A 61,712-nucleotide genomic window follows, 5' to 3' on the forward strand; every position below is an offset into this window, starting at 1 on the left:
TTTGTAAAGGAGCGGGCAGGTAGCTTTTGGGATTTGGGCGATTGGGTTTCAGGGGCAATATAACAGCATGCAGTACAGCGGCGTTGGGTTTCCTTGCAGAGGGGAAACGGTGAACGCCAAATTCACTGGCTTGAATGTATGAGGCCAGCCTCTGACCATGTGGCGAGATATTGTTCCCTGTTGGGTATTGCCTTACACCTCTGAGTGATGGGGTATTTTCTTGGAAGACAGCAGGTGACGTTGGCAGCAGAAGCACGTGTGTAGCGGAGACGCTGCTGTCACAGCACTCTGACTTCATTTTTCTATCTGCCTGTACTTTAAGTTTATAATTCTACAAATACATGTTTTAACGCAAACAAATTCAGTTTAGAAACATAATTCAATTCTTCATACTGAAACTTTTTTCCCAATAGCAAACTTTGCATATACTTTTACCTTGTGCAATTTTGAGTCTGTTTGTACTAATACTCTTAAAGGTGGGGTAGGTCATTTTGGAGAAACCAGCTTGAGTGCGCTAGAATTTGAAAATACACAACCGGAAAAAATCTGCCACTTCCTTACAGAGCCCATCCTCCAACACACACGGACGTGCACATGACCAATGAGGGCACGAGATAAGTTTGTGCACAGATGGAAGGCTGACAGGCAGGTAGGCCATCCAGTTATTTTAGCCGGGCCGGCTCAGATGATTGGTCGTGCTTTTTACAGCGCCTCTGCTTCCACAGATGACATTTTTGTATGTATTTATTGTCAAAGCATTTAATATATTCATTGCTATCGGGATGTTAAGAGCATTCCATGGAATATAACAAAAAGTGTTTCTGAAATAAATTACATACCCCACCTTTAATTCTGAGCTAGCCAGCTAGTTATGCACTTATATTTGGAGCACAATGAAACACTTTTGCACACAATAACCCCCCTGGTCTAACACATTTTCTAATTTCTACACAAACATTTAGAATTAAATCGTACAATTTAAATCACAACACCAGTAACAATGCAAGACATCACATGAAATGGGAATTGTGCCTCTGATGCAGCTGTGCATGCTGGGAGATTTGTTTTTCACTCCTCACTCGGGGTTCAACAATATATACTCACACAAACCAAGGGAAGCTTAATTGAACTCAGTTCACAAATAATACTTTTGTCAAAGACACATATTTTAAGACTGTAGGAACATGTAACAAAATGTTGTGCAATTTTCTCAGTCTTGCTTATTTGTTCACATTCATAGTTTATGTGAATACAACCACCGGAGCAAAACAGCCAATGGCACATTCTGCATCACTGCTTCTTCAGGTTCGCTCACGATGACAAAGCATTCATCTGAATGAGTTGGTCTGGGTGTTTGGTGCTTGTTTTTGTTTGTGGTTGCTCTGTGAATGTGTGCACATGACTCTGTGCTTGTGTAGTATCGACCTTGCGTAACTCGTATTATTTTGTGAAGAGCGCTGTAAAGGGTGAGCTACTATATATAACGCTGGTCTAATTTTCTTTACCGTGACCTGATCCAAGAGTCATACGTCGACGTTTCAGGGTTGCTTTCATGCACAGTAAACTCATGACAAATTCCTTTTAGTTTTTTACATTTTTCTGGAGCAAACGTTTTGCAGCGAGGAGGCAGAGCACAACCCGGCTGCTGCGTGTCTATCAGCAGCTTGATGGATGAACTGGTGTCTATCCAGGAGTCAAGTGATTGCACCACAACGGACCCATTTAAAATATTTAAACGGTGTCGAACATGAACGGCTATGGCATCGAGTTTCAGAAGCAACCACCATAAAAGGCCACTGTGGATGAAAACATTATGTCACTGTAATACTCGGCCCCTGCTGACAGAGCTGATTCTGTCATAGGAACACAAGCAATGTACGTAAATAGTTCAACAACCAGCAAACATAACAGTTGACCCCATCCTGACAAATAAACATATAATACAGTGAGAAGTGAGATGCCATTTTAGTAATGACCTTCATGATGTTAAAACAGCTACATGCAGGCAATCAGCAGTTTAAAAAAGCACATGTAAAAACAATTCTGTTTCTGAATTTTTATTGAATATATTATATTTTTCTTTAATCAACATTGCACATATTCCATTTTCAATCACATCTCATATTGCTGTCTACAAAATGTTATGAATGTAGAAAATCCAGAAGGTTTACCAAAAAATAAAACAAAAAGGAGATTTAGGGTCAGAGGTGACGAGCTCCAAGGATACAAAGAGAGAAAGAGAGGGAGAGAGTGAAAGATAGGAGAGGAGCTCCCTCAGGAAAATAATATAAAACATACTTTGGGTTAGGATGCATTTTTCTCAAAACAAAGCATCATGCAGAATAATAGCAAGGCTGGCCAAAAACTCACATGGATATTTCTCAACACCTGAACTGAAGAAATATTTTTCACGGTCATTAATAGTTACCATCCGTTTTCCTTTTGCTTATTCCCCTCCTTTTGTTATGAGTGACGAGGCGCTCACAAATGTTGGATATTAACGATACACAAATGGGAAACAAACAAATGCAGCCACCGCAATCATCCCCCAAAAACTATGATATAGTCTGCCATTATCTAAAGACTACCGACTCTGCATGTAGACAGTGATCATAATGACTAATGTAGATGAACTGGATTATAACCATCATATCAATGTGACCTTGGCTGATCAAACTGCAACAGCTTGCATAGACACCTGATTATTACTGGTTTGAATCCCACCCATGTCCTGCCAAATTCACATCTAAATATATTCTTCTTTTCTTTGTTTTTTTTACTATATTTCATTGTTTCATGTAACACCGGAGCAAACTTTGAAAAACAACATCAAAATGAAAGATTGTTGATTCAGAGACATCTACTTTAAAAATAAACAAAAAGGCCATTTACACATTGATCGACAGTTAAACATGCTAATGATCCCTGGCCTTTACATTTGGAGGCTTGTTGTTCAATGCCCCACATGAAAAAGGATCTGCTGCAATGACCTATTGTCACCACAGTAATGTGTGTGCACAGGCTAAAGTACTGTGCTTTCCAAAAAGGGCATGTTTAATACTGTCAGCAGGCGGTTAAATATACTTTTCATTCAATGATTGCCGCAACCTTGAGAGCTCTAAGCGCTGCAATCAAAGAAGACACATGAAAAATACACCAAACAAATGAAGGACACATCTTCACTAAAGTGCAACATAATAGTGCGTGCTGCAAATACAGAAAACACAATAACACATGTTCTGTTTTTTGTGTGTTTTCAGATTTAAGTGGCAATTATGTTTTATTTCTTTTGTCCTTGTTTCCTTAAAAGCTTTATTGAAAAATTGGTGAGGATGTTTGTATTCATTTTCTTGTGTTTTTATGTTTGTTCTTATGTGGCAGGGCTTTGAGCACCCTGGGAGTAATGAGACATTACATTGCCATATCACAGAGCACAGACCATTTATCACAGAGGGGATTATATCAATTACAACGGTTCTGTTGCTTTCATTCATTGTATTAACTATTGTTTCATCTTCACAATTATTCAGTTACATTTTTTCATTTTGTCAGTAAATGTCAAAAAATAGTTAAAAACGATATATAATGTCCTTGTTATAATTTAAAAAGGGCCCATAACACAGCCCAATGAGATATCTTTTTAGTTTTATTCGATTAACAGCCTGAAACTCAAAGGAATTCAATTTATTATAATTTATTCTAAATTAAAATCATCCAATCCTCCCATTCCCTTTGAGACCCTTGAACCAGAGGACGCCTTACTGAGACGATTATCAAAATAGTTGGCAATGAATTTCATATCGATCAAAGTTTTCCATCTTCAGGCAAAAATATATCTTTTTGATCGCACTTGCTGTAAAGCTATGCATGTCCAATAGCTTGATATATGAGGCCTTTTGCAATTAGGATCCACATTTCACTTTGAGACACCCGAGAGGACGGCAGCAGTCAGGAGAAGCCGGCGGTTGCTTTGCTCAAGGGTCTGAGAGCACTTAACGTACCGGCTGCTGGGGGTCTGCAGCTATCAGGAGAGGTTTTCTCACTAGAAGATGTTAATATGTGTGCATTTTTGTTTTCATTGAAAAAGGTGAAAGTGCTAATTCCCTTGTAGCGATTAGCACTTCAGGAAGATAAGGCCCCTTTTGATCTGGCGCATCATAATGTTTCTGTCTCCTTACTGCTCTGGTACACCGGTGTTCAAAAAACAACAAAGTTACATTTGGCTAATGGTTAAGCTAATGAAGGCTATTATTATCTAATCAATATCCTAATCTCCGAAATAATTTGCTAACATCAAAAACGAGCACTGTCCCCTCTTAGTTGTCTAATTTAACAATTTAGTCTTATCAACTTATGACCAGGACACTTGTGAGCTCATCTTTGGTAAACAGTCATTTTTCATGATTCTCTCTGGAGAAACTAAGTTTGAATCAACTCGTCATCAATGAGTTGTCTAAGAATTGTTTTGTTGAGAACAGAAATGAAACATTAAGTAGTGACCTCTGATTATTTCCTAGATAGAGTTCAATTGGGGCGACCTGTTTATTAACCCAGTAAATTGAGCTGACATCACCAGTATGGTCTAAAGCCTTTCAGCACACAGGAATGAATTTTTTTTCCCCCTATCTAAGACAGATGTAACCAGGCACACACTGTAATCTCTGCTTTTGCACCAAAGAGCACTAATACTGTTCCACAGGAGGCAGATGGGGAAAAACAACCCCAAAATCCAGTCACATATCCAGCGAGAGTACCAAACAAACACAAACTGGGTCACTGTTCAACAGTTTGTATTTAGTGCTCCTCATAAGCTACCTTGTTTATAAGGAGATTAAGACTTAAAACGGGTTCCTGGTGTTATCTAACACTGTGGATGTTACAGTAAACACTCTGGTTTGCATCCACATTACTTTTCTTTATGAAAGTGTCTTTGGTACGTAATATTGAACTGAGCCGTACAGAAACGTCTACAGTGCTGCCTGTGTGCAGTGTCAAGATATTGGGCTTACTCAGGTTGTCTTTTTTAAAGATGTCCTTCAGCTATTGGACTCAAAAACATTTAAAAGTGAGATTTTCTATAACTTATTCAATACAAAAACTATAAACTCGAAATGTCTTAATAGTATTTTTTGTATCACGATATCTGACCTAATCACAATGGGCAAAAGCAGTTTTCTTTTATTTGGTAGATGAAACATTTCTTTGGGCAGCTTGGGGTTATTTTGGATTTTTTTGTGTACAGTTCTGTGCTTTAATCTCAAAATGGTGTTTAGTTCAGTAGGCTTGGTTCCACACGCCAGGAATGATGACAGATTATCATTAAAACATTTCTGTTTATAACACCTTCAACATTGTTAAAGGTTATTTCAGACTCTGCTCTGTGATATGAGCTGCTTAAATCTATTTTCCTATTAGATCATATTTTAACTTTCAATTGCCTCTTGCCTCAATTGAACAAATAAAACATAACATCCCTAGGCAATGTCCCAGCACCTCATGTATACGTGGAAATGAAAAAAGTGGACACATATGAAGATTGAGCCGCCTTCAGGCTCGATTGGGCTGTTTTGTGTCAAATCTTTCAACACTGACATCGGAATAAAACAGAGTACATCACTAAATCCCACTTGGCTGTTGTTTGCATGGCTTCAGATCTGCGGTCAATTGGTTGTAGTGTTTGAGAAGAAATCCTTTGTTATTGATTTGGAGAGGCATTCATCTTAAAGTTAATCTTGCCCAGTCGCCTGTGTGGAAAGCACAGAGGATTCCAGTCTCAGGGTAATTTAGGCCCAAGAAATATGTGAGCCTCAACAGAAAAGCTGTTTTTCTTACAACGTCGAGATAGCCCTCCTGAAAGGGAAATCAATCCCCGCCAATAATTATTTTGAATGAGGTCAGTTTTAGTGATTTTTACACCTCAAAACTAGATTATAAATGTAGCCTTGTGAGTTTTCCAGCTCATAAATAAAATGTTTTTAACCTCGCTGACTGTGCTGCATCATAACAGCATCACACAAGTTATTACTGCAGGTCAAAGAGAAAATGAATTGGTTCTTTATTCTTATGTTCCATATGTGTCCACTATTCCTTTCCCACTCGTGATACTGTATGACCTGAATGACCTCTCGAAAAATATCCAGTATGATAATGACCTTTTTATTCAGTGCTCGAGTCTCATTCTGCTCTCATACAAGGATAAATTATTTTTCTTCCAGTAATATTCAATCTGCTTGAACATCTGAGCTCTCTGGGTCACTACTGAAATCCCGATGAAAGCAGATTTAAGTGAACTTGTACTTGACATAATTGCAGCCTCTAACCAAATAAATGAGTATAATTTATAGACTGAGGAAATGGGTTAGAGGCTGTCCAGTTAAACAGATTTCCTTCAGTCTCCTTTGGTGCTTGTTTGCTCTGCTTGATTGGACATGTTGGCCCCGGGGTTCAATCACGCTGATCCTGATCTCCTCTCTATAGTAACCTGTGGGCATATAGAAGTCTTTGGCTTAGCGCCCGTTGTGCTGCTTGGTGATAATACCCAGCTGTGGCTAAACATGACGCTAGATAGATTAATTTAGTATTGTTGCAGTGCAGCTTTTGGCTACTATTGGCTGTTAGTATGGTATTTGTGCACGTGGGCTAGCTACATCTCACATCCTTATGTGAGCCCACATCATGACTGTTTCCAGGTTGGAACTCCAGGTCAGACCCCACTCAGGGACAGCTTGTGCTTGAGGCTCATATTCTCACAAGATTAGTATAATAAAATCACATCTGAAAATATATATCTCTTCAGACCGGTTTCATCTTCAATCCATTTACCTCTGAAGAGTTTTGGGAAATATGCTTGTTCTCGCTCTTGTGGACAGTCTGTACAATATCCATGTAGCCGAGATGTCTTAGTTTAGGTTAGCATAAAGACTGGAAAAGAGAGGAAACAGCTAACCTTGCTCAAGTTGTGTTTTCTTTTTTCTTTAGGTGTTTGTGCCAGAAAACAACACATTTTCCAATTCCAATCCTGACAAAGAACTATGTTGTGAACATAAGATAATGATATGATTAGATATATACATACATGTGTTTATGCTCAGCAAACAGTTTTCTTGCCTAAAGCTTCAAATGTACCCCATTTAAGAGGAATCAATCATCTTGTGTAACTAAAGCACATACATGTATTTCTTTAACCCAAGTAGTCAAAGTAATGTCTGCTGGATTGTAACTACTGTATTCATCACTTCCTGATAGGATCAAGTTTCTTCTAAAGCCGTTGTTTACTTAAATGTCATTAAGGGAGCAGTCCTTTGAGTTCATTTCATCTCAAAGCTATGATTTGGACTAATCCGCCAATTTGTGTTGCTTTTCTTTTTTGGCTTTACTAACCTTGAATAATATTAGATTTTTAAAGATGTGCAACTACAGTACAACCTGCTATTATAATCCACTACCATGCAAGCTGATTTCACTCTTTCTACCTTTCTAGTTTCAGTGTAATGTTTGTTTTAAAAAAGCAATAACTTGTGCTGGAGTATTCTGGTCTTTTTGGTAAAACCTTTGATATGAAGAAAAGCCTTCACAATAAAAAAAACATCTTCATTGTGAACATTTCCCAAGTTAACTATTGACATCTATTTTTAAACTATTGTGGTTATTTTGTGGTCACATTTGTTGTTTTTTTACTACTAAGGAAACATCTTTAACATTCAGTAAACAGCTCTTCTGAGGGAAATAACCGAGACAAAAATAAAATACTGACTTCATTCAAATATATGATGTAACTACTACTTCCACAAGGACATATAAAACTTCTAATTGTTTCTTTCATGGGCAACAACGCAGGTCTAAGGGAGGTTACAAGATCCAACGCCACAAACGACATCAGCTACCTCATGTTTTGGAATTCCAAATGATTGAGTCGATGGATGTTTCAGTATGTAGGAAAAAAGAAAGAAAAGGACAATAACAAACTAAGAAGAATGTTGGAGCAGCATTCACAACAATATGAGGATTGTGATTGTATCAGCGAGGACAAAAAACCCAACACAGAGGATTATGGTTGATGGTCATAACAGTCAAAGAAAGTAAAAAGTCTCACATAACTCTATCTGCAACACATCTTAGGACACACAAGTATAAATGTCTGCTATTCAGTGTGCATCTATATCACGACATTTTCCAGAAGTCCACAACATACAATAAATTCAGGGTTTCACCTTTGGTTATGTAATTATCAAGGCTAGGTTTAAAAAAATATATAACACACGTCCATGTTACTTTTGCATACAGTTAAAGTGAAAACATATCAACAAAGCAGCTGGTCAGCTCTAAATTTGCATCTGAGAAAAAAACCTACGGGTAAGGTATTTCATCTTTACGGTGAGAGCCCGGCGAGTTTCACCCGCTGAATTTCTCTAATAGAAAGTGAGTGTGGCAGATATTCATGAGGGTGTTTATGTGCCTGACATCTTTGCTTTAGTGTAAGTGGATCTTAATGTAAGAGGATATTCTTCTGATGTATTTCAGTGTGTTGCATTGAGCCAGTCAATATATATCTCTCCCAATATCTCTCTGTACACTTTCTGAATGAGGATTATCATGTGTTATTATGACACGATGTGAATTAAGAGTTTGTTGCCAGCATTTGAGTGAGCAACTCAGGCCAGCCTTGTTTGGTTGACAATATGAAACAAGATAAAAAATAGATGAAGTCTTACTGCTGACTGCACATAAGCAGAGCAAACTCACTATTCAGTAACACCTACAAAGCCGACCCAACTAAAACATTATGTCGACGTTACAACCAAACATTATCTCTATCATATTAAAATATTCACATCTGTTCCTTACAAGACACTTTTTTCACATGTAAAGAAAACATCTTTGAACTATAAGTCTCTTAGTTTCATCACTCCATACATCTGTATATGTGTAGTAATTAAGGCAATCATTTTGGGCCACGACTTACTCCTTTCCATCTCCAGTCTTAACCCTCGGGGGTTTGTTTACTGACGTCACGCAGCGGTGCTTCCCCCCACGTGTTCGAGGGCCGAGTCCCGTCCAGTAGTTGTTGCTTTTCAGTGTCCGCTCGTGCTCGAGATGACCAGTCACAATGTTTTGCTTGTTCTCTGCAATTACCAGAGATGTGGGGGATACTCCCTCTCCCTGTAACTGGCAGCGCTGCAACACAGAGAAACAGGAAACGGATGCAAATCTGTCATCATTCTTGAGAAAATGGCACCCTGAAGATCGAGCAATTTTGCCCCAAAACACCAGCTGATACTGCGCACATTTTCCCTTCCAGCCCAGAGGCCGGGCAAGATGTATAACATTCAAGATAATCATCAGGGCCATAAAGCAGCAACTCCCTCTGAATAACACGGAGAGGGGGGATGTCTGAGCTTTGTTGTACACAGTAGAGTACTTACACAAAGCTTTTGCTACATAAATACTTCATTTAACATTCCGTTTTCCACACTGTTTCACCCTTAAGTAGCTACAATGTTCTTAAAATCATTGTATTTCGCTTTTTCTGACAGTATCATATCCATCTACTAGCTTGTTTACTGTATTGACCATATGTTGTGTTATGCTGTGTGAAATATGAAAGCCATATGCTCCTTTTTGCTCATGTCTATACCATTATGTAAAGTGTAAATATCCCAGACGTACAAGCAAGACAGGGCTACTAAATAATAACGTTAGTGTAGAAATGTGAGTTATTTTGTGTGTGTAATTTCATACACATATTAGCTGTCTCTGAAAACGTTGGGACCTTAACTAGAATTGGAATGAGGCTATGTAGGTGTAAACAAATGTTGTCTGTACAGCATGAGTTTCTAATGACGAGTGCACAGATGGGCAGCTCGGGTTACTGTTGATGTCAAACCACTTGACAAGTAATACATAAGGGGAGAAACACCGCCGCCCCCTCTTAATCTGTTAATGACAACAGTAAAACAATGTTTAAGCCTGTATAGTCTTCAGTTTCTTCCAAAGCATTACATTTTGTATGTTTAATATTGCGAAAATGAAAAGTCCCCTAACCTTCACAAAGTACTAATTTTAACACAACCCACAATGTTTCCCTACATCGAAACATACCTTTAACCATGGCATTGTCACATTATAAGATTTATTTTCAACAGTAATTGAAGGAATGGTTTTATGAAGTTGTGGAACGAACTAGATGATTGATTTGGTGTACGATCATAAAACGTCTTTTGTGATGTCCTGAAGGCAGAAATAGGCGTTAACTTGTACAATTTCAATATGCACAGCCATATCCTTGGAAATAAGAATGACATTTTTGGGATTATAGAACAAACCTGCATCAAAGATTTGCATAAAATGTACTTAATGTGGAGCGTAAAACTTCAAATTGTAAGTAATTTCATGACATGAGTTATAATCGGGTAAATACAAACTGGCAGCATGTTGGCTGTAAAAGCAGAGTTCCGAGCATGCAGGCTAAACCATCTGTGCCCAAAAAGTGAAGAGAAGGATTTCATTTGTCAATAATTAAAGCCTGGGGAACCATGGCAATGTACTGTATGTCAGACCCAGGTAAACTGCAGGTACTTGTCCAAAATAAAACAACAATTCAAACAAGAGTAATACTGGTCAAGTTTCAAACAAACCAACACACCATAATCTGCTGCAAAGTGGTATTGTCCTATGTTCCCCTCCTCAGAGGCACTAGCTGTGTTTGTAATGCTGATTTCAACTGCTTCTGTTAGTGTGGCTACCCCCTATAGGCGAAAGATGTCACTGAATAACTTTTCTGTGTCATTGCTTTTTGAGCTTATTAAGATGCAAGCGTCCTCTTTAAACAGAGCAGCTGTATAATTCTCCACCTCAATCATTTGAGGATTTCTACAAAGTCTCTCTGGAGTTAGAAACATTCTGTATGCAATCATAGCTGCAGCAGGCACAAGGCAATGACAACAAACATTCAGAGTGCTTTTATCTAATTCCCTATTAAGAGCTAAACCTGTGGTTGTTTACATTATAAAACCCTGTAGAATAGCCTGTACCTGTAAGGATAAGAGGCCAAATATAGAATCCAATGAATATACAGAGTGTTAGAGAGATTTAAATGACTGAAGAGGATATCCTTATTGTTATTCCGTTTCTGTAACCTCATGCTTGAATGGTGATTAGGTTAAGTTGTACTGTAAGGATATGAAGACAGTCGACAGTAGAGTACAGCGGTACTTCTCATGTGTTGACATAAAAGCCGCTCCTGTGTAAGTAGATTGAAGAGGGCAACCTACAGTACAGCTGGAGGGAAAGAGGGCCATACAGTACCAGAGAGATATAATACTACAACAAAATCCCCACTGATATTAAATGTAACTCTATACATGTATGCAACATCAGGAGGATACGTCCCCTCCTGACCCAGAAAGCGACGCAACTTCTGGTCCATGGCTGTCGTCATCTCACGCCTAGACTACTGCAACTCCCTCCTGGCTGGTCTACCTGCATGTGCCATCCAACCTCTGCAACTCATCCAGAATGCAGCGGCTCGTCTGGACTTCAACCTTCCAAAATGTTCCCACACCACGCCACTCCTCCGCTCCCTTCACTGGCTTCCAGTAACTGCTAGAATCCACTTCAAGACACTGGCACTTGCGTACCATGCTGTGAATGGATCTGGCCCTTCCTACATCCAGGACATGGTTAAACTGTACACCCCAGCACGTGCACTCCGCTCTGCATCGGCCAAACGGCTCGCTGCACCCGCACTGCGAGGGGGACCCAAGTTCCCATCAGCAAAAACACGTCTGCTATCCTGGCTCCAAAATGGTGGAATGAGCTCCCCATTGACATCAGGACAGCAGAAAGCCTACACATCTTCCGGCGCAGACTAAAACCTCATCTCTTTCGACTCCACTTCGAGCGATAGAATTACTATCAAAGCACTTATATACTAATAAAGGACTGGCTTATCTAAAGCCAGTTGAGTAGCACTTGAAATGTTTTGGCTCTATGAAACCTGATGTACTTATATGATTCTGTTTTCTTCAAGTTTGTATCTTCTTGGTCGAATGCACTTATTGTAAGTCGCTTTGGATAAAAGCGTCAGCTAAATGTAATGTAATGCATGCTGCTGCCACATGAGGACAGGTAACCCATGCTGTGGTCTCTGCTGAGGCCTAAAGTCGATTTAACTGGTGTATGAAGACATTAAAACACACCCTTATGTGATTTCATGTGCAGATATTACGGCAATACAAGCTTCATTTCTTTCTAATGATGGGCTGTAAAATTAGAGTGAGTCATTTGTTGTGTGAGGAACTGTGAGGAGATTTCTGAAGATGAATAATAAATAAAGAGCCTAACAGCCCCACTAGTTTTAGAAATGGCTGTCAGAATAGCATGCTGATTTTAATAATTTATAACCACAGATTTAAACCTAATTCTTCTGCGTATTAATACTCTTTTCAGTAATGCATAAAATATTCTCAAATGGCCCTTATCCGTAAGATTTACATCCATATCGATAAATCTCAATTTCAATCCAGATTTAGTCCAAAGGTGCTGGAGAAAGAGCGCTCTTTATGAAGCGAGACAACACATATAAAGAGGTGGAGAGATGTTTATTGTTTCTGACCCTCATGCAGAAGTTAGGAGTTTGCTACTTTCTTAGACTTGCAATGTAATGTTCATAAAATATAACCGTGTTCTTTCTCTAACTTTCAAGTGTTCCAGCTGTCATATGACCAAACCTGGAAAAGGGCTTTCTAGTTGGCGTATTAATATGGCTCTATTTGTCATGCTAACTTTACACAAAATACCTTAGTTGTAGAGAAATACTTTGTTACACTTCAAACACTTAATGAAACACTGCCTACAGTAAATCGGACCCAACAAATAAACACAGTAAGAAGCTGCCCAAAACTACTGTAGATATGGCTAACCACGAACAGATCTAAAGTATACATTTTTTTGTTATGCTCCCAAATGTTGTTGTGGGTCACACAAGTTCAAGCATCTAACAAATCTCAAATGGTGTTGTGTTCTTTAAGCAAGCTGAATGGTTCATCCATCATCCTGTCAAGAGAATTCAGAACACAACTTGACATCAACCCAAATAGCAAACCACAATAATTCATACAAGTGTGAAGTGAACCGCCACAGGAACGTCTGTGCACATTTGCTCAACATCTATGTGTCCTTTAATACTGAGTTGTTTCTTAGGTTTGACTTTTAAAAGCCATTTAATACAACTTGTCTACACTGAGTAAGACCTCACTCTGAATGCCCCACTCCTGGACATTACTACTGATGGATATCACCAGTGAAGCTCAAAATGCAGCAACACAGAGACAAAGTCTGTCATTTATTGTATACACAAAACAGGGAATCGAAATTATACCTGTGCCATGACTGACAACCTGTAAGTCATGTACCTTGCCCGGCAGCTGTGTACACACCTGGATGCTCTCACTTCTGTGGCCCAGCAGGAGGCAGGACTGTTTTCAGTTCAGCAAGCAGAACGCCATTCATCTCGCAACCCGTCACTTTGGGGCACTGCCTCCTCACGGCAGAGCCAGGAGCACCCATCGTGTTACACATGCTCAGATCAACACAACCAGCTGCCAGCCACAAGCTTTCACTATTCCCAATTTACAAAGCCCTGGAGCTGTTTTTCGTTGGATTGGATTTGAAAACCATTATAAAATGATTATGGTGTTTGTGGAAAGCGTCTTTTGTGTGTCTGGAAGAGACACAACCAGCAGGTACGATATTATGAAGGGGAGGATTTAACAGCCCCAAAGCTCTAAATGATATGAACATAACTGCAGGGAGTTGATAGAGTTAATAAACTCAAATGACTCAACAGTTATTTCACCTGATTGCTAAAACTCACTTTACTGTTTACAGAACACTTAACAGCTTGTTTATTGAATCATACTGTATCGGTCCATTAAGGTAGCTGTTTGACCAGTCAGAGCTTAGTAGGGTGGGCTCAACAAGTGGGACGCTACCTAGATAATATATTAGAAATAGCAGACAGACTTGAATTGACAAATTCCTTAAACGTTAACTGCTTTGAGCAACAACTGATGCAACTTCTTCCTTCAAATTATATTGGTGGGACTCATCTGTTATGGCAAAAACCAAATAGCACTCCTTAAAAAATGGCTAATATGAAAAATGTCAGAATAAATGAATGGGGTAAGTTAGGGACAAGAGCACAAGCATGATATAGATACATTACAAGAGAGTATGTAAGGACAAACTCTGAGTCTGTGCGCTGACCTTTCATCACCTTTCTGTCATTAAGCGCTGATGATTAAGATACCACTGCTGACAAAGGTACTTGCATGATAAATGAATGCCAATATAGCTGCTATAAATAGCCAACGCTGAGCATATGTGGGGGAATAAGGACAGCAGCTCGGGTGTTCTTGGAGGACCTCTGATGAGGACAATACATTCATTCTGCAACTCTATTAGATCCTACTGCCAGGTCTAAAGACTGCAGACTACAGACTACATATCTACAGTATTAATGGTTCAATGTATTGTAAAAATCATGCTCATACGTCACTTAGTTTCACAATGATTGTCGTTTATTTAACAGAACCACACTTATTCACTCTCCCCTGACCTCCGCAGAGCCAAAAGGTTTACCACCCAGACAGAGCCTGAGCATGTTCGTACCTCCAACTGGAACAAACTCCCTGAGAGGGCAAATAGGTGAGGACATTGACTGTAAATACCATTACAGCAGGCCTAAGTTGGGGCAATGAGACATAACAGCTTCTCATTAGTCGTCACTGCACATCAACCCTGCAGCCTCCTGCAGCCTCTGAGGTGGCAAATCTTTTCTACAAGGCACTTAAAGGACAAATCTGTTTTCATACATCGCAGGTCTTAAATTAATCTAACCTCTCCCAGCAGTGTGTGTGTGGTGTTTAGTGTGTCCTTGTCTTGTTAAGATCTCTCCCTTCCTGATAGACGAAAACATACATTTGTCTAAACTACATAGCACTATACTTTTCGTTTAAATAATTATGTGTTTTGGTTATCTCATCCTATACATTTATGTATTTTTAGTGCTACAAATAAGCCAAATCCTCATATTAGTTATAATATTTCAATTACAGACTGATATTCTGAGATCTGGACATACAGAGACGACACCAACTTTACATTGACATGATAATGGAGCCTAAACTATGAAGAGTGTTCTATACTTGTAAATGTTCTTATTTAAGAAGGAGGGGGGGTACTTTCCTTGAAGATGTACTGGTGCAATGAGGCATCCCCTTTGGCAATGGCCCCTGAAAATAAGCCAATGATTTTTTATTTGTGCTCTGCTTTCAATGTCACATAATTTGTCTTCTTAGCACAGAGCAGCTCAGGTAGAAACTCACCCCTCACCCTCTCTAGCTAAAACTGCACGATTAGGACAGTTTGCACTTAAGCTCTCCTTCCCTTCTATCCTCTCTCCTCTCACTGAAGTGTTTTCGTTAATACTCTAAATCTTCCTGTGATCTGTGTGCCACAAACACTTTAAACGTCCATCATCAAAGCACCAGACAGAGCCTCACAGGCAAATCACCTGTTGCAGTTTTTATAAGAAGCCTCAATGCTGTCCAAGAAACGGATTATCTTAGATGGTATTATCACGGACACAATATCGACTGTCCTCTTGCTAATGATTTTATACGTCCTTTGTTGTCATGGCCAAGTGTTTATGTGGCTTGTTGGAGAGGTCAAATAATGATCATGACCCAGAACCAACCACCATATTTACAGGCCCCTTAAGAAGATTTAAAATCACAGGATGCAGATTTAGCAGGACTAACAAATCACTACAAAGTTTGAACCAAGACAAATGTGGCATGATGTATGTCTACCTCATAAGAACTGCACTTCAAATCCCACAAATAACTTTAATTTCACGGCAATTACTGATCTGATCGAAGGACTCGCATCAACAAATACATTTTTATGAATCATCAATGATTCAAATATAGACATTTAGGATTTTTCTACAAAATGTACCACTAAATGAAAGGGGTTATGTTCAAAACCTGGACAGAAAAATAAAATAATCCTTTAGGGACTGACTTTAGGAGAGTGCACATGTAGCACGGCGCCTGGCTTCCTGCTTGCTGACACTAATCCAAAGGCAGCGGGGATTTTCTGCCTCTTGCTGCTTCTTGCCTCACACCCCTGCAGGGCTCTCAGATCCACATTGCCGTTCCCAGTCACACAAACATACACAGATGAACACACCATAGACTATAAATATTCAGGCCAGCATTCAGCGGTATGTGCAGCATAATGTACACAGGGGACATGACACACACCGTGCTTATTTCAACCCTGCCACCGAGCTCCCTGTCAGCACTTTCCGTGGGATAAAAATCGCACATCTGCTCATCTGATGCTGTTCATTTAGCCACACTCGTCCATGAATGCACTCTGCGGAGCCCAAAACTCGAGCGGCCCCATCACTGTTTTCCTGTCGGCTTGCACAGTGCTCATTAGATGTGTTAGTTGCTGCATGACAAGCCAAGCTTCAGGTGTTGTGTGTTTGTTTATGTTTGTATCTGAGGGTGAGAGGTGCTGTTTGGAAAGCACATGGGCAACACTGTGAGTCACATTACACCATGACAGACTGCTGTCATGGTGAATTAAAGCAGGACAAGGCATTGGTCATGAAGCATCGTTAATGCCACGAGAAGCGAGTCATGTAGAAGACTAACTGCCACAATGAAAGATACACTGAACACAGCGAAACAACTTTTATCTTCCTTTTCCTGATGTGAAATTATCTTTTGTCACAATGTGCTGTTCAAGTTACATCACCAATGTACAATATATATGTGAGGCATAGAAGCAGCTGAAAACTGGGCTAGCACCAATTATTTTCATGCCAGCAGCCAAATAATCTATACATTTAGATGTTTTTATTTTCTGTTACACTGATAACAGTAGACAGCATCTCTCATCTAGTCTTATAGCTCAGAACTTACTGACAAAAAGTCAAAGTTAGGACTGTTCCTCTTTTTTGAAAAGTGTGTGAGTGAAGCCTGGAAATGGAGAGAATGCAAATGAAACTGAATACAATGTTGCTTTCAGATGTTGCATGTGTTTAACTGTATGTGTCGATCCCATTGCATGTGCACCTCAACTGAGAGTTTCCTCTTTGAAGTTTGAGTATTTAGTTTGAGTATTTAGCCATGCTGCTCGTCTCTAGGGGATTGCAATGTCGGCCCTTCCTTTTATTCCAGGCTGAAATATCTCAACGACAATTAGATGGACTGCCACTAGAATTGTATACAGACACTCATACTCCCCAAAGGATCAATTCAAATCACTTTGTTGATCTGAAAAGTTCCAAATAGCGCAATCATCGGGTCAACATTATCAATATGTCAAATATTTTGTTAAGGACTGTAGACTTAGCTAACTAGCGAATGTTAGCATGCTCATACGCTTAACTAAGATGCTGAACATGGATAACCATGGATATAGAAACATATAGAAACCCAGCCACCCAACTGCTCGGTCCTGGGCTCATTCATATGAACAGCAGAATGAAAGTCACTCACTAAGGCACTTTACACATTTTTAGAACATAATGACTTTAATAAGGGCTATTTAAGTGTTGCACTGGGAAGTCGATTTATCTTAAACAACCATCAGCTGATTTACAGACATCTCTCTCCAAATGTCAGTCAATGGGGAAAAGTATTTTTGGGCCCGATGGCATCAAGGGACATTTTCCATTCGGCAATTTGGCCACAACAATAATAGTGGTTTTGAATACCTCGCTGTGGACGCTTGTCGAGCCTCACAAAGCAGCTAGCATGGATTTGTACTTTTAGTCTTGTTAGAAGTAGGGATGTCCCGATCCGATCACGTGATCGGGGATCGGGAGAAAAAAATCGGGGATCGGATTTTGTTTTTTATAAAATATTTTTATACATTTTATTTAATGTTACAAAACAAAAATGACCATGTTCACGTCTTAAAGTCATCCTGAGGCCTTAGTTTTGGGTTAAAATTACACAACGGCAGATTGTCAAAATCAAATGATCGGAATCGGATCGGGAGCAAAAAAAGGTGATCGGGACATCCCTAGTTAGAAGTTTAATGCAGAAGCAGTGATCACAACCCTTTTGCAAAGAATTACCCCCACTACCCTGTCAGATACTCTTGAGAATGAATTATCTTTTTGAATGAGTTGAGCTACTCTGCAATCTTTCCAAGTAGCAGCAGACCTTCTTGTACACATATACTTTTGTAATGTTTTTTCTTGAGTGTTCTATGATACAGATCCATCATTTTAATCTAACTATCTCTTTTTTTATTTATTTCATGTACAGTTCGTGGTACATTAAGCATAATTTCATGTGAACAAAAGCACAAAGCCATTTTCTTCAAAAATAAAAAAAAGCTCTATCTGCTCATCCCCGTCAGTCACGTATTCCACCTCCGAAGCAGCCTCCTCCATCCCGCGCCCCCGCAGGCGTTTCTCACATGTGCTCTTCAGCAGTGACTTAATGAAACGCCTACAATCACTTACTAACAGCAGATGTAGATGCCTGCCGGTTGTGCTGCCAAGCATAAAAATCACCATGTTGTTTCCCTTGATAATGGATGCTTGGAATATATCCAAGAATCCTAGATCTCATTTTGTACAACTGACCCAATGTAATGGTGTTTTGAATATTTGATTATACACATCAGCTTCAAAAAATGGTGGGGTACGAGATGGGTGCTAATCTCCTCGAACAACCTCCCAACTACTGTGAAGTAGTCAGACTTTTAAAATATTTTTAGTCTCACTCTTTGTGGTGCAAAGTCATGCGATGCTCAGTGCCATGTGAGGTGTTTGATATGGCGTCTTTTCAATTAAAGAAGTTTGCAACATACAATGTGCTTACTAAAAACAAAAGTGTATTTATAACGTATAAATTGCCATGTAAAGTGGGAAAGCATTTTATACTTGAAATTTCACAGTATATGCAATTATTTTTTGGAGAAGAAAATCAGTCCCCATATAGGCAGAGAATATACTTACATTTAACATGAAAAAATACGGAAAATTCTCAAATTATTTTTTGTGCTACCGGTTATAGTATGTGTTTGTAATTTTTAATTTTTTAATTTTAGTAGATACAAGTACCAATACCCAACCCAAAAGCACAGATAACAAATATATTTTCCTCTTTGAAGTTTGAGTAGAATATTTTTAGCCATGCTGCTCGTCTCTAGGGGATTGCAATGTCGGCCCTTCCTTTTGTTCCAGGCTGAAATATCTCAACGACAATTAGATGGACTGCCACTAGAATTTTATACAGACACTCATACTCCCCAAAGGATCAATTCAAATCACTTTGTTGATCCGAAAAGTTCCAAATAGCGCAATCATCTGGTCAACATTATCAATATGTCAAATATTTTGTTAAGGACTGTAGACTTAGCTAACTAGCGAATGTTAGCATGCTCATACGCTTAACTAAGATGCTGAACATGGATAACCATGGATATAGAAACATATAGAAACCCAGCCACCCAACTGCCGGTTATAGTATGTGTTTGTAATTTTTTATTTTTTTATTTTAGTAGATACAAGTACCAATACCCAACCCAAAAGCACAGATAACAAATATCTGATAAAACTAACTTGTTTGTGTTGGAGGAATAAACTCTCCCCACTTTGAGAACAATAAAGAAGATGAGCTGTTGGCAATCTGCAAGGTTTTTTCTTCTTCCCATTATTTTAGGACAAGCAATTATTTTTGAATACTGCTGCTGAACAGCGTGATCACCAACAGACTGTCTGATCAGTTTGATTTATCAAGCATGGCTAACAGCCTAAAGTGTACTGCAGGGGACGTAAATCTGTCACTAATGTGCTCTTTGTTTTCAACTCAAATGCACAATTGAAACATCAGGATGAATTTGTTTTTGAAAATCCATATATATAATAAAACACTTTACTGACAACATACATAACAACGATAAAAGATATAGCAGTGATACTAAGTTAAGTAAAAAAAAAGTATGTTGTCAATAGGAAGAACACGGGGTTGACATTTTGTTTAAATGTAGTGATGCTTTTATGTTCTCTCACCGAGAATCAACGCCACATTAAACTAATTTTGGCGTGATGGGACAGAGAAAGGCTAGAAGCCAACTGTGGCTCGGGGGGTAAATAGTGAACAAATCAGAGGGTCAGTGGGTTCCATCCCTAGCCCCTGCAGTCAATAATCAAACTGTCTTTCGGCAAAATACTGAACCCCAAATTGCATTTAGAGCTCATGTACCAAACAACTCTTGAACCATGGATTTGTTTGGATCACGGCACTACTTAACCACATTAATGCCGTATCCCTGAACATTTGAATGGTTATATCCATAATTGTTGACACTGCCAACCTGTCCTTTGGCCTAATGAGGACAGATCATGTGCCTCCCCTTCTACAAATGACTGCCTGCGAGAACTGCCAAAGAATGGGGCTGACACTATCCCCAACCACCATCCCACCTGCACACCATGCCAAAATGTGTTTGTCGTAGGGCCGGGGGAGTGATTAAAGCAATGTATGCTGCGGGAGCAGAAATTATGTTTGCCCCTGTCTGACCACTTTTAGACTAATGGAGAAGAAATCATCTGCATGCACAGCTTTATAAATCTGAAACGAAGTATGCATGCATACTTCTGTCTTTGTTCATCGTTCTAGTTGTTCAATTCTCTTGCAGGAGTGGAAACAGAAAGTCACAAAGAGTCACACTATGATAACTCTAGATGAGCCCCAGTGCTGAGCTTTGCATAAACATGATTTGATGGTTTTGCCCTTGTTTTGTAGCCAACCTCCCAGTGGTCTTGGCATGAGCAGAGGTGTGGCTTTATGAGAGCAGACACCACATTACTGCCCACTCAACATCCACTCTTGCAGAGACATTTTGAGAAGCAGCTCAACTAAACAAACAAACAAACTGGAGAAGGACACTTTAGCAAAAGAGGGCAAGAGTGCCATAGCCACTATAGACTCTTAACTCTTGACATTACGCTACTCCACACATTTTAGACATCTGCATAATTACCTAACATAAGCATTAACAAATGTTGACTTGAGATCTCTTTTACATACGTGAACTACTGGTTAAAATGCATTTTATCCACATTTGTCTAATCTTAAATGGACTGCATTTATAGAGCGCTTTTCTAGTCTTTGCAATCATTTAAAATGCTTTTACAACACACGTCAGCATTCACACATGAATACACACATTCATCCTCAAGTGACAAAGGCTGCCATACAGAGGCTGGTGCCACCTGCTCCTCAGGGGAAATGTACACACACTCACACACCGCTGGCTGTGCCATCGGGAGCAATTAGGGGTTTAGTATCTCGCCTAGGGTTGGGAACCGAAACTCGGTTCCAGATGAGAACCGATAAGAAAATGCTGGGTACCGGGTACCCATACAAAATACACAATTTCGGTTCTGCTTAACGGTTCCTAAACGCGGTAGACCCTGTATTCCACCGGGTCCGTCTGCGCCACGGCGACCCGGTGGAATACAGGGGCGGACTGGGCTGGCCATCTGTGTGTTCTGGAGAATCACAGAACGGCCAGTCGTCAGCGGGCCGTTAACGGCCGGCTCGGTTCGCTGACGGCCGACACCGCCCTTAATTTTTTTTAAACGGCATCATGTAAGTTGCGCTGACAGACGACAGAGGTCCACAGTTGCCCCGCAGCGAGGCTCCCCCCGCCCTCCCGTAGACAGTTCACGAGCTCAGTCACTTCATAACACCAAAGATGGATTGCGGTAAACGCTCTAAAGTGAGGCTCCACTACACTAAAAAAGAAAAAGACAAGGCACAGTGTAATGCCTGTTAATAGCTTGCCACAGGCATTGCTCAGTTAAAATAAAGCACAGCTATTGTGCAATACATTTGTATTGCATGTATATTTTTTATTTGTAAAAATGTCAGTTAAAGCTTAAAAGAATAAAGATGTTTTTGTTATCTAAACGTTTGACCTCTTTCTTTTATAATTTTGGAATCGAAACGGGGAATCGATAAGAACCGGAATCGATAAGCAGAATCGGAATCGATACATTTCAGACGATACCCATCCCTAATCTCGCTCAAGGACAGTTCAAAATGTTGATTGTAGCCACAACGGCCCCAAAAATAGTTCTATTAAATGAACCAAAAATGAGTGTATGATCCAAAGTAAACTCTAAAGCTCCTAGGTGTAAAAAACCCCCACCCTTACTCAAATGTAGACATGCACATGATTTGGCATTAGAGCCCAATGTGTGCTGAGTCTTCATGGCTGAACCACAGTATGGTCTCTTGTCAAACTACTGAATTGATTTGTCCGTCACATCTCCCACGGCGACTGCTGTCCGCTCCACATCATGCCTTCCCCTGAAATCTTTATTTTCTGTCTTTCACGAGAAAATCTTAATGAGCAATGTCACCCTGAAGTCCTAACTTAATATTAGAATCAAAACATTCATGTTTCTATTTCTGCTTCTTAAATGATTGCAAAAAGAAGATAGCAACCTGGAAATGTGATCAAGGGACATGCGCTGTGAGGTCTTGAAAGGAAACATGGCAACCTCACTCTTTCTTTTGCAAATCCAATCCCTTACAAAGATTTTTCCCACAACCTCTGGCTGTTCCCCAAGATGGCCGACTTCTTAATGTCTCTTCTCCAACTGGCTACTTTTGTGCTTATTATTTTCCAATTGGTCATGCCTCAAGCAAATCTATCCTATCCCTAACACTGGGTTGGCTCAGAGCAAGGGGTTTAGCCTCCTAGTTTGAAAACATATGTGTAAACACTACCTGTATAACCGTCGGTTCAAAGCTCTAACTTGACATATTTCATTTATTACGAATCTGTAAATCTGCCCAACATGAACACAAGAGCAATGACTCACACGCTGGCCCTGTTCACCTGCTTGGTTTGACTCGGCTCTACTCAACACTGCACTTGGCAATTTGTGAGGATAAATAATGAAGCAATAATTCACAGCAGGCCACAGTGCAGTGATATTAAATCTGTGCTGGAGTAACATATTTAGTTGTTGATTATTGTGTTACAGTTGCATTTCGAATTTGCATTAGTCACATCAGTAACCTGGGGGTAGAGGATTTATATGCATCTCTAATTGTTATAGCTGTTATTTCTAACCTATTATGCTTATTAAATATAGCAATATCTACTCGTGCCCCTTCCAGAAACAGAATCAGTCAAACTCCTTACATAATATCCATATTTCGCCCATAACGCTGATTTTTAATCTTCACATTTTCACGTGTAAGGAATATGGCTAACTGTTTGAGTGCATAACAATGAACATATATCAAAAAGTTAAAAAAGCAATTTCTGAAGTGAAGAATACTACTATATTACTACATATATCATACTATATTTAGTGAAGAACACTAAATATATATATATAACTATGCAGTATTTTCACAGAAAGCTACAGTAAAAAACAACACATTTGGTTTTAAATAAAGTATTTAGGTGTAGCCTACTTTGGATTTGACAAGTTAAGGTGATTGTGTGTCTGTCATTATAAGGTTGAGTATAAGCCTAAAGAAATATACAAGCCTAAAAAATGTTGATAGAATTTTTGTTAAATGTAGTATTCCTTTTCTGCTTGAAACATGAGAAGCACTTTTCACCGTAATTAATACATGATTTGGAAAATAAAATAAAATGCAAGAAATATCAAGCTGTCTTGGCTTTAAACTTTATTTATCGTGTTGTATAAAGGGACAAGCTGACATTATAATTGTTTATTTTTGCTAAAAGGACACACAAGGATAATCCATTGTGTCACAACACAGTTGTTCATTGTGTGAGTATGATGGTAGTCGATTAGACTGCAGTTCTTCCATCACTCTCTTTCAATGTCAAATCGTTGTCTCTTTCTAGTTGTGCCTCTTTCACACAATCCTTTACAATAGTATTTTCCTGACTTTTGGTACACAGAGCACATACTGTATGTTTGCTCTTAAGGCATTGTGCTTCTTTCAAGAAACTGCAGGAGATACAGCTCCTCACAAACACCTCAGCCTCTTTGAACTGTTCCCTTGTAGATCTCCTTCCTCTCTCATTTCAAGAAGCCTTTTATGATTCCAATGTGCATCTAGTGCTCCCATTTATTTTCCTACTTCCACCTCTTTCTCTATTGAACACTATTGAATTGCTACCAATGCTTCAAGGGAGTTCCGATTCAAAACCTGCATCAACATAAAACCAGAATATTATTATGCAACTTTATTAAATCCAATCAGATTTGTTGTAATGAACATGAATAAACAATTTCTCACACTTTAGTTAAGGAAAACTCAAATGTAAGGGTAACCTTCAACTTGGGTACATTTGGTGCTCTTGGCCATTGACTGTACATTCTGTAATCGGCTTGATAGGAGTTTTCATTGTTAGTCGTCTATCTTATTCATAAGAAACAATGCATGCATGTACAGTATAGCATTAGTGGTTTTATTTCACTGTTCTCTATGCTGCTACTTCACATTCAAAGTGGCTTCACAGTAAACACAATGTTTTGGTGCCACAGACGCTAGCACTCACCGCAAATTATCAATCAAAAATGCATCTACAAAACAAGACAATTATTATTATCTCTTTATGAATAAATACGTTTTTAAATGGGATGGAGGAGGCTGCTTCGGAGGTGGAATACGTGACTGACGGGGATGATCAGATAATGAGCTTTTTTTATTTTGGAAGAAAATGGCTTTGTGCTTTTGTTCACATGAAATGATTAAAGTGTGCTTAATGCACCACGAACAGTATATGGAATACATAAAAAAGAGGTAGTTAGATACAAAATATGGATCTGTATCATAGAACACTCAAGAAAAAACATTTCAAAAGTATAAGAGTATGTGTACAAGAAGGTCTGCTGCTACTTGGAAAGATTGCAGAATAGCTCAACTCATTCAAAAAGATAATTAATTCTCAAGTGTATCTGACAGGGTAGTGGGGGTAATTATTTGCAGAAACCAATTTATATGCATTCCTCTGTTCATACTTCTGTTGATCAATATACATATTCATAAAGAGATAATAATAATTGTCTTGTTTTGTAGATGCATTTTTGATTGATAATTTGCGGTGAGTGCTAGCGTCTGTGGCACCAAAACATTGTGTTTACTGTGAAGCCACTTTGAATGTGAAGTAGCAGCATAGAGAACAGTGAAATAAAACCACTAATGCTATTCTGTACATGCATGCATTGTTTCTTATGAATAAGATAGACGACTAACAATGAAAACTCCTATCAAGCCGATTACAGAATGTACAGTCAATGGCCAAGAGCACCAAATGTACCCAAGTTGAAGGTTACCCTTACATTTGAGTTTTCCTTAACTAAAGTGTGAGAAATTGTTTATTCATGTTCATTACAACAAATCTGATTGGATTTAATAAAGTTGCATAATAATATTCTGGTTTTATGTTGATGCAGGTTTTGAATCGGAACTCCCTTGAAGCATTGGTAGCAATTAAATAGTGTTCAATAGAGAAAGAGGTGGAAGTAGGAAAATAAATGGGAGCACTAGATGCACATTGGAATCATAAAAGGCTTCTTGAAATGAGAGAGGAAGGAGATCTACAAGGGAACAGTTCAAAGAGGCTGAGGTGTTTGTGAGGAGCTGTATCTCCTGCAGTTTCTTGAAAGAAGCACAATGCCTTAAGAGCAAACATACAGTATGTGCTCTGTGTACCAAAAGTCAGGAAAATACTATTGTAAAGGATTGTGTGAAAGAGGCACAACTAGAAAGAGACAACGATTTGACATTGAAAGAGAGTGATGGAAGAACTGCAGTCTAATCGACTACCATCATACTCACACAATGAACAACTGTGTTGTGACACAATGGATTATCCTTGTGTGTCCTTTTAGCAAAAATAAACAATTATAATGTCAGCTTGTCCCTTTATACAACACGATAAATAAAGTTTAAAGCCAAGACAGCTTGATATTTCTTGCATTTTATTTTATTTTCCACATCGTGTATTAATTACGGTGAAAATTGCTTCTCATGTTTCAAGCAGTACTGTAATATCTGGTCAAGGCCTCTGGTTAAAAAGTTTAAACTTCTTAACAAAACAAAAAAAAGTGAAAGAGGTTATAGGAAAAGACAAGCTCTGCAAACAGCTGATAAGGAAGAATTCCAAGTTATTTTTCTCTTTGTGCTCAAAGATCAGACACTTGAGGCTAACTGCAGTGTGATAAAGGTACATGTGATTACATGATTGATTATGGGCCAGCTTCCTGGACCGTCATGAAGTCTCATTCTGGACTCAAGTGAATCCTGTGGAGAGTTTCTGTCCAAATCTCTTCTCTGTACTACAGAGTTTACACGAGAGAGGGACACACAGTATAGAGCCTTTGGTTGTCTTGCATGTTTAAATGGGATTCTATGGTGAGAGGCAGAAGTAATGGGAGCCACCATTTTTCTTTAAGGGCAAATAAATATGCAATTGGGAATTTGCTTTGAACCTGAATGTGACTTATAGAGGACGGGGAGGTCTGCTAAGAAAATTAGTAATTCTGTACACTCTGATTAATTACGGTCTGTAGCATCTTATTTAGCTCCCAGCTGCTTTTTTCCCCTCCCCTTTACCTTGTTTGCTCATAATGCACATTAGCTTTGAAATCGCCTTAAGTGTGTTTGGGCCTCAAGTGGCATGCCTACATCAAATTAAGCAACACTGTCTTTCAGCGTGTTACAATGTTAATGTGGCCTAGGGCTCTAAAAGAAGCTCTCAATTTAGATAGAGGATTCTCCCATTACCATTTTACATGTTCCTGCCTGGCTTTAAACATGCGACCGGTAACTTGATAACTTTTGTCGAATATGGCACTGACTCCGAGCTCTTGCTATCTGCCTTCTGTGTACATGTAATCAAACCTCACTGCGGAGAATTGAAGTAGACAGTATAGACATACATTGCAATTGATCTAAGGTTGTTTTAAACTTGACACTTTACTACCACATCAAATTGACATTATAATTTAAATCAACAGCAAACAAACTATTGCTTTGTATTGTTGCAATCTGGAGGGACATTTCTGACGTACAATAATAATGATACATACAAGCAGCACAGAGCAATGATGGCTCAGGTGTGGCACAATACCAACACCTAGAACTAAAGTCCAATTTACAATGAATTCCCGCTGCCCTTTATCTATGTAGGGCCCTGACACTAACCTGAAAGTCTAAAAAACATATGCACAACACCCCGTAAGCATACACGTTTAATGCCCCTGAATCTAGAAGGGGCAAAGACTACAGCATGTGATACATTAAAGACTTCCTTTAGCTATATAATCCGGAAGTAGCTGGTATATTTTCTCCCTGTGTGGCATCCACAGCTGAGTAGAAAGACTGCATTTGGAAAGACACGGTGTAATATTCACAGTATAATGCATAATTCAGCCCGTGCTGTGGATTAAACCCTGCTCCCCAGCTGTTACAGAGCGCCACTTAAAAACAGCATGTAGCACGACAGCCAGGACCCTGAACTGTTACTGATATCATGAGCTTCCTCGTTGCTGTTTAGCAGTTCAATTTCTCCCCAGAATTTCAGACAAGAAAGTCATTCATATATTAGTATTTTTTAAAACCCCTCTGTTTGCCAGGTTGGAAAAACCCTTGCTCTCCAGAACACACACTTTCCAAACTAAACTGAGAGTGAAGCATGGAAAAAATAATTACAGAAAGTGTAAATGTATGCACAAACAGATGTTCTTTTTAAACGAACAAACTCAAATACATGACACACACACACACACACACTCTGGAGGATAGTTTTTTCCGTAGACAAATAGCCCTTATCAGAGATTCCACTCCTTGTTGCCATGACAACAATAGGAATTACCCCAAACAGGAGTTTTGTTCTCCTGCCTTGTATTGCCCTCCGCCCCGTCCTCAGGGAGTGTGTTTTCAACATAATGCAGGGGAAGGCAACACAGGAACAGCGTCACACGGAGTCGATTGATCATGTCTGACACACGGGGAGCGCCTGCTGTGCACAGGGAGCGCGCTTTGACAACAATAGACACCAAAAGAAAAAAAAGGTACCCATCTCTGCCAACACTAAACAAACCTGCAGTCTCTCGTGACGACATCGTACCTGTCACCTACTCTGAAAACATCCTGAAGCTGCGTGGAGTAGATTTAAGTGTGATCAGGTAGAATTGAACACCTCTAAATCCACAAAAGCCTCTTACTCTGCTGAATTGACTTTAGGAAATCAATTCAGTTTTTGTGAGAAATGCCGCTGATAGTCAAATAAAGTGATAAAGAAAACAGACATACGATACAATACTTGATTTCTTGCCCCACAGCAGCTCAAGTTGCAAAATGAAGGACAAATATCTGATGTGGATGCAGCAGTTTCTTTAAAATATGTATCTCTCCTAATGCAGTTCTTTTGTAGGTATATAAGAGGGAGGCCGACATTATAGGGACTTTCGATGACTCGCTCATCTTCATGCCTTTCTGACTTTAAAAAAAAAATTCAGAATGTTACTTTATTGAAGCATAATGTCCAACCATCAGCGAAACATTGCTTATATTTGTAAAAGTCACAGATATAGGCAATGTTTCGCTGATGGTTGGACCCATTGCACCGGTCATGTTACACCACTGTCCTATCTTCCAATGCGTCACGTAACAGGGCTTTTAACACCAAACGTGAAAGTTTGACCTCATCCAACACCTCAGGTCAAGTCCATTGTGCAGTTAGAGTCTCAGGTGACATGCTTCAAATTACGCCTTCGCTTGTGTGTTACAATTCTAATAGGGCCTGTGGCTTTGAGAGAAGCTATCACCTCAAATAGATGATTCTGTATAGTTTTGCTTTCATTACCAGTTAAATGATTTGGTTCTGCCTGGCTTCATACACGCTGATGATGGTTAACAAACTGACCGAGGCAACAGAGACAGCACCGCATCTGAGGTTGATGCAGTAATTAATAGATGTATTCAAGAAACCAGTATATAAATGATGTAGAAAGCTGATTGAGATATTTTTCTTTAAGATAAAATATGTTTCATTATGCAAAATATCTTCAGGACAAAGTGGTAATGTGTCACAGTCAATGTGAGAGGGTTCCAGAGGGGTGACACTATTACACTTTTTTTTAAAAAGGGTTTTGATTGATGCGTAAATGCATCATCAATGTGTCTGACTTTCACTGACAGATCTTTGCTTTATGGCTGAATAAACTCATAGCTGACAGAAAAATAGTTTAAAATATTGTTTCACTTTGTACTTCTTTACATCATTGAAGAATAGCATTGCGTTGGATTCAAAGTAGTGGAGATTAAAGTTTTTCATGATCTATAAAGACTTTCTTTAAATATTTGTAATTGATTCTGGAAGGGAAAGCAAAGTGAACCAAAATCAAATCGTCTGCAGTGGAAAAGCTTAAATGGATCACGTTCAGTAAGTCTGCCTGTTAGCTGGATGTATTGTCCCATTGGTAGAGTGCCTCCAGTCAGAGTAAATGTGCCAATGTATGTGTACTTTACCAACTTCACATAGATATTAATAGTAGAAATACAATCAACCTCTAGATCTATCTGTATTTGGTTATAGTTGCCCATAAAAATGTGACTCCTCATACCATGAGATGGTGGATTTGACACTGTCAGAGAACGCAGTGTGTAAAGTCTGGTTTATTATTCATAGTCATGTTGTTACATAAAGTTTGGCATTCGAATAAAAATGACTATTCAGTCACGGATTGTTGTTATGTTGCGTTATTTTGCCTTTTTAAATATCACTATGCATAATGAGTTTTGTTTTCATATTTGATTGATTGCACTATTTCAGATGCAGCAGCCACCACTAGAATTAACAAGCAGATCCAAGGTGGGGTCTTTTTGAAACAAATCCCATTGCTGGCATAGCAGGAAATGCTGTACCTATTTTTAACCACAAACATGCAGTCTTTCCAGCCGGGACACATGGGAGGCCTCCAATTAGCTCACAGGAAACCCACAGAGGCAAACAGAGATAACTAATAATGTGTCTTTCCCTACATGCTGACACACTGCAAGAGAAGCAACTCAACATGTCAGGAGAAATCTTAGTTAGGGAAGAAGAATGTCCTTCTTATTGACATTTTAAATATATCTTTATGCATAGCAGAGTATCATATTGTGTGCTATGTGTGATTTAAGAATACACTTGTAGTTAGAGGACATTTAAGTCATTAAATGGCCTCTAAACAGTAAAGGAAACAACAGTATTTTGTTGCACTTTTCTGCAGCTAACATGATTTAAGCTAAATTAACAGCGTACATTTTTTAATCTACGTTGTGTCCTCCCCTTCAAATGAATGTAAATTATGTACTGGCAGATAAGATTGTTAATTACAAATAGGAGATTAAAGTAACGTCATGATATTATCTGCACTGATGACGGATTAACTTGTCTCAGTCACAGCTAAATTGTAAGAAGCATTTAAAGGCTAAAACATTCAGCTTAATCTGAAGTATAGATGCTGTCCTGAGACGTAGCAAATCGTAGGCAAAATGACAAAATTGTTAATTTATTTGTTCTTGTGACTTTCTGTCTGTTATTTAGCATTTAAGAAAAACCACCCACTTTGTAGGGTTTTAAAAATGCAGTCATAGTCTGATGATATTTCTGTGCACTAGAAAAAACATGTGTAGAAGATCTCTTGCCCACACAAAGAGACACTGTGGCAGCAGGAAAAATCAACATATCAAACATTATGTTAACAGTGAAAGTTCAATGGAATTTTCCATCAGTGCTGTGGTAGCCATTTCAATGTGCCAACTGCAGTCCAACGTCTAATGAAGAGGCAGAAAACCATGACTGTATAAAACCAGCAGTTGGCTGGAGGGAGAAAGGATTTACTGTCAGTGGCCTGAGAAGTCAAACAAAAATCCTAAAAGAGGACGTTGTGGTTTCTCTGCATAACCCAACAGACGTCAGTGAAAGGCTTCCAAAATAGCTGTGTGGACCTGGCCCAAGGAAAATGAAACTGCAAAGTCCCTTGAACATAAAGACGTTTTTTACCCCGGGACGTGTGAGCGGAGCCAGAACTGGTAACAGTTGTCCGCAGGGAGAATTTTTCCATATCCTGTTTTTAAAAACATGCCGTAGCATTTATAAAATCAACTACCCGATATATGAAAACATAGCTCTTCAGAAAAGCAGTCCTAGCAGTTTTGCATTGGCATACAGCCTTATCATTATGTAACTGATGTCAGATCCATGAGAGAATAACCAAATAAACAAAGTGAAACTTCAAGTAGTTTATTATAAAAGACACCGAAAATAGCCGTTTCCCCAATTCCACGTTATATTCCACATTATTGTGCATCCCTGCTGCTAATGTCAAAGACCACCATTTACTTAAAACTTGCAAATAATTTGTGGCAAGGCTGGACACCAGACCCGCACTCACACATTTAGCAAAAGGCCACAAATGCTAATGCTGTGCCCAATACATTAAATTCAGAGGTTATTTATTGACATATTTGAGCACAGAAAATTTAAAAATGAACCACAGCTTGCACCTCAAAACAAGCCATCAAGAACACAGTAATTGTTGAGGATTAGCAGAAAGGCGCGATACATAATGGTGAAGGAGCATAAATAAAGTTAAGCCGACCTACTGCAGTGCAGTGAATGAAATCAAAAGGGAAAAGTGAGTGTGTGTAAGAGTGTGTGTGATCAAAGAGAGAAGCAGGGAGGGGGTTGGGGGGGCTGCAATGTGCCACCGAGGGAAACAGTGGAGCAGTTTGGTTAATCACACAGGTTCCAGTTTACATTCAACAGATATTTGCAGAAGACAGAAGGAGTACTTATTTCAGCAAACAGTGCAGCAATAGTACATTTCTATCCGTGACCAAAGACATACAGTGTCTTGTGTCAATGTGGAGGACCAGCAGCTCAATGTAACCACCATCTCACCACAGTACTGTCCCAAAGTCTCATATCAAGTGTGCTCTAACGGGCCGTCTCCACAGCAGCGTTAAAAAATCTTGAAACGCTTCTGCCCATTCACTTTGAATGGGGTGACGTCACTTTCCCTCACTTTTCGCCGAAATGTATTGTGGGCAGGCGAGCGGAGATTCTCAGGATTTTCAAGATTCAAAGTTGAACAATGTTCAACTTTTGAAGCTGAGGTGGAAGCGGCAGCCAATCAAATCCCGTGTACGCAAATCTGGCAGTTCAAGCTCTAGCCAATCAAACGGCGTGTATGCTGGGAGAGACATACCGCAGGTCATTTCCTCATATTCCAAAAAATGGAGGAGAAATTAGCGGTAGCGAATCAATCACCCGGTGCTTTATGACCAGACCTACCGGGATATAAACCGGAGGAGCCAGGCATGGAGGGAGGTGGCAGAGACAGTGGTAGGTTTTCGCCTGTTTTCGGGAGTTTATATCCAGTTTACTTCGGGCTTTTTTGCTTCGTATGTCGCGGGCGGGAGATTCATGTGATTGGTTGATCGCAAAAAAATCCCCAAGCCTCAGATACGCCCACCTCCAAGATTTTTTTAATGCTGCTGTGGAGACGGTCCGTAAGGCAGCGGTTCTCAAACTGTGGTCCGTGGACGCAGATGGTCCGTGGAAAAAAGCGAAATAAAATCCACTTTTTATTATCAAGGATTTTCGGGGACCACTTCATATGTGACTTGCTCTATCGAAATCAGTCGCATTGACCCGAAGACACATTTTGAGTTGTATACACTGTTGGAAAGAGGAGATTCCTAGCTTTCTAATGATATCAGCAGTGGTGTAGTGGTCGTTGGACGCGGGGGATCGCCGTTCCCCCACTTATTTGGAGCCCCCACTTTTTTGAAGCATTATTATTTTTGAATAGTCTGATAAAATCATTGTCAGTGTTATCAGTTGCAAGTGTGTATTTGTTGTAATAATGACGGAAACAGCCTGTGTGTGTGAGGGGCAGCGCCATGTTTGTGTGTGTGTGGGAGAGGGAGAGAAGCAGCACTGTCTGCTTATTTGCAATGACGTAGCTCCAGGGGCGGATCTACCGGGGTGGCAGCTTTGTTTTGAAATAAAAATTGTGGCTCATCGGACATTTATGATCCCTAATGTCCGAGTGCAAGTGAATGCAGCACAAGACGCGAGCCTTGTAACCCCTCCCCCGGCGCGAAGCATCCGGACCCAAGTAGACGGAAGGAATGAGGTATTTGCGGTCTACAATGACAGAGAAGAGACTGTCAAGTTTGGCTGTACTCAGCATTGAATCAAAACGCACTAAAGCTTTGGATCTTAATACATTTGTGAGGCGTTTTGCTGAACAAGATGTTAATCGCCGCATTCAGCTGTAATAGACATGCCAACTTGATGCCCTGCTCACGGATGACTCGATGAGCATAACAATCTGTTAAGATGATGACCTTACGTGTGTAAATACATTTTTTTCTTTGTGGGGGTCTGCCCCCAAAAAACTGTTTTAAGTCCTGAGAAAGTCAAATAAGACGGTGTGTAAAACACTGCAGCCATAAAAAAGTAACCACTTTGATTTAACTAGGCCAGTAGGTAAGGTCTTTCCACTGGATAATAACTGCAGCGATATGTTTTAGCTGAATACACGTTTTTTAACCCTAACTGATGCAGTTAGTCACTTCTTTTATTTATTATTTTTAGCTTATTTTTACGGTTTGCGAGGTGGTCCGCGAACATCCTTGATAATAAATAGTGATCCGCATAAACAAAAAGTTTGAGAACCCCTGCTCTAAGGAGTATGTCCAATAAAGTGTATTTACAACAATTCCCCGTCTTCTGACGGATACATTTATATTCTAGTTCTTATTTGCTGTCAGCTGTTACTAATGGTACTTTATTATGTGCTTATCTGTCGATTATTTTCTTGATTAATTTACTAGACCCTTAGTAAATACAAAAATCAGTAAGAAGCGGAATATGACAATCCCAGTTACGTTGAAAATAAGTTGACTTATTATTAAACAGTCAAAACATATACATATTTAAGACCAATCTAAGAACAACACAGCAACACATCCCACATTTGCAAACCTAGAACTAAAATATATTTTGTGTTTTTCCAAAAAAAAAACATTATAAATAGCTTATATATTAACAAAAATATATTTGGTGATCAATTTGCATGACTCTAATGAGGAAATATTGTTATTTAAATGATTGGCCATGTCACAAAATGGTCAAAGTTTCAATAATATGTTCACTGATAATGTATTTAATTTGTTTTCCTACAATATTTGCTTTTTGCAGTTTAATATACTGTATGCTTGAGGCAGAGATGGGGGAGGAGTTGCATATTTTTGGACTTGAGACTTGCTTGACTAACATTGATAAAAGACTTGACTTGACTTTGACTTGGTATTCATGACTCGAGACTTGACTTGACTTGAGACAGATGACTCGAAAAGACTTTACTTAAAATTAAATATTTGCATTTGTTTTTGTATTGTACGGAGCCCCTAAAGGGCAATGAAAAAAAAGAAAAGATAGGCTACTGTATCTCGTTTGCACGAGAAAGTTACTGGAGCGCCAAGTAGGAAGTGGAGCACACAGGAGACAACGGGACGCATTATTTTAGATATATTTCGAACTAGGACTCTCATTCACTTCATGAAATCGCTACAGCACCAGGAGGCAGCGGGACGTGTAACTCCGCCTCTGAGAAGTGAAGCACCAGCGCTCAAAGAGCTGTGCCTTTTACGCAACGCCTTCACTGTGTTTACTTTCATTAGAACAGCTGAAGAGCGACCGCAGGTTGCTTCGTTTTAACCACACACACCTCTACACACATCGAACTGCCCGATTAATCCTCCTATTACTCGTTATATGAAGGAGATGTCCGGTCACTAAGGCGCATGACGTGTGTGTGTTTGAACTCCATATGTATATGTGGGTGTTCCCAAATGAAAGAAATGTGTTTAATCTTAATGTCGCACTGTCTGCACACAAACACACACACACACATATCATGCGCCCTGTTACATACACTATTCCGTTGTATTGGCTTTGATGCAATATTTCTTTGTGCACAGACACAGTTAGGAAAACATGACACAGAGTCATATGGGAGCACCTTAGACAGACCATGGAGAAATGCTGTGACCCTGCTGAAGGGGAGCCAGGGCAGGAGGCTCAGGCCCCGGCCCCACGGGAACGCATACGGCAAAACGCATAGGATTAACGCAAACGCAATCGCCAAAAACCTTCCGTCCACACGCAATATACACCGCATAGTGTCTTCCCACACAAGACAGCTCCGTTTAGATCCAACCGCTGGAAAAGCTGCAGTACATATGCCGAGCCTGTACGTGGCGCTGTAACTTCCTCCACAAAAGCAGCAACTTCCTCCACAAAAGCAGCGAAGAAGAATGGTTGTCATGGCTGCACTTCTGTTTATTCTCTTTGGTGGGGGCCGAGGGAACCGGGCAGAGTTTTTCGCCGGTCAACGTGTGTTAAAGTTTAAATCTTCCGGACAAAATTATAAAAGTGCCGGTCAAAGGTCTTCTTTGTTATTTATTGAGCTTTAAAACAAATTAATAACGACTCTATATAATGATATATAATAATAAAATACACGGAGCCTGTCTCTTTTTCCTCTCTTCTGACAGCATCAGTGTCTGTCTCATGCAGCAGCTGATCCAGTAAGTAAACCCGACAGTAAAAATAAACATATTTATAACTAGTTTAGGTAGTTTGAGAGGTAATTAAAATAGCTAAGGGTGATGATCTGACTTGAAGTGTGTGTTTTGCTCCCGCTGCATCACAGCTGGAGGAGCTGCGTGTCTCCGTCCTGTCAGATTAGACTTCACTCGCGTTTATGTCCATATCGAGATAAAGATAAATAATCTGAATTCAGTGTGCAGTGTACTTTTGCGGGGGTGAGCAGCAGAGGTGGGGAGAGGCGGGGCTATTGCGTCGTCATTATCAGAAACGGATGACCGTATAGGCTACCACACGGAGCCGTTGGACCCCCCAGGGTGCTCCGTTCCCAGATCTATCCACCTTTGGACCCGTTGTCGTTTGCAGGGTCCGTTTCTATCGTTCCGTTACGGCGTCGTCAAGCTTAAAGGGCTATACGCAAGAGAAATATGCGGATACAACCCGTTTTCGTTCCCGTGGGGCCTGGGTCTTAACATGTTGATGTAACATATTTGTGTTGTACTCCTGTTATCACTTTAGAGCCCTTTTAGAACGTATAGGGTTATCATTTCAGCGCCCCACTCTCCATTGCTGTTTATGTTGAACATAAAACTAAACTTTTCATAACCACAATATTTTAACTGATTTAAATGCGGAAACTGGGTTTATTCATCAGAATTTCGTATGACTTGACTTGTGACTTGCTTGACCTGAGCAATGACTTGACTTGACTTGCTTGACTCTCACCACAGTGACTTGGGACTTGCTTGAGACTTGTAGGTTAAGACTTGAGACTTGCTCATGACTTGCACATGTATGACTTACTCTACATCGTTTTACATTTATGGGAAATATGCCTTTTTTCTTTCTTGCAGAGTTATATTTGAAGATAGGTACAAATGTATCTGTACAATTATAAAGCTGTAGCCAGCAGCTGGCTAACTTAGCATAGCATAAACACTAAAGACAGAGGGAAACAGGTAATCTGGCTCTGTCCAAAGGTAACATAATATATGGACATATGAACCCTAACATTGCTAATTAATAAACATATTATGTCTTATTTGTTTTATTCCATACACAGCTTATTCCCAACCTGAGACCAGTTAAGTAGTGCTGGTAGTAGCTTCATATTTGCAGATATGAGGGTGGTTAAGGTTAGGGAAAGATTATAGTCTAGGATTGATGCAAGTCAAAAAAGTCAACATCAACATTTAACCAAAACCAAAAATCTTTCTAACCTTTAACAGAAGTTTTTGAGAGTGCAGGTGCAGCGCTGTAATCTCCCAACATGCACCCGAACATCCTCTATATACGATTATTCTTTTGTAAAATGTAGCATTTCCTTTTCAAAAACAGAATGTTGAACATGATCCAGGTTACAATTACATATCCCGTCATTCTCTGTGATACAAATTGGTAGTATCCAATGTAGTTTCTTATCGATAGAGTTGGAAAACAGGAGAAAAATGATGAATAGAGAGTAAGAACTGGTTGGTAGATATTCTAGTTGCAATGCTTTACCCGCTGGGCAGCTGCTGCTTTGAATTAATTTCTGTAAAATGCTCTTCCTTCCCCTCGGCTCTCTATTTCTGTTTGCAGTGACAATGCCCTGAAGAGGGAAGCGACAAGGACGATGTGCAACACCCACAGTGATGTTCCTTTTTTAAAGCTGCTTTAACCTTCGCTCACCAGTGAACAATTACCCTATTAAGGTGTTAAGCCAATATGAGGTCCAAGATATCTCATGCAACATGATGAAATCTGTGAGAAACCGCACTGAAAATGTCCACACATACACATCGCAAAGATTACAAAGTTATAGCACATGAGTTCTGACACTGAAGGTGACACTGTCACTCGCCTTGGCAGGCGTTCTGTAAATAGTAATTAGAAGAATAACAGGAGCAAGAGTTGTGACAATAAAGTCAATCATCTTTTTATAATACAGTCAATACATCTTTAGCCACCAACATTTCACTTACTAAATGTACTATTAGTAAGGAGGTTCCAGGTACAAAATATAGACGAAATCATTGACACATAAATGTATAATAGTGGAGCACACATGAAGATAATGCCACCTCATTCAATGTGAATCTAACTACAACAATTCCTACTATTCTTTTTCACAAACAACACAATTTCCCGACTCTTTTCTTGTAAAACAGGCACACTGTGAATGTATTGTTTGTGGCATTCTGCTCTCATCAGTCTCACCTCCAGCCCCCTTCTCTCACTGTAACTCTCATCCGAGTGCCCTTACATGCGTAAGAATTAACACTACAGCATTATGGTGCACAGTAGCTCTTGTGCACGATTACAAATCAAACCATTTGCTTGGATCGAGGTGAAGTGTGTGTGGGGGATCTTGGCCCTTGCAGACCATGAAACTGACTCATCCTCATGTAAGCGAGTCGAGCCCCGGCCCTCTGATTGGCTGCGTATAGCATTCGCGGGCACTCCACACACACAAACGCACATACCCGCACACACAGTGAGATAGACCCCGGGCTCTTTGGAGCGAGCATTAGTCACTCCACATAAAAGCATCTAGTCACTCCAAAGCATGGAGATCACGGAGATTACGGAGAAGGAGTGGGAGACGAGGTCTGCAGAGGTCTGGTTGTGGCAGCCATTTTCCAGCACGTACAATGGCTTCTTGGGCAGGACAGAAGCCGAGAAAGCTTTAGAGTTTGAGATCCTGGCTCAAGTTTACATAACCCTGATCGATACATGAGGAGACGCCCCCTGATCCTGGCTCATCTAGGATTTGTGTTTCCATGTTCACGCCGGCCTAGACTGACCATGGGGTGAAGCTTGAGGTCGTCTGACTGTAATAGATGGTGACTGCTCACGTGGCACTTATATAACGGGGTATTACCTATCAGCGTTAAACATTAACTGTTGTCAGGCTGTCCAGAACTGGTAGTGAAAATTCTCCAAGCAATGCGTGTTGAGTTCGTACGAAGCAAAGAATAATGCTCTGATTTGATGTGAATCTTGAAGTTGTCGGTGGTTTAATAGCGCCACAAGTGAGTAATATACTATGTGTCTGTAATGTCTGCTAGATAATAGTGATGCACTACTCACTGACAGCACTATCAAACTGTGTAAGATGCAATCATTGAAATGCTTTGTCAAGATGCTGTTATCTGACAAACCAAGAAGAAATGCAATAGAGCCAAACAGGTTTTGGAGAAAAGATGGAAGCAAGGAGGATTATTACTTTTGCACTTGGACTGTGCAACGTAATGTATAATGAATAATTAATCTAGTGCTCAAAGCAGACGTGTAAATGCAGTGTTAACTTTGTCAGCCATTTTGTTCTTATTCTTAGTCCCGTGTCATATGTCAAAGGGAAATTAAAGTCAGTAAGAGTTAATCTTATCTTAGTCAAAGAAAACTATATTTGATTTATTTTAGTCAACAAAAACATGATATTTCAGTCAATGTTTTTTGTCAATTTTGAAACTATCTTGCCCTTCAGTTGTCATTAACTTGAAATAAGTATTATAAGATAATATGGCAGAATATTGTGATAACAATATAACTTGCAATATATCAACATATTTACATGTGTAATAGTTATGCTGCTTTAAGTATACTGCTCAAACACAACACATCAAGTTGGTAAATTGAATGAAAGGAAATATTCCAAACAAATTAAACATTTAACTCAACACAAAAGGCACCTATAAAAAAGATTGATAATAACAAAAATGTACAAGATAGTAACAACTCAAAGTTAGCTGTTGACACAATATTACAATACAGTATTTTACAGTATTTCCTTATTGGAAAATATATTTCTCTGATTGTTTGATGCTTGTAAAAGTTGGTGTAAGATGTCTTGTGAGTCGATCATCTTGCATAAATAGTTCAGTCAAAAAGGGATGATGTGCACTGAATGGTTAATTGGCTGACATGCATTAAGCACCACATGTCACTATCCTGGCAACTCAACTGCTGTATCTTAAAAAACAACTTAAATCTAAGTGAATTTTGATTTTAAGAATAAATGACTCCTAAACATGTGTATGCCCTGACATACTATTATTGTGTTATAAGGTTGCTACAGCAAATGTGTTGGCAAATAGGTGCCTATTTATGCATCCAGGACAGCAGGGGCAACAATATGTTCCCACTGGAGTAATGTATCTGGCCACTTGATGAATTTGAGTCCAATGGTCACTGTCCTTTGCTCTGTATTAGTCTCCAATAACTCGGGACACATCTGATCTGGGTCTATAACTTTCTTTAGCTGGTTGTTTGCTTTGTCTCCTGTTTGTTGTCTGACAGGTATACACACTGAGGGTCAGAGACTGTCTGCTCTAAATAGGAATGATGAGAGCATGGAAACATATAATCAATGTGTAGCCTGTACATCCAAAACAATCAGCTGAAAGAGATACAGAGTTGTCCATAATGATCTGTACTTTGTATAATCATAAACATTCATTAATTGACACTATTCTTAAAGGGAAATAATAATATAAAACAGCACACTGCATCTTAAACAATTTCCTGTTTGTTTATGATAAATAAAAAGTAAACACATTTAGTTGTAAAGTTGGATGTGAAGTTATAAAAGTTAAGGCTGCGTGAGTGGCTGAAGCCTAATACAGCAGGCCAACATTAATCATGGAATTTGACACATCATTAGTCATCGCCTCTCTAAAGCCTACTCGTGTTATTTGTCCTACATTATTCAGCAGTTTATGTCCATTGAACAGATGTGTTGATGGAAAAAAGCTCCATGGTTTCTATACACTGACAGAAAGTTCAGTTTGGCTGTAATAACTGTGGACTGCAATTTAAATGAAAATGTGCCTTGCCATAACAAAAGAATACCAACTGCTCAAGTGCCACCTCACATCCAGACTGACCATTGAAGTATAATGTAGACATTAGACAATGACCTAATGTGAGCTCCCCCATCCCCATGTCATAAGGTTTGGTTTGTCCTACATGAGCCCTTGGTGCTCTGGAAAAGGAGAATTTGTCTGTTCTAATCTAATCACAAGTTATTTTTTGACAAACTGTTTTCATACACACTCTGCATATAACTGCAGGTCTGAAAACCACTGATCCAATTAGAGATTACGAAAACAAAGAGTGAAATCAAATGAATCCATAATGGAACAGCCATTTATTTTTTTAAATATTTAAACCTAAAATAAAGTCGTAAACTATTTATAGCCATGGATTTTGTTCAGTTATACTCTACAAATAGATTTCTGCTTTGATGAGACACACTAGTTCGACCACAATGACATTGACTAACATGACATTGCTTGTTCCTTATTCTCCAAGCCAATCCAGTTGCTGCGCTGTATGTGGCTGTATGTATACTTCCCCCAATGGTTCACAGGTCATATATTTCATAATTTAAAACTTTGAAAACAACACCTTAAGATCTTTTGGATAACTTTTTTCTACCCTTTTGACAAACTTGATTTCCTTTGCTGACCTCAACAACAAGCCAATCACAAAGATGTTCTCTATATGACCTACAATGACTAATATAATACTCAGTGTTCATTTTCAGTTTTTCTAACCTTTTTCTTAAGACTGGATTAAATTATAAAGTTCTTGATAATTTATGGGCGTTGGTACGTACATTAATATTGTACCTGGTAGGCATACATACATTTTGAACCACGAATCATGCCGTGGTTACTCTGGTTAATTGGTACAGGTCAAACCACATCCAGTTCACTCTCCATGGTTTTGTAGAAACATACCGATGTGTGTGAGTTATTCACACTGTGCGATCAGCATCTGTGGCCCCTCAAAAAGGTTTAGCAGGGCGCCGGCCCTCTGCTCACCAGCTCATCTTCACTACGAGCGGAAGAGAACACTTTTTTGTGGTTGAGCAGCTGCCCCATTTAATTAAATCTCAAGCTTGCTCATAAAAAGCTCCATCGCTGTGGGGTTTTAGGTAGCACTCTGAAAAATGACAGGGGGGGGTAAAAAGCCTAAACTTGATATGACAAATCTTTGAAATGCTTACCTTTCTCAATGCCATAACAAATGTGTAATCCTCTGTTGCCCCAGATTGTCAGCAAACTTAATCAACATTTTGACCACTTCTGTGTGTACTGCAGGTAAACTGACAGAGCAGTATACCTCATTATATTGTAAATAATGATCTATAAAGTCTTTCTAATTTGCATTTTGGAACCTCAAAAAACGAATTTCTTTTTTGAACATGTAACAACTAGTGTTTTTAACTGTAAGGCAATAGCATAAAAGCAGCTAATTTGTGTGGGTAGAGAAACCCAACACGTAGGCATATGTGTAATTAGCAATACAATCTACACGTCTAGAATGATGTAACATAATAAAGCCTGGGATTCTGTGGGATAGAGGGGATACAGAGGAGGGGGCAAAGAATCAGGTTGCTATTCTTCAATAGAGGCACATTATGTAACTGCTACATGGAAACCTGCACGAGCTGGTTTAAATTTACACTGGGGCTGTAATCCCAAGGGTGCTTTATTAACTGCTCCGTCAGCCTGGGCTGTGAACATGTTGTTAATCGTGGAAAATGGGAGGTGACAAACACAAACAAACACTTTGTCAAATACACTGTAGACCGTTAGGTCAACGGAAGGGCAAGTTGTCTAACTGTTTGTTACACTGCACATGTGCAAGTGGCAGACCAATCATTTCTTTAGACAATTCACACACAATCTCGGTCAGATAGAGATACACAAAAGCAGGCTTCTTTATCTAGTGTGGGATTTTGCTGACTGACATTTTAAATGGGACTGGTTTATCATGTTAAGTGGTAGCTAGCTTATTAAGAATCTCGATAAAAGAGTTTTGAAGATGCACTTGATGGTTTCAGACATGATGTTCTGCCAAATGATAGATAGCTACAAAAACAGGCAGAATGTCAGCATCCTCTTCAGTTGATAATGCACAACGAAATATGTTACAGAATTGCTCTTGTATTGCAGTGTAGAGCTAGGCCTTATGGTGAGAAAAAGTATGACATGGAAAATGTGACTTATGTATTTCTAATGCAAACCTGTTGGTCTACTTGGATTCAATTTGTTTTCGTATCTTCATATGGTATTTTTCACATTGAACGTTACAAGACTTAAATAATATAGGATGAACACTGACTGTTAGTACTTTCTGTTTGCAGTGTCCCAATAGACATCTGGTGGAACACATGGATACTAAAAGAAACAGAAAGATTTCAGGTAACTACTGCATGAAGTAGACTAGTTAGCTGGACATGCATGCAGCCTCATTTAGAACATACAAAAACATTTGATCAATTATCAACCTTTTTTGTGATTTTGGTTTAGAAAAACTCCTAAAATCCAAAGCTATGTGAGCTTTGTCCTATTCTGAATCTCTGTACTTGCTACTTTGGCTTTTGCACTCTCTTTCTCTGTTTTCTTTCACCAATCGTTTTGGACAGCAGCCTAACTGTAATCAGAGTCAAACTACAGTCTTCAATTAACATTGATTAATGAATTCTTTCCTCTTTGAACCATTAGTTAATGTTATTACAAGAAGGTAACTTAAGCAGGCTCATTTTTTAAAGGAACCACAATTACCATAAATACTGACAACAGCTGGGATTGTGTATTGTGTGTTGGCAACGGCCCCTTATCAGGCCTGATTAATGGATTGGCAGGACAGATGAATCGAGAAACGTTCCAGCCTCATGAAATTCAACTCACGATTTGTTCTTTCCTTTTCTTTTCTTTTCTTGCTTTGGTTACTTCCAAGGAAAATATTTTATCAGTGAGACATGATGTCTCATCTATGAATATATTATTTATTATAATTACTTACAACAGTACATGTAAGGTTCTTTACTCAAACAGGCGTCATTATGTTGTTCCATTCTATGGTATTTTGGTTGATGAATGATCTCTACACAAAATCATTACAATTATGGAAAAGGTACAAGCTGGATCAGTGGGAAAAATGTAAGAGCAAGAATAGCTTTCCTGCTTAAATTCTTAACATTTAACCATTTATTTTGTAGGCAGTAATGTGCTGATACAATGTTTAAAGGGGACGTGAACACATTATTGTGAGTATCTACAGTACATGTACGGCTTGAGAACTACCTTTGCAATTTTTTCTTGCAGGCCAATCAGAGCAGACTTCAGGCAATAACTAAAATGGAGCGTTTCAGACAGAGGTTAGTTAAAGGTATATTTAGACAGACAGTATGAAAATAATGTTTTGTTGAACATTCAATTGTGTAAACATGTTCGAGTAGAAATAATTCAGAACTTAGTTGAAAAGTGAAATATTGCACACCAACACAAATGCATTATTATCACAGAAACAACCTAAATGTCACTGTTAATTCTCACCTCTGGAAATAGAAGAATACTTTTCATCCCTTTGGATGCCACCTTTATGATCTGTGTTGCATGTGTTTCATGTCCTAGTAATACCAAGCATTTAAAGGCATTAACACAAGAACACATTATTAAAAAAAGAAAAAAAAAGCTTGTATGTGCTTTTGTTGGAAGTGCTGAAAAGTGTTTAAAGAAGACGGTGCATCTAAAATACGTAACTTTTTGGCAGTAAGAAGAGAACATTGAAACAAACATTCAGTTGCCAGTTTATTAAGTGCACCCAGCTAATACTAATCCAACGATATATAGTTAAAACAATGCAGAAAACCCCAAATTGTTTAGGTTTGTGATTTCCTTTTTACTGTTTTAATAATTTGAGCATTAATTAACCTTCATAAATGCAACCTTGATCGAGTCTCCTAATAACCATCCATTAAAACTCCAGCCTTTAAAAAAAGAAACAAAGTGCTCCAAAACTGAACATTAAAACATTAATGAAGGTAGAAGTGTTGCATTAGACTGCAATAGTTCTAAGTTGTTTGATGTCAAAGCCATAATTGCACATTGTCCGGCATCATCTTTACACTCTAATGGGTGCTGGTAAAATAGAGTGGAAACAGTAAACCCTTAAGGAGTCAAAATGATTATAAATGTGTTTGTCTGTCTTTATCTAGGCTCTTTGAAAAACTGGCAAACCGTTCATTCTTCCCTGCCTGTTGCCCAGTGCATGCTGGGATGTGCTCCAGTCTCCTGTGACCCTGAACAACAACAAGCAGATGTAGAAGATGGATGGATGTCTTGGCTGCAGGTAAGAGTCATTTTCCAAACAGCTAAATGAGCCATTTGTCTGCAGGGTCAGCAGTGACTCTGACCTCTGGTTATCAGCACAATTTGTCAATTTGTTATACAGAGCAGGAAGTTTCAATATAAGAGTCAACTGTCATTAAATCTGGACTGGAATGTAAGAAGCCGAATAATATCAATAAAGCATTTGTAAATGTTTTATGCCAGTGTGATAATCACAGTAGAAGCTCTGAATACTGGTCAGTGGCATTTAATCTACCAATACAAATATATATATGATTAACTCTGATGCTGTTCTTCATTTAGAAGTTGAGTCTTTTACCAGCTCATTTCCATTATAGCTATGTGAATAAGTTGCATGGCATACAGACGTGTATGTTGGTTGTCGTATGTTGGTATGCATGGATTCCAAAAGTGCAGAGAGAGGGTTAAGCCTGTGTCTGAAATAGCCACATCTTTGAACAATACTGGTCACACACACACACACACACACACACACACACACACACACACACACACACACACACACACACACACACACAGTATGTCAGTTAGTTTGTGATATGTTAAACGTATTCTTAAAGAATATGAATATATAATCTCATGTCTGCCATTTTGACTCTCATACAACAGGCAATATATTAAGTCTTCCTGCTAAAATAGTAAATATATTAGATAATAATACGTTGAATCCTTTACATTTTGTCAGACCGACAGTCTTGTAATTGTGCTTATATCTGATTATTGCAACAACAAAAAAAGTGTTTGATTCAAGATCAACAAAGTGATTGCCACAGTAGAACATGGGGCATTTGGGGACCCTGGACAGTTTTCCCAGGTAATTCAAGTCAATGTACCTATAACCATTAGAGTTCAATTTACAGAAAATGCCCATGTTATATAATGGGGGCTTGCAGCAACTGACCACACTGGAGAAGCTATAACCAGCACATGTTTTCAGTGACCTAAACGGTTGATCTCACTCTCCTCACTTGTACTATAATTACATAACCTAGTGTGACATTATGTACCGCACACTCACTTTCTTTCCACCTCTCCTCTGTGTCCTTTGACATGCATAGAATACCTTTTGAGAAATAACCATAAATAACTCTCACTTTGTCACATGGCCCGGCCATATGGTCTAAATCTGCACTACAAAGACTCGCCATGCATGTGACAATGAGACGCTATGAAGAGTCGGACCCATTCAGCTCTGTTCTGTGGCTCACGATGATACAGCCTGTTTTTCACAGTCGGCTCAGCAGCTAAAGGCCTAAGAATATGCCTGACCCACACTTTGCTTGAAAAAAAATCAGATTGCGCCTCTTGCCATAAGCCACATTATGTAAGTGTTAAATGTGAGGAATCAAGGAGTGTGTGTGTGTGTGTGTGTGTGTGTGTGTGTGTGGTGTGTGTGTGTGTGTGTGTGTGGTGTGTGTGTGTGTGTGTGTGTGTGTGTGTGTGTGTGTGTGTGTGTGTGTGTGTGTGTGTGTGTGTGTGTGTGTGTGTGTGTGTTCAGTTGTGAGAGCAGGTGTTGAAAATATCTTGTTGGAATAGTTCCTCTGAGGATATAAAAAACATGCAATAAATGATTATATGCAGATGCAGTGATAATGTGCTGAGGAATGCAGAAGAGCACTGATGAAAGGAGTAACGTGTACTAGTTTATTTAACTTTATTTATTCAATATATTCTGTGTCTTTTGTGATCCTATCTGTAAATCAGGTGACACCGTGAAGGATACACTTTGCACCAAGTTAAAATGTTTAGCTTTCAACATTTGAAATGAGAAGGGAGTTTAGGCTGATAAATGTAGTGAAACTACAAAATGTCCTGGCCCTATGTGACACAATGTCCTCATGCTACAGCTACACCTAATGTAAGGGTGAGAATACTTTCTTAACTTTAAATAAGATGACTACCAAGAGACAACATAAGGACACCTTAATAACAAATAAAATCTATTATTCTTTGATTTAAGTAATATCAACCGTATCCTTCATAGCAGGGTGTAAGCTCTTTACTTTTAAAGTTATAAAAAAATAAATCACTGCTGCATAAATTCAGACGCTATAAATGTTCCACAAAATCATTTGTGGTAAATCTTCCCTTGCCATAGGTCTGCAGCAGGCTGACCTGATGTCATCCTGTAGCGGATAATTACAGCTTTTATCATTATGAATGAGAAGGTGTTGGATTTGAGGCCTTAGTGTTGCATAAATGTGTTCAAGCCAAACATGATGACTGGATTGTGCGCCATATAAAGCCATAGTTCTACAGTATTACGCATGAGTAATCATGCGTTCTTTCTTTGGTCTAGGGGACAATCAAGTGTTGAAAATAAATGTTGAGTGAGATGCCTCTAAATATTCGCTATGAGCTGATACATATAGTGAGTGATGCATTCATTGTTTTTATCCAAAATGTCTCCATATTTTCAGGGGCATTATTGACTATCTCTTTCATGTAGTTGTTTTCACCATCACTGTCACACAAAGTGCAGGCTACATACCTTGGAAGACATCCACATCTCGGTGATCCTCTGAGCAAGAAGATAATCATAGTCCTCTTGAGAAAATAAAATATTTTGTGCACAAAGTCCAGGGGACAGGAAAGGAAGTTGCTCGCAAACTCCCCTTCGAGGAGTTTCCACATTAGAGTTGGTTTTGCTATAGCTTTCCATCTACGTCCGTGTAAAGGGATATTGTCATTTTGAGGTGGTTTAAATGAAACTGGGGATACTGTTGTCGCCAAGGCTCCAAGCCTGTCCTTACATAACCTGGCAGGGCAAGTCATTTCTCCAGCCTTTTTCTAACTCTGATATTTCCTGTGCTTAGCTCTCATTGTGGGTCAACAACACAAGGCTTTTTATGGAAAAGCATATTTATGTAATGTAATACAAATAATTCTAGCCCTGGGTTATTTGATGTCTGGTAAATGCTATGTTTTAATGAGCTTTTTGTTCATACTAAGAGTTGGAGCAGTAACAAAAGTATTTTATCTATCCCAGGCTTTTCCTTTCTTAGAGTCCAATTTGTATTGGCAGAGTATGAAATAGGTTATTAATAACCTTAGTTTGCCTCTTAAAGGAAGTTACTCAAACATTCTTCATCTAAGTGGTCAGAGGATGACTCAATTAATGTCATTTGCATGGCCTACAGTTTCTGTCTCTGAAATAAAAATCAACCTAACCCAGCGCAAATTCTACATAGTGCAAACAAATGTTAACTTTATTGCATAACAGCAAAACGATCGTCCCTACCTTTATACTGACAGATAAAACTGATAAAGTGCGAATGCATAGCCTGTCTTGTCTAGACTTTTAATTTATGACAGATTTGGAAGCCCGAAGTTTAGACAAAATAATTATTAATTAATTAGCCCATTAGGCAAATATTCATCATAATTGTTCCTAAAGGTTAAGGAGAGGGAGAAACCATCGTTGTGAGATGGAGATAATGAAACATTATAATCTTCCAATTGGTGACCTGTGAACGAGTGTTAAGTGTGTATGTTTTGTGTGCGTACAACGTGTGTCATGGGGACCACCTGCTTATAGGCAAACAGTATCTTATAGGGCGTAATCTTCTTTAGGAAAAAATGGTAAAACAAAATTATACTTGTAATCACACGTCAGTCTGTATGGATTTTGAGTTAGTACTGTTTCTCCTGCCTATGTCTGTGCCGTTTCCTTTACTGGGGCTCTTGTCCAGCCCGCAAAGAGACTCCGTGACCCCCTCCTCCATCTCCATATAATCCGCTTTGTCCCCCTGCGTGGAGCCAGAAGGCGAGCCTTTACACTTCCTTAAAAAGTCCGGGAAATACGGGCAGCCCGGGGGCAAGCTCTCCACCACCGGCGCCTGGTCCTCGTTATCCGTCTCCCTGTGGTAAAAGTAGTTGAAGTTGGACACTATGACCGGCACCGGGAGCGCGATGGTTAACACGCCAGCTATCGCACAGAGGGAGCCTACTATCTTCCCACCGACAGTGATGGGCTTCATGTCCCCGTAGCCCACCGTGGTCATGGTCACCACGGCCCACCAGAACGCGTCGGGGATGCTCGTGAACTGCGAGGAGGGCTCGTCCGCCTCTGCGAAGTACACCGCGCTGGAGAACAGGATGACACCGATGACCAGGAAGAAAATGAGGAGGGCCAGCTCCCTCATGCTGGCGCGCAGAGTGTGGCCCAGGATCTGCAGCCCCTTGGAGTGCCGGGACAGCTTGAAGATGCGGAACACCCGGACCAGACGGATTATTCTCAGGATGGCAAAACTCATCGCCTGCTGCCCGTTTTCTTGGTGCTGCGCCAGGTCCGTGCCGAGAGTTATGAAATAAGGCAAAATGGATACAATGTCTATTGTGTTCATAATGTTTTTAAAGAAAACCGGTTTGCTCGGACACGCAAAGAAGCGCACTGTAATCTCAAAGGAAAACCAGATGATGCAAACCGTTTCCACGATGAAAAACGGGTCGTTGAAAGGAGTAAATCCGTGATCAGGTTGAGTGGAGTTGAGTCGTGGCTGTAGATACTCTTTTTCATCCCTGAACTCCGGCAGCGTCTCCATGCAGAAAATGACAATAGAAATGACTATAACCAGCACGGACACCACCGCTATCCCCCTGGCAGGGCTCGAGCTCTCCGGATACTCAAACAGCAGCCAAATTTGGCGCTTGAACTCGTCCTCCGGCAGAGGTTTTTCCTCTTCTTTCACAAAACCCTCATCCTCCCGAAACTTGAGTATTGCCTCTTCCCCGAGCTCATAAAACTTCACCTCCTCGGAGAAAATGTCAAATGGGACGTTTGCGGGTCTTTTCAAACGCCCCCCTGACTGGTAATAGTAAAGAATTGCGTCAAAGCTCGGTCGGTTCCGGTCGAAGAAGTATTCGTTCCTCAGCGGGTCGAAGTACCTGATTCGCCTGTCAGGGTCTCCCAGGAGCGTGTCCGGGAACTGAGCGAGAGTCTTGAACTGAGTTTCAAACTTCAGCCCCGACACGTTGATGACCACTCTCTCGCAGCAGCCGCACTCGTTGTAAACATTTTCGTATCCGGACTGAGGACGCCTGTCAGTGAGCGAAACGGTCTCCTCATCATCCATGTTACACAGAAAGCTGGACCTCTTGCTAACCCGGTCCTCCTCTTCCTCCTCCTCCTCTTCCTCCTCTTCCTCCTCTATCATCATGTCCTCCTCGGATCCGAGCAGCGCCAGCTCCGAGTGGCGCAGGTCCCCGCCGAGAGTCGTCCGGTTGTGTCTCCAGCGTCCGACGCCGCGCTGCTTTTTCCGCTCTCTGAGAACCCTGTGCTGCTGCTCGGGGTCCTGCTGGTGCTGTGGCGGCTGCGAAGAGGAAGAGGAGGAGGAAGAGGAGGAGGAGGGGCGCGAGGCGGTACCGCCGCTGCTGATGTTGGCGTTCGTGGAGGAGGCGGCGCGAGACTGATGCTGGCGGTTGTTAAGGAGATGAGCGCTCGAGGAGGAGGTGGACTCCCCCACGCCGTCCCCAGCACCTCCACCAACACCACCTCCTTCCTCCGCACCGGACCCACCTTCAGTAGCCGCCGTTCCCGACTGGGCAGCCTGGCGCTCCCTCTCGCGCTCCTTCTCCCGTGCGCGAGCTTGGGCATATCCGTAAGGCAGGTGACTATTGCACCCGCCGTCCGCACCCACCATGGCAAACTCCATCTTGAGTCAACGAGCGGTTCGGTCCGTGAGCTAGAGTGACCGCCTCGGGGCGATGTGGAAGGAGGCCAGAGGATAAAAGTTGCAGCTCGGCGCGCGCAGAGAGAGAAAATGAGACATCAACCGGTTCGACCAATCAGTTGTGAATGTGAGAAAGTCAGAATAACAAACACACCTCACATAGGTCCATGTTGAGAGCAGTCCATGTGGCTAATAACGTGATAGGGGGCATTGATCAGCCTATCTTCCCGTTTAGGTACTGGCCCCCAATATGTTATGACATCATTACCATATCCAAAAAACGTGAGGGCCGGTGACAAAGCCTGTTACGCAGGCGCTCTGTTGCAAACTTGCAGCGCCCTTTATTTGTTCGGCATTATTAATCACCAAGTCAACAAGCTACAACCAAAGCAGTCTCTCCTCGGTTTATCCGGTGCCCATCAGGTGGTTAAATTATCCACGACCGCGGCTTGCGCCCAAATGCGTCTCTTGATTATCCGTGGTCACTCCTGGTTGCCATTTTATGTGATAAAAAAACAACTGAATTTGCTGGTATATTGTATAGCTCCAGTGAATCTGAAGGACTTTATTTCGCCGACGCTCCCTGGAGCTGCGAGGAAAAAGACAAGAGAGCATAGCAGTTGGTTTAAGCAAAACAAATGATTAATTCACATATGTCCGTTGTTTTGGCGACTCCATAGTCCAGGATATAACGCATGTTTTGCAATAAAAGGGTGGTAAACTTAATTGGCATAATATAATTATAGTGTTTTATTTTTTATGAATTAGCTGGGGTTTATTATCATTGAGTAGCATGGAGGTAAGCTTTCGGAAATGAATGCATTTAGGTTGAGAACTGACATAACGCATGACATTTCCTGCTTATTAAAATAGCCTCCATTCATTCTCACATTTATACTTACATGTTAAAAGGGGCCAAACGAAATCGCCTTAGCCCCCCCTCAAACAAATCTGGTGGAGGAGGAGGAGGGGGAGGAAGGCTAGGTGAGGATGCAGTTCTTCGTTTCTGCCCAAATTCACGTCTTGATTTCGGGGGTAATTTCACAAATCCTTCGTTATATCCAACCAGCGAATATATCATCCACTCTATACATCCGTGCTCTGACGCACTCCGAGGAGGACACTTTTTGGCTGTGTCTCGACGTCTGCTCTCAATTCAACAGGATCTAACGCCACTTTAGCCCCCGTTTCTGCTGCATCGTTCCCAGTGTGCCGGCAGCAATTATGATTGGAAAAAATAAAAAAAACAGAAGCAGGTGTGCAATCAGCGAGTTGGCATCAATGACAGCTCCACACGGTCACGGCGTAAAGATGTGATGGTGGGTAAAAGTTTACCTTCACACAGGCGAGGGGAAATGGCCCCATGGTGGAGTCTGAGCATCACACATCTGTCTGTCTGCCGCTGTTGCCCTACCTATACTCCGGTATCCCTCCCATTGTGTGTGTGTGTGTGTGTGTGTGCGCGTGTGTGTGCGTGCACGTGTGTGTGCGTGCACGTGTGTGTAAGTGTGTGTGATGCTGGAGAGCTTCGGTGAGAAAGTCGTTGGTGTACCGCAGCGCATGCAGGCGGTGCTCGGTCCTCCCCCAGTGGACGCAGCCGGTCACTGCGCACCGTGCTGCAGTCTCACACCCGAGCCTCCATGCCCTTCATCTCCACTGCTGGGTGGCAACCGGTGTCCTTACCCCGAAATGTAATCCATTACTATCCATCCATTCCTAAAGTAACGTAGATACGTGTACAGCGTAAAACGAAGTACATTTGCCAACAATTGAATCTATTCTCCCAATTTAACAAAACAATTGTAGTTATTTCTCCTTTAGAAATAGGAAGAAAATTCCTGCATGTTTTAGTATTGCTCATAAGAGTTTTTGGAACACTTTTTTTTCTATCTTTTCATCAATTTTACCCATTAAGAAAAACCCATGAATATATTTTACCTTAATCTTCACACGTCTGGGTATCACAGTTTACATTCAGAATATGTAAATCATTGGAAGTATTTAATCCTGAAATTATTATTCCCCCAATGACACATCATAGATGTTTAACTCCATGTTTTACAAACATTACAAAAATGTAAATTTGTCTTAAATGTCCTTCATGGGTTAACAGGACAGCTAAACATCATTATTGTCCAGTGTTTCTGCAACCCCTTCATCGGAGCACTTCAAAGTGAATGGCTACGGATGCCATGTATTCATTCTTTATCTTTCCCTGCGTCCCAGTTTTTGTCAATAGAAATCAGATGGAAAACCACAGAGTTGTTGCAGGGGAACATTCATTAACCAACATTAATTAACTCTAAGGAAGTACTTATTGTGTGATGTATCCCTCCTAAATCAACAGTCCCTGATTCAAGAGTCACCTACGAACAACAAACCTTAAAAACGTGGAATAAGAACTCTTAATGCAGAGTTAAGCACCGGACAATCACTAAATTGAAGTCAATCATGATTCCTAACCTGTAAGAGGTTTGTTTACATCATTAATCTTAAAGCTGCAGTGTGTAACTTTTGTTTCCCCCATCTGGCAGTGGCAGTAATTTCCATATAGGACAAAGCAGCAGCTCAGAGTGTGGTAGAAGTTACGTTTCTGGATTGGATTATACCAGCATTGATCATGACAACAACAACATCTAATATCTAGGTGACTATCCACGGGCCAAACACATTGATTTACATTGTTTGTTCCAGGTTCGATTCTGGAATAATGTATCATATTTTGAAGATTAGTCTAAGATTTACAGGCTAGTACATTTTAGCCGAACCTTGTGAGTGCTTGGTATGAAGAAGTATGAAGGCTTCAAAAATATTCTGAAGAAAAACAGATGTTTTTACTGTTGGCCCTTCCTTGAGGAATCAGAAATGAATGTAGTCTTTAAAAACGTTTTTTAAACTTTAAGAACCAGACATTGCAGCCCCTGGTGATGTATCCGTTGAGTCAAAGTTATTGATCAGCCCCCTATTGCCACCACAGATTTATTTGGATCGTTTTGCGCTATGGGACAGTAAAGTTCTTATTCATTGCCCCTTTGAAACCTCCCAGGTTTAATTTAATTGTTTGGATAATTAGTTTTTCTGCAGGTATACCACCACAAGCCTGGTGCTGGGATACACAGCAATCAGTTGCTATGGCCTATTCAATCCAGTGTGTTTGACTCCAAAACTCTAATGAGGACAAGAACAGCCTGTTATTCCAGAGCAGAACACTGATGCAATATCCCTCTAAGGAATCCTAATCATTCCCTCAGGTGTTTCTGAAATCTCTAGTTGTAATATTCCTGTAGGGATGTTTTTGGTTGCCTCTGCTTCTTTTTCTTAAGAGGACATTTTAACAAAATGTAAAATCCAATGCGGAGGCTTTTGCTTGTGAAATAATCAGTGCCGCTGACAGTGCACATATCACTGTTTTTCTTTTAAAGAGCTCGTATTCAATTTGGCGTCTCTGTATTTTATACTTAGCTAAGACATAAGAAGAACTCTTTTAGTCTGCAGAACATGTAGGCAACCGCAACCACACGCACGCACGCACGCACGCACACACAGACACACACCACACACACAGAGATCCTGCACACTCCTTTTGCAGTTCATTGAGCATCCACCTCAGTCAGCACCAGGGGGAGATGTGAGGTCAGTATTGATAAGAGGTGCTAGAGTGAGGATAGAGGGCACCTTATTACACACACGTTTAGGTGCACTTTGAACTGATGCCAGAGCTGCAACACAGCTGCATCAGCTGACACACCCTCGAAGTATCTTATAGAAACATACACAGTGAACAAACCAGTATACTCAATTCAATCAACTATTTAATTATTTATAATTAAAGTAAGTACTTTTACCCATGAAAATGATTATGAATAATGTCAAAATGTGTTCCCTTTGTGTTATAGCTGATGAGGTCAGAGAAGTTTGAGTTTTGTCACCAAAGTGTAAAAGTTATTATTTGAACAATAACTTCCTAAAAGGACTCACCCAAAAATATTTTATTTTTCTCCTACCTTGAGTTTTATTTATCAATCTAGATATTTTTGGTGTTAGATGTCAGTGTTGGAGCCCCACAATTAATTTCATTCTGTTATAATGTAGCTCGGAAATGTAGTGAACATGAATATCATAAGATCACAATTAACTTTTGACCTGCAATGATCTTTTCTGCAAATATAAAAAGAAAAAGCAATATAAAGAGTTGCCCCTTCTAAATTGTCTTTGCTGACCTCTAGTGGTTGAATGTCTCACCTTGCTGCAGTGATCTACAGGTGACATCACTACCAGAGGCCTGTACTAAGAAGCCGGATTTTCGTTTAGCGAGCTAACTTCAGGGAAAACTCGGGGTTTCCGGTCCTACGACGCTGGTTCTCTTTTTAGCGGGCTAGATCTCCATGGTAACTTATGCTGAGCTTCTAACCTGAGGCCTGTACTACGAATCTAGTTCAACATATCCTGGATATGTTTGAGTTAGCCGGTTGACCTAATCCAAAACAAACGCGCTCTCGCTAAACTGTCTTACGACGCAGGTTATCAACTCGATCGCTCAAGCCAGTCGTACCTACCTACCTACGTATCTAGTTAGGTGCGCGTTCACATAAAAGGGGTGGTATTTGGAGCGATCGACCAATCACAAACATGGACAAGCAGACACTGACAGCGCAACGCGTATACTTCCTGAATGAAAAGTCAACTATAATATTAGACAAATATGAAGACGTTAAACTTTAAACATCCATGACTTAAACACTTTATCCAGGATAAAAGCCACATAGTTGCAGCTGCAAGGTGAATACAGCTGGTAAAAGAAAAAGTGTTTGAATGCGTTCATTAACAGGTTTATGATATCACTGCTGCCCCGTCTAAGACACGAGTGGATCTGACTTTAATTACATTTGACTCGAGTGTTTCGTCAACTTAATGTGTTGCTTAAAATAATACTTCTGCATACAGTATGTGACACTGTAAGTGTTGCACGGCCAGATACGGCTCAAGAAGCTGACTCAGATAAGGAAATATATGATACATTATGATGTGATATGAATGATAATGAGACACATCGACATCTGCTCTCACAGTGCCGCGGACTGTACGTACTGTTACTTTGATCCGGTTACTTATGTTGTGGCAGATATTTAAGTAAGCTTTCTTAACGCTAATGTTATATTAGTCAGATTGCTCTAAAGATGGGAGGGGATATTCTATTCATTTTCACGTTCACACACTCGGTGATTTTGGCCGGCCGTCTTTCCTGCAACGGCAGTTCAAACTGTATTTCCTTTATCCTGTAATATGACTTGATCGCTTTAAACTCCGCACACTGAGCTCTGATTGGTCAGCAGGCAGTGCTTTCACTGAGTTGATCTCTTATCCTGCAACCTAACCTGCTCCGGAGCAGGCTAGCCGTTCAGCATAAGTTACCGTGGAGATCTAGCCCGCTAAGAAGTGAACCAGCGTCGTAGGACCGGAAATCCAGAGTTTTCCCTGAAGTTAGTCCGCTAAGCGAAAATCCTGCTTCGTAGTACAGAGGCCAGGGGGGTATACTACGAATCTAGTTCAACATATCCTGGATATGTTTGAGTTATCCGGTTGACTAAATCCAAAAAAAAAACGCTCTCGCTAAACGGTCCTACGACGCTGGCTATCAACTCGATCGCTCAAGCCAGCCTTTTCCTATCTAGTTAGGTGCGCGTTCACATAAAAGGGGTGGTATTTGGAGTGTTCGACCAATCACAAACATGGACAAGCCGTGTACTGACAGCGCAGCGCGTCATATATTTCCTGAATGAAAAGTCAACTAATATTAGACAAATATGAAGACGTTAAACTTTAAACATCCATGACTTAAACACTTTATCCAGGATAAAAGCCACATAGCTGCACCTGCAAGGTGAATACTGCTGGTAAAAGAAAAAGTGTTTGAATGCGTACATTAACAGGTTTATGATATCACTGCCCCGTCTAAGACACGAGTGGATCTGACTTTAATTACATTTTACTCGAGTGTTTCGTCAACTTAATGTGTTGCTTAAAATAATACTTCTGCATACAGTAGGCTATGTGACACTGTGAGTGTTGCACGCCAGATACGGCTCAAGAAGCTGACTCAGATAAGGAAATATATGATACATTATGATGTGATATCATGTGATATGAATGATAATGGGACACATCGCCATCTGCACTCACAGTGCCGCGGACTGTAGGCTACGTAATGTTACTTTGATCCGGTTACTTATGTTGTGGCAGATATTTAAGTAAGCTTTCTTAATGCTAATGTTATAATAGTCAGATTGCTCTGAAGATGGGAGGTGATATTCTATTAATTTTCACGCTCACACAGTCGGTGATTTTGGCCGGCCGTCTTTCCAGCAACGGCAGTTTAAACTGTATTTCCTTTCTCCTCCTGTCATATGAATTGATCGCTTTAAACTCCGCACACTGAGCTCTGATTGGTCAGCAGGCAGTGCTTTTATCCTGGAACCTATCCTGCTCCGGAGGATAGCCGTTCAGAATAAGTTATCTAGCCCGCTAAAAAGTGAACCAGCTTCGTAGGACCGGAAACCCCTGAAGTTAGCTTGCTAAACGAAAATCTTGATTCGTAGTATACCCCCCTGTACTACGAAGCCGGATTTTCTCTTAGCTGCGCTGTCAGTACGCGGCTTGTCCATGTTTGTGATTGGTCGATCGCTCCAAATACCAGCCCTTTTATGTGAACCTAACTAGATAGGGTACGGCTGGCTTGAGCGATCCACTTGATAACCCGCGTCGTAGGACAGTTTAGCGAGAGCGCGTTTGTTTTGGATTAGGTCAACCGGCTAACTCAAACATATCCAGGATATGTTGAACTAGATTTGTAGTACAGGCCTCAGGCCTCTGGTCCGGAGCAGGTTAGGTTGCAGGCTAAGAGATCAACTCAGTGAAAGCACCGCCTGCTGACCAATCAGAGCTCATTGTGCGGAGTTTAAAGCGATCAAGTCATATTACAGGAGAAAGGAAATACAGAAATACTGCCGTTGCTGGAAAGACGGCCGGCAAAAATCACCGACTGTGTGAACGTGAACATTAATAGAATATCACCTCTCATCTTCAGAGCAATCTGACTATTATAACATTAGCGTTAAGAAAGCTTACTTAAATATCTGCCACAACATAAGTAACCGGATCAGAGTAACATTAAGTACAGTCCGCGGCACTGTGAGTGCAGATGTCGATGTGTCCCATTATCATTCACATCATATCACATCACATCACATCATAATGTATCATATATTTCCTTATCTGAGTCAGCTTCTTGAGCCGTATCTGGCCGTGCAACACTCACAGTGTCACATACTGTATGCAGAAGTATTATTTTAAGCAACACATTAAGTTGACGAAACACTCGAGTCAAATGTAATTAAAGTCAGATCCACTCGTGTCTTGGACGGGGCAGTGATATCATAAACCTGTTAATGTACGCATTCAAACACTTTTTCTTTTACCAGCTGTATTCACCTTGCAGGTGCAGCTTTTATCCTGGATAAAGTGTTTTTAAGTCATGGATGTTTAAAGTTTAACTTCTTCATATTTGACTAATATTAAAGTTCACTTTTCATTCAGGAATGCGCTGTCAGTACGCTTGTCCATGTTTGTGATTGGTCGAATGCTCCAAATACCACCCCTTTCATGTGAACGCGCACCTAACTAGATAGGACACGGCTGGCTTGAGCAATCCACTTGATAACCCGCGTCGTAGGACCGTTTAGTGAGAGCGCGTATGTTTTGGATTAGGCCAACCGGCTAACTCAAACATATCCAGGTTATGTTGAACCGGCTTCGTAGTACAGTCCTCAGGTATGGCTGCAGGTGAAACAAATAACAAAAACATTTTAACAGGATCAAAGAGAAGGCAGTTTGTCTGTTAAATGGGAACTCCACGAATATGAAACAGCAAAGTTATACTATGTGAAAAACGTTTTGTATATCTCACTGTAACTGTCCACAATCCTCAAAAGACATCACTTGAGTCTGTGTTGCTTTCAGAGGGTTGTAACATTTAGACCCTAATACACTTAAATACTACTATTTAAATTAATTAATACAATTTAAGAATATCAGAAGTATAAAATATGGCAGAAGTGTTTAATGACTTTTTTAAAAAGCGTGAGTGGGTTTGCATTGGGGAAAATCGTTGTATATATGTTTTTTCAATCCTGGCTAAAGCCCTATTTTTAATACCACAGCAAGTATGTTCTGAATGATGTGATCGTAAGATATTGAACAAACAATAAAACACAGATATGCTAATGAAATACATAAAACAACAGATCTGAAATGATATATGAAGAGACAACAGAGGAGGAATAATCAGTAGTCGATACACAAACACACCTACCACCTACATCCAGGCACAAACATCCAGTTTGTCAACAAACAAAGGTCCTGTCCTTGGCAGCGATGTGGAGGCGTTTGTATAGACCTGATGTACGCAGGGGGAAATGGGAGGGGGGGTGCAGGTTGTTGGGGCCTCAGTGGGTGTTTTTGCACTCGACACAACCAGCCTTATGCAGCAAGATTCTGTATAATGTATCTTATAATCTGTCTCAATTTGAGACATGTTGTTGATTGCTTTATTGTAGTTGAATGCCCCCTAACCACTGTACAAGGGCAGGTGTGCAAATACTCTGGCACATGCACAGGAATTGGACAGATGCCAAAAAAAAGTCAAAAAGGTGAAGAACTTCAGCAGTATTGAATTCCAGGTACTTTTTAATGAACTTAAACAAATTAAATGTGATTTTACAGAGCGTCAATACTGGCGTTAGAGGAAAAATAGCATCTACAGTAAGAGCAGTATGTAAGCCAATAGAAGAGTTGTTTTAGTCTTAACTGAATCACATTTATTTTGCCCACAAATGTAATAATCTAATAAACATAATTACTCTAAAATATAAAATATTCAAAGTTCTAATTACGTGCCATTTTTTTGTCCCGCAGTTTTAAACTTGTGTTTCCCCGCCTTGGAAAATCTGTCGACTGTAAAAAACGAGATGCTATTGTCTTATCATGGCAAGAGTGCTTTCTATCACTCTTGGAAAGAAGAGCCAAAATAAGAAAACATTAGGGGGTTCCATAAATCAACGAGTAGTAACAAAATAAGATCAAATTATGGATATGAGAAAAAGAGAAGACATTTATTCTTATGTGATATAAGAACACATTTATTCTCTTTCTTCTCTTTTTATCTTTTCCTGGATGAAGCCCATTGATTTTTGAAGTTGCTGTCCCCTCCAGCATGATGGAAGGGGCTCTGCAGGCAGCAGGCTGTGACTGAGTGTGTTTGTGGATGTTGTTAGTCCTCTTTTTGCAGTGTGTTGATAAAAAAAAAAACAGGACTCTTTTCCAGAGCTGAAAACCAAATGACCCATGACTCAAATATGAGATGTCCACAAGATGTACTGCTCTGAGCTGTTTTATGTGCAGCTCCATATAAAGCTTGTTTGAGCACCCCAAATGAGCTTTTTTATTTGTTATAATAGTGCTTAAAGTTATGATCCAAGAAACCATCCGGGGCACTGAAACCTTTACCTCATCCATCACGTCTAAATTGGCTCCCAGTGGACAATAATGTGACATCTCAGTGCAGGCCTTATGATCTCATAGCTTGCATTAGATTCTCACTAGGACATTGATTTAATGCTTCTTTAGTATTGTTGTCTTTAAACTTGCTGCAACACAAAGTCACTATTTTTAGAACCAAAATCTTGATATAATCTTAAACGTCCTTCCTACCCTCTCCAAATTCCTGCGTCACTGTAAATAAGGTGTTATTCATGTAATTAGCATATCAATAGGTTCAGCTCCATACTTAATAATCATTGCAGATACGCTCATTTAAGAGGAGTTACCCGCTGTTATACAGACGAGTCAGAAAGTGACTCATGATGTGTTCTGCTCTACAAGATTAATCAACTTTGACTGGTGTTCATTAAAGGAGAAAATATATGATTAGAATTATGTATTTCAGCTAAAGGAAGTAGCGCCTTAGAGGACAAGAGTGACAGTCTATAAAAGTCCTTGCAGCCTTGTTAGGACGGTATGGCAGTCGGCAGGATGCTGGGAGCCGGAGTCCCTGGGGGCTGTAAGGGCAGACGGAGCAGGATGAACCGTGGCGGCTGCCCAAGAGCTTATATTCCTCTGTCACTGCACTGTACAGCTCCTGCTGCAGAGCTGACTCTATTCTGAGTGCAGCAGACTTCAGGATTGCTGTAAAACAGACAGTAGGAAGGTCTGGAATCTGCCCCTGAGTTGTGAGCATTTTTATTTGATCCTGAAGTTTTATTTGACACACAAATGTTGAGCTTATGTTGTATGCGTTGCCAAATGATACACATAGTTTATATGTCCGAATGCGTTTACATATATATTTAGTATATGTTAATATTATCCACCTTTTTATTTTATTTGTTTAAAAAATGGTCCTTGTGAGAATTGTGAAAATAACTAGATAAACACTATTTATTTGTAAACTCGAGAACAAACTTAACGCTCACTGCATGCAACTGCTTTTTACACCTCCTTATACATATGAAGTGATGAAGGGATATGAGTTACATAACCTGATTCCTTCCCCAAAACTGAGATGCCTAAGAAAGTACTCATCTTAATGTGTGTTGCCTTTACTTGGGTTATTTACAAAAATAAAAAGGGTTAGATTGGGCATCAATATCAACATGTTATATTATACATAAATACACTTTACAGTAATAACAGCCTTTGAGTAAAACAAAAATGGCAAACAAAAAAAATCATATTTACATGAGAATTATTTAGTTTTTTAAGATGTCATACAAAGTCATATTTTCTTCTTGATTCCTGAGCACAGATGTGGAGGTGGTGACAGCTTCCTGTGTGTGTGAGGAGCTTCTCCATCCCACCAACACAGGAGAAGAAGAAGAAGAAGTAACAATGTCCTCTGTGCTGGTGGAGCCGGGGAGCTCCTCGTCCTCTCGGCTGGTGGGTGGAGCGGGGGTTGTTGAGGTGGAGGACATGGAGCTCCTTTCTGTACTCATAGGGTCTGGGACTAACTATGGTGCTGAGAGCGGTCTGCTGTGGTGCAGAGTCTTCCTAAATCAGCGGTTGGTGGTCCACTCTCAGCTGCCAAAAACACAAAGAGGAGTCCTGCCCTGTGAGAGAAACA

At 40.1% G+C, this 61,712-nt stretch overlaps 1 protein-coding gene across 1 annotated transcript; it reads right to left on the reverse strand.

Moving 5' to 3' along the window:
- Positions 1 to 2,041: 2,041 nt before the first annotated feature.
- kcna4 (potassium voltage-gated channel, shaker-related subfamily, member 4) lies at positions 2,042 to 50,521 on the reverse strand. The gene is made up of 2 exons (XM_034117037.1): positions 47,359 to 50,521; positions 2,042 to 9,174 (listed from the first exon to the last, which is right to left on the reverse strand). The coding sequence occupies exon 1, from the start codon at positions 50,519 to 50,521 to the stop codon at positions 48,473 to 48,475; it is 2,049 nt and encodes a 682-aa protein (XP_033972928.1). The 3' UTR covers positions 2,042 to 9,174; positions 47,359 to 48,472.
- Between the last annotated feature and the right edge of the window lie 11,191 nt (positions 50,522 to 61,712).

This window comes from Trematomus bernacchii, unplaced genomic scaffold (genome assembly GCF_902827165.1).
Source record: "Trematomus bernacchii unplaced genomic scaffold, fTreBer1.1, whole genome shotgun sequence".
Classification (NCBI taxonomy): Eukaryota; Metazoa; Chordata; class Actinopteri; order Perciformes; family Nototheniidae; genus Trematomus; species Trematomus bernacchii.

What these genes read in the sequence shown, in the direction of transcription:
- kcna4 (XM_034117037.1), bottom strand. Translation starts at nt 50,521, where the DNA reads ATGGAGTTTGCCATGGTGGGTGCGGACGGCGGGTGCAATAGTCACCTG.